The sequence below is a fragment of the Mastacembelus armatus genome, chromosome 10, assembly GCF_900324485.2.
Source record: "Mastacembelus armatus chromosome 10, fMasArm1.2, whole genome shotgun sequence".
Taxonomy (NCBI): Eukaryota; Metazoa; Chordata; class Actinopteri; order Synbranchiformes; family Mastacembelidae; genus Mastacembelus; species Mastacembelus armatus.
The window spans coordinates 26923933-26996021 of NC_046642.1; the positions used below are offsets into that span (position 1 = coordinate 26923933).

General features: G+C 40.1%; 1 protein-coding gene across 1 annotated transcript; it reads left to right on the plus strand.

Moving 5' to 3' along the window:
* Nucleotides 1–3151: 3151 nt before the first annotated feature.
* On the plus strand, nucleotides 3152–48528 carry enpp6 (ectonucleotide pyrophosphatase/phosphodiesterase 6). The gene is made up of 8 exons (XM_026331085.1): nucleotides 3152–3635; nucleotides 30816–30995; nucleotides 41907–42018; nucleotides 43701–43842; nucleotides 43926–44105; nucleotides 45595–45732; nucleotides 46329–46452; nucleotides 46723–48528. The coding sequence occupies exons 1-8, from the start codon at nucleotides 3383–3385 to the stop codon at nucleotides 46923–46925; spliced, it is 1332 nt and encodes a 443-aa protein (XP_026186870.1). The 5' UTR covers nucleotides 3152–3382; the 3' UTR covers nucleotides 46926–48528.
* The last annotated feature ends 23561 nt before the right edge of the window (nucleotides 48529–72089 follow it).

The following is a 72089-nucleotide window of genomic DNA, read 5'->3' on the forward strand; positions in this document are numbered from 1 at the left end:
ACAAATACCCACAATGCCTCCGACAAATACCAAGAAGCCTGTATAAATTATAATTACTTATTAGTATTTAGTTAGTTTTCTATCATATATTGTATGGCCTGTCTATAACCCTTAAGATTTTAACTTTACTATAACATTTGCTCCAATGCGGCCCCCCCATCATGAATAGTGAAACTTTCTTATCGTACTGCAGATGAGAGCAGATGAATTTGCAAGAGTGAGAATTTGCAAGCAGAAGGTGAGGTTTAGAAAATTAGACAAACAATGAAACGCGAAGCTGAAAAAAGAATTAAAAGAAATTATAAAAAAGAATGTGGCTAAACTCCCAAAAGTCACTTCTGTTTTCCCACAAACTCCCACAGTCAGAACTGCTCCCAACGAAAGCTGCAGCAGCCCCTCTCCCGCGTCCACCGGACACAGCGTTGGGTTTACTCACGGCTCGGGGAGATGATGACAATGTGCCGGTGAGTGTAGCCCTCGAACATGAACAGCACACAGACATGAATAGCACCCAGGGAGTTTAAATGAGTAACGATCCTGCTTTCTGGCTGAAACACCTGTCAGATAATGAGTGCTGTGAGCTTCTGAAGAGAGGGTCTGGTCAAATAAAAGAAAATTTCCCAGTGAAGAGTGATGGCCGACGATTCACAAGCAGCAATTACTTCATTAATATGAAAAATGGTGAAAAGCTTAGCCGATCGTGGCTAATCTAGAGTGTGAAAAATGGCTCTGTGCTCTGTGTTTTTGCTGCCGAATATTTGGTAACTGGTCCAATATGTTCAGTGGTGATGGATATAATAATTGGGTGGAATTTGTTTTCCCAGTTAAAAATACATGAAAGGTCTTCAGACCACAGGAAACACATGGAGAGTTGGCACAGTTTGTCAGAAAGGTTTAAAACCAATACTGCCATTGATCAGGTTAGTCAGGAGTTGCTGTCTCTGGAAGTAAAACACTCGAAGGAAGTCTTTAGAAATTTGATATATATGTATATATTGTTGGGGAAATAAATTTTACACATTTACTAACTTCATTTATAATTGTTTGGAAATAAAATCTTACTAATTTCACTTATACTTATTGGGAAATAAATTTACATATTTACTTCTTTCATTTATTATATCATTACTCTTATAAACGTTTATATATTGTTACAAAGAGTTGTAAGATCAAATTGTGAGGATCAAGAGTTACAAACTTTGCCCCACTGTGTGAAGAAGCAATCAGATGTGAAGGAGTCTAACACATACACTGACACATACACTTACGATCACACATATACCCACATGTGCACTACAACACACACACACACACACACACACACACAGGTGCTTATATATATATATATATATACTTACCCACATGAATAGTTTATGAGAATGACTAACTAAATACTATATTTACATGTGTGTTGTGCAATGCCATAGAATGCATGGAAATCAAATGTAAACAACTTGATGATGGGTTAGCCCTCTAACTTTGTAATCACTAACATATGTGTTGTGTCCAGGAAAAGATCACAGGGAAAGATAACAGGGAAGAAAGGTCACAGGGAGAGAAAGGACAAAGGGAAAGAAGGGACACAGGAATAGTTTCTGCAGAGTGTATGCATGATGCTACAGATAAGGCCGGCCTCCAGGAAGAGAGGCCTCTTATGATACATTGTTGCTGAAGGGAAGCGAAGTGAAGATGTCAGGCTGAGAGAGGCCCTGGATGATACACTGTCACAGAGGGAAAGGCAAGGTGTACTTAGGGATGAGAGAATCACAAACTTCAAGGATGAGTTACCATAAAAGGGGTCATGTAAAAGGGACTGTGTCACAAAATGTTTTGTAGGAATGTTTTGTAGGATGAGGAGCAGCCCTGGACAAGAAGATAAGAAGAGGAGCATGGCAAAGTGCTGAGGGGTTGGGACCAACCCAGGGCACCAACAAGGGAAGGTGAAAGTCTAAACCAAAGCCCTCCCCACCTGTAGTCAACCAATAAGATGTGATTTTTGGCAACCATATAATGTCATGTATGTCCTTTGTTCATCATCTTTCTTCCTGTGAAGTTGGTTACAGCAAACTGTGTACAGTTACAGCAGACTGTGATTTTCTGATCAGGAAGTGGGTCCTTGTACAAGCTTTGGAATTTCAATTAAATACTTTTGAGATCAATTAAACTCTCCTCCACTAATTCAGATAAACGAACACACTGACAATATAAAGAGAGTTTCGAGTTAAAAGTTTGAGTGTTGGGGCCCCGTACATGAAATCACTTAGGGCCCACAAATCACTAAGTCCACCCCTGGTAGTACATTTACTCAAAGTACAGTTTGAGGCTGGTTACTTCTATTTGAGTATTCGGGAATTTTCACCTGATGTTTCATTTCAGAAGAAAATACCGATTGTAGCCTATTTTTATGTACTATGTTAGTCTGCAGAGACTTGATATACAGTGGGTACAGAAAGTATTCAGACCCCTTTAAATTTTTCACTCTTTGTGTCATTGCAGCCATTTGCCAAAATCAAAAAAGTTCATTTTATTTCTCATTAATGTACACTCAGCACCCCATCTTGACAGAAAAAAACAGAAATGTAGAAATTTTTTCAAATTTATTAAAAAAGAAAAACTGAAATATCACATGGTCATAAGTATTCAGACCCTTTGCAGTGACACTCATATTTCAGCGGAGTGATTTGAAACACTGTCGGAGCTTGTATCTGAACACCAGTGTCACGTGACTAATCGCTGTTTCGCTTCGCGCTTCATTGCTCCAAAATGTTTCAAAGCTTTTCATTGGCTCATAGTCTTTCAGTGTGTGTCATTGGCTCATGGCGTTTCAATGCATTCTGAGCCAATGACAGCTTGACAAGTTTGACAGATTTGAGTGGTTTGGTGCCATACCAGCTATATAACACGCGTCATTCTGCTTCAGGATTTGGAGAGTGAGAGTGAGAGTATTTTGGCAAGTTTCACGGCGAGTCCCACCAATAAGCGGCGTTCTAAAGTTTGGGATCATTTTGATTTCAAGAGGTCTGAACTTTTATTGCTGTCATGGGATTCAAAGTGCCAGTGCTTCATTCGTGCTCTTTAGAGGTTGCTATGGCTTCAGTTGTCCACCAGATGTCACCGTCACTGAAGTCTCGAAGCTTTGAATCTTTTTCGGCACAATGGTCAGGAAAGCCTCAGTGCTTCATGAGGCTTCACTTGCCCATCACTAATGGTAACGCCTGTACTTAAGAATCTGCGTGTCTAGGAATGGGATGTGTGCGTGCCATCCAAGCTGTCACTGGCTGTGACCCCACCCACCGGAATCTGCTGGCCACAAAGCGCTGCCTGCGCATTTCAGTGCGAGCATAGCACAGCACAGCACGGCACGGCACGAGACGACACCATCATGTCCCCCAGACAAACATCCGCGTGCTCCATGTTTCTCTTCCCGCTCCTCCTGCTGTTCGGAGCGGGACTGCAGTGTCTCGCGGTCCGTCCGTTGCTCGTGTTCCTTATCGATGGCTTCCGTTATGACTATATGGATGACCTGCATGCGCTGCCCGGATTTCGCGAACTCGTGGGCAGTGGGGTGAAAGTGGAGTACATGACGCCAGACTTCCCGAGTTTATCATACCCGAATTATTACTCATTAATGACAGGTAATGCAACTCCAAAATACACTATCTGTCTGTCTGTGTGACTGTCTATTTGTCTATCTATATACACATTAAAGAACACGAGTCCACAAGCCCATCTGGTCACTAAATGGACTTTTATATAAACAACCTACACTTCATCAACTGATAAAACACTGTCTCAGACTAAAATAGGCAATGCATGTAAAAATTAAAGTTAATTAAAGTTAATCATATCAAAAGTTTGAATTCTTCTAAGAAGCTTCAATGCATTTATTCATCGAACACACCTTTTGGACTAAAAAAAACACTAAAAATTAGCATTTTTCAAACTGTAGTTTACAAGTTTCTTCTGTGGAGATGCCAGTAAATATGTGGGCTACACCTGCTATGTTACAACGTGGAATTGTGAGAAAGATAAAGGGACAATATGACACTTGTTTAGAGAATTAAAATAACATTTAACAGATAATATTACAAATGATAAGCATTGTGCCAGTATCATTAGACCAAATTAGGTGCTCAGGTGGTTGTTTTCTTTTCATTTCAAACTATGTGCAATATACATAGTTTGAAATGAAAAGGTGGCATGGACAAGAACAAAGTTAGTTACTGCTCCACGAGAAACTCAAGTACAGAACTTTGGGGAAGTTCCTCCCACTGCAGCACACGTCATGCATGCTAAGCCTTGTGGGAATCTGACAGAAACTACAATACAGTGGATAAGATATCAGATATCGCCATCTTTTACGATAGGCTCCTCCGTACACAGCATTCAGGCTACCTCTTTCCACGAATTATTAGCCATTTGTGTGTCTTCAAATGCCTTACAAGATGTGTTATAAAGATTTTCATACTTCCTCACTGTCTCTGCCAGCTGTTCCTCAAAACTATCCATTGCTATGACAACCACCATCGGCAAAAATGGGAATGACATTTCCACTTTCCGCATTAACCACACCCACTTAAAATTTCTGACCAATCACACAATAGCTGTTGGACACCACGCGAGAAAAAAAGTTATGCTCAGATGATGTGTCCAGGACAAGTTGTGAGAATTCCCAAACCTTGGCGAGAGAACAAATTTCTCTGTTCTCGCGGAGTAGATATAGGCCTAAATGTGATAACTGGTACAGTCAACATTAACACAAACTCCAAAAACAAACAGCATTTGTCATGAATGAAATGAATGAATGAATTTTAATAAAGATACAATATTATTTAAGGGGAACAGGTAAAGCATTGTGATAATGTCTGAATGCATAGAAGGCCTTGTTCTTCTCTCATATTAAAAGTTTGAGAGATGGTAGATTATTGAGGCCAATACTGATATTTGAGGAAAAACCTCTGGTGGTGCACAATTTCTGATATCTATTATGTAAATAGTTGTTGTTCTTAAAGAGTCTTGACCCTGATACAGAAACAGAGAGAGATACTGAGTTTGGTGTTAAAGGCTGACATACATGCCCACAGTGCAAAGCAGATATGTTTTTAATTAAAGTTCAGTTGGGCAGTTCAGCTAGTACAACACTTTATTTGTGATGTAAGTGTTGAAATATTATAAAAATTGACAAACTGTTAGTACAGTACAGTTAGGCAGTACTGTTAGTACAGTTAGGCAGTACAACAGCCCAGAAGGCGTACTCAAGCAGCATTAAAATAGATCCAGCAGCATTTTGGACTGAACTTAAAAGGCACTATGTTCCACCAGCAATATTATGCACAACAGCATTACACAGTCAACAGCAAAATGCATTTATTTATACTCATTTAATCTCTTTAACTTAAAGCCAAAAGAAAGAAGGAAGTTTTATGACATGCTCACCATAGATTCAATAGAATATTCAATACATGAATTCACTTCAATTCAATTTTATTTGGTTAATGCCAAATCACAATATAGTCATATCAAGGCACTTTACAAAAATCCAACAAACCTTATGATCAAGCACTTTTCTTCCTTTAATGGAAGAAAAAATCTCCAGCAGAACCGGGCTCAGTTTGGATGGCCACCTGCCTCGACCAGTTGGTGTGAGTGGATAGAGGAGAGAGAAAAGAACAGCAACAATGAACTGTGACTGCACATCAGCAATATGCACCAGGCACACCTGCACAGGGAACAGAGAGAGAGAGAGAGAGATGACCTAGAGAGAGCACACATTGCAAGAGGGAGATGGCACAAAGTTAGTGACATTCAATGGTGGCATATAAATGTGAGAGGAGTGGACATGAGCTTGGTGCATGATGGGAAGTCCTCAGGCAGTCTAAGTCTATAGTGGCATAAGTAAGTCTAGCCATAGAAGTACAGAGAGTGTCTGCCTCCTGAACCCAGACTGTGAGCTGGTTCCACTGGAAAGGAGCTTTTATAGCTAAAGGTTCTGCCTCCCATTCTACTTTTGGAGACTCTGGGAACCACAAGTGGACCTGTCTCGTTTCATGTTTTCAATGTAATTAGGTGCAACATCATTTTCAGTGAATAGAACAAAGAGGGCATACACTATGAGACACTGATGTACACTGACAGTTCTTGATTCGTTTCTGTTAGGTAAATTCTTTTAACAAATAGAGGACGAACTTCGGTAAGATTATATAGAAGTTTTACTTGCAAGGAGTAACAGTCACACAGCACCTTGGTACAGCATGAGGATCACTGGCTCTTAGCTGGGCAGCACATCATTTTAATACTATGATACAAACAGTCATGTGATAAAGGAAGAAAGAGGAGGCAGTTTCCCATGAAACTGAAAAACATCTGGGTTTCGATACTAAGTGTCTTATCAGAAAGTGAAGGTCAGAACAGACTGACCTTAGGAAGAGATGAGGTAACAGGCCCTACTCAACAGTGTTTTTGACTTACATTAAAGTAAAGTGGATTAACAAACCTGAGGGTAACATTTTAATTTCTCTAACAGTTTCAGCTTTGAAAAGCTTCTCTCCTACGATGCCACAGTCATCGGGGTAATCAGAGGAATCCTGAGGTGGGAAATGTTTTTCTAGTGCTATGAGAAGTAATGTCCTGATTAAATTTTGTTCTGTCCTGAGTATTTCCCAATAATAACTCCGGGCTAGAGCAAGGCAAGGCAAGCTTGGTACAAACAATTCACAATTCAGCACAATTCACAATAAAACTGAAACGCTGCTTCTCCCTGTTTAGTCCTGACTCTGGGCATGAAGAGAAGGCCTGTCCCTGATCATAGTCTGCGATGGTTTGTATGGCAGCAACATGTCAGGGATGTACTGTGGTGCTGAGCCATGAAGAGACTTATACACAAGCAGGGCTGTTTTAAAGTCTATTCTCTGAGTGACAGGAAGCCAGTGCAGAGATCTGAGAACAGGAGTAATGTGGTTGTACTTCCTGGTTCTAGTCAGGACCTGAACAGCAATATTCTGAATGTACTGCAGCTGCCTTACAGCTTGTTTTGGGAACATTGTGAGGAGGCCATTATAGTAATCTAACCTGCTGGAGATAAATGCATGGATGAGTCTCTCCAAATCTGGTTTAGACATGATCCCTTTGATTCTGGCAATGTTTTTGAGACGGTAAAATGCTGATGGTGTAATTGATTTAATGTGGCTGTTAAAATTCAAGTCTGAGTTCATGATTACCCGTAGATTTCTAACCTGATTTTTAGATTTTTAGAGACTCGAGGTGACTGCTGACACTTTCTCTTTGTTTCTGTGGCCCAACTATGTTTACTTCAGTCTTCTCTCTGTTTTTCTCTCTCGGTGTTCAGACGCATGTCATTTGTCACCTTGATGAGTGCAGTCTCAGTGCTGTGATGGGGCCTAAAACCTGACTGAAGATCATCAAAGTAGTTGTTTAGGAGGAAAAAGTTAGTAGGTTTTTGGTAAACAACTTTTTCAAGGACTTTACCTAAAAATGGTTTGATACAGGGCAGTAGTTGTTCAGTACTGTGGCATCAAGACTGCTCTTCTTTTTGTCACGACCTGGCTCAACAGTTGTGACAAAAGAATCAGTGAAACCAATATTCTCCCAAAAATTTAATGAAATATGTGTAAAGGTCATAAATAAGTACAAAGTCAATGTAGGCCCACACAGGTGTGTGTCAAAGTCAGCAATCAACAAAACAAAGTAACATTAGCTCGGCAATCTGCACACACTCTCCAATCCAAGCCCAAGACAAAAGCCAGCCGCCTCTCTCCCCCTCAGCTGTATCTCACTCTGACCCTCTCACATCCAAACTGGAAAACACAAAAACCAGTTCTACTTGTCATTGTGTACTGTCCACCTGTCCCTTACTCAGTTTTTAACTGAATTTCCAGACTTCCTGTCTGATTTAGTGCTTAGCTCTGATAAAGTCATTATAGTGGGAGATTTTAACATTCATGTAGATGTTCAAAATAATAGTCTCAGCACTGCATTTAATTCAATATTAGATTCAGTTGGTTTGGTTGGTTGGTTAGATTAGAGGAGGAGTTAGAGGAGTTTTATCTAGCCTGGAATATGTCTGTTAACATATAAAAAAGCTCTCCGTAAAGCCAGAACTGCATACTATTCATCACTAATAGAGGAAAATAAGAACAATCCCAGGTTTCTTTTCAGCACTGTAGCCAGGCTGACAAAAAGTCACAGCTCTGTTGAGCCCAGTGTTCCCTTAGCTCTCAGCAGTGATGACTTTATGAGTTTCTTTACAAATAAAATCACAACTATTAGAGAAATTCATCAGATGCTTCCTATACCTGTAATAAATGAATCTTCTACTACAGTAGGTCTTGAATCATCTGTAAGACCTCAGTTATATTTAGACTGCTTCTCTCCCATAGAGCTCTCTGAATTCACATCAGTAGTTGCTTCATCGAAATCATCAACGTGTCTCTTAGACCCCTTCCCAACTAGACTGCTTAAAGACACCCTGCCATTAATTAACTCATCTTTATTGGACTTAGTAAATTTATCGCTAGTATCAGGCTATGTACCACAAGCCTTTAAACTGCAGTAATCAAACCTTTACTCAAAAAGCCTAGTCTTGATCCAGGAGTCTAACTAAAAAATTAGTTATGGAGTTCCACAAGGCTCTGTGCTAGGACCGTTTCTGTTCACCTTGTACATGCTTACTTTAGGCAATGTTATTAGGAAGCACTCTATTAATTACCACTGCTATGCAGATGACCCTCAGCTGTATCTGTCTATGAAACCTGTTAACACAAACCAGTTAACCAGACTTCAAGCGTGTCTAACTGACATAAACGCCTGGATGACCAGTAACTTTCAACTTTTAAATTCAGTACTGAATGTAATGGAAAAGACATTTCTCTTTTTCTACGCAAAGCTTTGTTGAACACAATCAACATTTGCTTATATATGTCATAATGAACTTGGATCGCAGCCTTCCGGCACTCCCGTTTCTGTGCCCTCACCAAGTCATCATTAATCCATGGCACCCTTTGCCTCCAATCTGATATAAAAGTTTTTTTTAACTAGTATTGTCTAATATTTGTTGTTTGGATGTTTCTTTTGTGTCTTTTAAGCTGGTTGGTTTTAGCCTCAGATTCTACAACACTTCAAATAGTACATGACTGATAAGACTAATTATACACTAATTTTATAATTAATTATATTAACATCAAGGTACATCAAAGTAGTATTTGTTGGCACTTCAAAAATAACAATTCATTACAATTACAATAATGAAATAGAATCCAGTTCAAGGAATACCTGAATACTATCATAACGTAATAATTGGCATAATAATAATGAATGAAAACTGAATACCCCACTGAGGAATGACCCTAAAACTGAACTTCAGGGAATTTTCTTTCTGTTTGCATTCACACTGCCAGTAGGAACGTTGAAGTAACAGAAGCCATGTGGTGGCTGGTATAATGACATCGCTTCTGCATGACATTGAACAACAACGCTGATAATTTTCACCCTGCTTAATTAAAATCGCTCGGAATTTTTTCTGTCATGTAGGCTCAATTAAGCCCTGATTTCGGTGATGGTTCATTCGTTTGAGTGATTTTTTTCATGTTGAAAGATGTTGTTTACACTACAAAACTTAACTTTTAAAAATGGCAGTTTGAGGAATCAGCATAACCATACATCACTCATGGTTCCTATTATACTGAAAAGTACCTATTCTGGAGCAGGAACTGAAAAAGTCTCTTTAAACCATGTTCTTAGAACTACTGTAGTTCTCAGTTCCTGTAGTGCAGACCCACAAAAGAGGAACTTTCTTTAAAGGTTCTAAGAATTATGGAAAAGTTCCTCTAGTCTAAAAGCACCTTTAGTTTCTAAACACCAGGGCATGCATTAGATCAAGCTAAAAAAATAATTTTAAGAGTGTCTTCTGCTGGACCACAAGACAGACAACTTGATGTGTTTTGAGTTGAGTTCCAGCCTGTAAATCGCCAATTTGAACAGTAGGGATGTCTTGATCTGATCTCAAAGATCAATACTGGAGCTAATCAAAGCATTTTTTTTTTAATTCTTATCTGTATCAACTTTATTGAGCCGAACCAAAGTCCGATGTTTTTATTTACATCAGCTATCACACAGAAGGGAAGTACACTGAGCAGCATTTCACAGCAAAAACATCTGCAGAGCCAGTTGTAATGCCTGTAATGTGAGCATGTCATGAGGTGGTAGTAAGAGAGCTACAGTCAATACTACCAATTTGGTACAACATCTAAAAAAGAATACAGTTCAGTCAGTGCAGCACTAAGCAGAATTTGATTTGTAGTTGTTGCTATTGTGCAGTGTTAATTTTGACAGCAGATTTTAATTTAGTTTTAGTCATAGTCTTTTGACTAAAATGCAATTTTAGTCATCTGCTTTGTTTGTTTTAGTCGACTAAATAGCATAAGATTTTAGTCGACTAAATCTACTGTAGATTTAGTCGACTAAAATATATTGGGTTTAATTTAAGTGTAATTTAGTTAAACTATTGTAATATACAAAATATCCTAAATTAAAATTAAATGAAAAACAAGTTTCATTAAATATATATGGAATATGGCCTTTCCATAAAAGACCGAAAATTAGATATGCATTGTTTATAACCTGCATATGACATTCTTCATTCTTTAAAGCAAAAGAGCAACTCCAAAATATTTAAAAGAAACACTGTATTTAGCAGTAATGCCATTGCATCAAACGTGAAACTGACCCATATGTCTTCTCTTTGTTTTCTCCCAGGTGTTTCCATTTCATTATAGTTTAAGTCACAGAAACCCAATGTAGGCTCTGATGATGTGTATTCGCGCATCCCGCGTCACTAGGTGGATCAGTTACTTTTCAAATGTGCATGTGCGTCTAAGAAGATCGATTCTGATTGGATCTTTTCTAAAAACGTCCCTCACTGACATTTTCGTCTCATTTTTATTAGTCAACGAAAATGTGAGTATATTTTTATTTAGTTTTTATCGTCATCACTTAATTTTTATTTAGTTAACGTCTCGTTTTCATCAGTGAAAACTTGTCGTTGACGAAAATTATAACGAAAATACTTCGTCATGAAATTAACACTGCTATTGTGAATGTTACAGTTAAGCTATTACACCGCTCTAAGGTGGGACTGTGACTACATTACTCATTTTGAGTGTTCTGGTTTTACTATCACAATGCTGCACTAAGTGGAAGTAAGTTACACTGAGCAAAATTATAAATGCAACACTTGTTTTTGCCCCCATTTTTCATGAGCTGAATTCAAAGATCTAAGACTTTTTCTACATACACAAAAGGCCTATTTCTCTCAAGTATTGTTCACAAATCTTTATTGTGGCCAGCCTAAGACACATGTGAGCTATAGTCATGCTGTCTAATCAGCATCTTGATATGCCACACCTGTGAGGTGGATGGATTATCTTGGCAAAGGAAAAGTGCTCACTAACACAGATTTAGACAGATTTGTGAACAATATTTGCTTCAAATGGTGCACACAGTCTGTAATTTTGCCTTACTGAGGAGAGGCTGTGGACACCATAGAAACCCCAGTGCAGGTTATAATAAAAAGAAAATGTAACTACAGATTAGGTACTTTATTTAACAAGTTAATCGGTTGTTTCTATCCTTATTCTAAACTAAAAAATAAGAATGTTTAGAAAAAAATGTGGAAAATGGTCAAAATTGTAGCTAAAAAGGATCTAACATGCAGGGAATGGATGACCACTTGAGTCACAGCCTTTTTTGTTGGCTGAAAAATGCATACCCAAATTAAATTAGCTGTTGTCCTTACATTTTAAAGGTTATGTTGATGAGCTTGGTATCATTGGAAAGGAAACACTTTATAGTGTCATTTATCTGCAAGACTTTATCATGAAAAAGAGTATGACTAAGTCATACTGTACTAAATTTACACAAATTTGATAAAAATTATTGAATAATCCTTACCTAATTTTTTGTGTTTTTTAATAGAAAACTCTAAATGTAAGTTGTTCTGGTGAATCTAGTGACAAAATAGATTGAGTGTCACATTTGGGAACCAATAGAGTTCTAAGTTTAGTTTTAGCTAAAAGGGACTTTTCAGCATTGTTTTTTGTAAGACTATGCCCAGGCGGACTTCGTTGTGCCACTTGGACAGTCCAAAAATGGCACAATGTAAGCAAACTACTTTATGGATGTTTAGAACTGTAAATCACCATATTTTTTTAATACAAATCAACAAAACTAGGTAAACTACTCAACTACTTTTTTTATTCTAAAAATTAACACAAATAAAAAAACACCTAATACAGCTTTATTATAGCATATAGAAAATGTCTGTGAAGATTCTCAGTCGTCCAGGGGACGTTATCTAAAGGCTGAGTCATGCTACAGTATTAAAAAGAGATGTGTGCAATCTACAACGTCTTCAATCTACCAGGCTGCCCTTTCATCTGTTCCCAGCAAATTAAGGAACAAATCAAATGTTTCCCAGGGAGGACACACTCAGCCAGTTGGTGAATCACAGGGGTCACATAAGTCCACTATTAGATCCTAACGACCCTCACCTGAGCTCACTCCTTTTCTTCACCTAACAAGCCTATTCAGACCAGGGGTGGAGTGAAACCAACCTAGGAGATATATAGGCAGTTCCAGTCCATCTTTTTTCTTAGATTGACGAAGCCATCTGGATGGGTGATGAAATGTTTCGACTTAAAAACTGAAAACCCAGTTGCCATGACTCAACCTTTAGACATAAAAAATGCTTTCTGCACTCGAAACACAAATTAGAAACACAAAACTATTTGAAATTTCACACAAAAGCATTCTTTTTTTCTAAACAAAAAACTATTTACAATGTTACAGAAGTATTCGCAATTTTACAAAACTATTTACAGTGTTGCAAAACTATTTACAAGGTTACATGTGGGCCCTTTTCCCCTACTAGAAGCCTTTCTCACTGTGCCACTTGTTAAAACGGTCTCTCTTGGGCACAAAACAGAGAGCCACTTGACAGGAGGCACAAATCACAGGTGTCTTCTGGTAACACTGCCTGCACTTTCTCCTTCCCCCTTGATATATTCTGGTTTCTGTGTGGGAATGGGGGCTGATGTGGATGTTGTCCACTGGTTGCTGTTGTCCTTGACACATCTCTGTACTGTGTCCCACTCAAAAACTCTGTGCATTGGGGAGCAAATAATCATTTCACGTGTGTCCATCCATCGAACAAACAGCAAGTTGTTTTCACGGATCCACCATATTGTCCCCCTTGCAGCTTTTCTTGGCATTGTGTTCACCTGAGTTCTTGGAAAACCAATCCTGTTGGGACGAATGGTGCCACATGCCAAGGTTTTTCTTTGAAGAAGGTCCTTGAAGAGTGTGGGGCTGGTGTAAAAATTGTCCACAAACAGTTTGTAGCCAGTCCCCAACACCTTCAGCTCCAGCAGCTTCATTACTGACTCATAACTGAGCCTGTTGCCATGTTCCACCACGGCCTGCCCTTAGTAAACAAAGAAGTTTCAGGTGTAGCCACACGAAGAATCAGCTAAAACAAAAAGTTTATACCCCCATTTTGTTGGCTTAACCTTCATATATTTCTTCAATGAACTTCGGGCCTTTGATTTCACCATCTATGGCAATACTCTGAAATGGGTGGAAATTTGCTTTATGTGATTCCACCATCTGTTGATACAGTGGCTTGATTTTACAAAGAGGGTGATATGATGGTGTTCCTTTCTTTTTTTCATTGTCAGCATCTGGCTTGGGATTACTGAGATGCAGGTATCCCAAAATCCTCTGAAACTTCTTCCATAGTGGGAGGGAAAAGATTCTGGACCTGTTCCAATAGTCTGTCAAGCTCAGAACCCTGTAAATGACAAGTGCCAGAAAAGAGTACAGGTCATCCGTTGTGAAATCATGCCAAGGCTTCTGACGTTCCTGCTGCTTCATAGCACCATATGTATTAGTGTTTGCAAGAATGGTCTGCAGCACAGTTGTAAAAAATAAGTGAAACAGTTCCACTGGGTTGTAGATGGATGTTTGTATTAGCTGGGGACCTGGAATTCTTGCTGGTGTGAATGGGAACCTTGGTGGACCTGTATCAGCTTGACTTATATCATGCCATTCTACTTCAGGAGTTCTGGAAGTTGTTTTTTTGTGTTGAACTGTTGCCTTCCTGGCTGGAGCTTTTCCCTTCTCCCCTCGTCTTGCTGGTTGTCCTTTACCTACTCTAGGTGTGAAACCAGAATCTGTGGAGGTTGTTGACTGCCCTGTTGATTAGGTGGGGGGTGGGGGTGGAAGCCAATCTCTGCCTCGTTGTGCTGGTATTATCTGGTTCCCAGTCACTATCATCTGAGGTTTGAATACTGTAAAAAAGGAATCAAAACTACATATACAGTAAATACATGAGTAAACATATGTATTTGTATGTATCTATATATGTAATAGTCTCATAGGTCGATAGTATCAATGCATCAACAGCAGCTGAGAATCCTGGGCTTTACCATTTAGCTGTTTATCATAGATTAACATAAACAGCATAAAAATCTCACACACAACCCCTCTGACATAAATAAAAGCAAAGAGATTCAGAAACTTACCGGTCTAATGCTGGGTCTAACCCTTCTTCATAAAATTTCTTGTCTAAGGAATCTATGCTGTATTCACTTTCAGTGGAATCCTTACGCAGTGGAAGGTCTTCGTTGCTTGAGTGGCAGATCTCTGGCAAAATGTCCTCAACACGACTGAAATGCTTTCTTGGAGATGCCGTTTTCCAGTTGTAATTATAAAAGCACAGTTCTGCCTTTCCAAAACAATAGCTATTCCTGTGCGCTTGTCAGCTGGTGATGCGTCCTACTCGCTCCTGTGCGTAAAAGCGTGTCTCGGCCACTGTGCTTTGCCTTTTACGCAGAGCAATTTGCATAACTTCCCCCAACATTTCAGCATCATATTATACATCGTTCAAAATGGAATTTCATTTGCTACAATATGGGTCAATCATTACTGATAAGTAATGTGACTAGCAGCTTACAGCTACACGGGAAAACTTACATCCCTGCTATGAAGTTAGTATGAACGGTGGTGATTGGTTTGATTGATTGGTTTATTGGCTTGAAAAACAGGCGAACACTGGCTAAAACGCTTGTATGACATCTCGTTTTGTTCAGGACACTCTACTGAAATAAAACCTACCATTTGTTTCTTTGTTAGCGTTATGTAAACGGTAAAAACAAGCGTAGAAGTAACCAAAATAAAACTTGTTGCTGAAGACTCAAACATGTATAACGATGGTTATATCGCTTTTTCTCAAGAACAATACATCTTTTGGCCTAAAAACAGGCATTTCGTTCCCTGTATTCTTCGGAAAAAATTGATATGCAACACTTGCTGTTTCAATACATGTGTGGATCTGTACACATCAGCAAAGGTAAGATGTGACATTTTTCAGCGTAAACAAGGCAAGGCAAGTTTATTTATATAGCACAATTCATACACAGAGTAATTCAAAGTGCTTCACAGAAATAAAAGACAAGTTAAAAATACATAAGCAAGAAATAATAATAAAAAGTTAAAAATTAATATTAAAAGAAACTGAGTGCAGATAAATCACTTTGGATAAAACACTGTCAGTTGTCATATGTTATATGCCACACTAAAGAGAAAGGTTTTTAGCTTGGACTTAAACATTGCCAGAGATGAGGCTTGTCTAACATCATCAGGAAGACTATTCCAGGTTTTAGCTGCATAGAACTGAAACGCTGCTTCTCCCTGTTTAGTCTTGACTCTGGGCACGAGCAGAAGGCCTGTCCCTGATGTTCTCAGAGTTCGAGATGGTTCATATGGCATCAGCATGTCAGAGATGTAATGTGGTGCTGAGCCATGAAGAGACTTATACACAAGCAGTGCTGTTTTGAAATCTATTCTCTGAGAGACAGGAAGCCAATGCAGAGATCTGAGAACAGGAGTAATGTGATTGTACTTCCTGGTTCTAGTCAGGACCCGAGCAGCAGCGTTCTGAATGTACTGTAGCTGCCTTACAGCTCGTTTTGAGAGCCCCGTGAACAAGGTAATGCGATCCCGCCTTGTACTCTGTTCACATATAAATAATCTCAGGTGAACCAGGTAATTATGTACACGCCCCCGAGAAATGACATAAAACGTCAAACTTCATCATAGAATTTACTCACTTTTTTGCGCGTTTGGATGATGGCCCGTTACGCACGTGAAGAAGCGCTTCTTATATTCCACACAGAGACAAATAGTTTAGTTTGTCCTCAGAGTAAAAACAGATTTTAACTCAAATGACAAACGTTTGGCTCCTCATTGTATTGTATTGTGCTGCACTAATCCCCTCAGCCACATTGACTGAAAGGCTCATAATGCTTTCATGCTTTTTATTACGGGACGGTTCCCTTGTTCCAGTTTTGGCTAGGTGTTGCATGGCCTCCACCTCGGGGCGAACGGGGTCGAAGATCTTGGACAGTTCTTTCACCGAGTTCTTTAACACATCTGCAGAATTTGGCCTGTCTCATCCAGGCCGTAGTTCCCCAAGTGCCAGCTTTTCCCTCCAATAGGGGGAGAACATAAGCGACCTTAGCCTCCTTCGTGGGGAAACTGAATGGTTGTAAGGAAAAAATAAGGTCGCATTGTGTAAGAAAAGTTCGGCTGAGGCCTGGTTCGCTGTGATACCGGACTGGTGATAATAGCTTGGGCTCGGAGCCTTCCCGTCCGTCTAGGTGGTCGAGGGGAGACGGGAAGAGGAACAGTCGTGGAGTCTCTGAAAGACATAGTCTGGAGTAATTGGGTTAGTTGGACAGCCACCTTGTCAATGGATTGGGAAATCTTACTCAGTTTGTCCTCGTGGACCTGAATGACAGATTCAATACCTGAGCGCCAGGATGATGGAATAGGTGAGGCGTGGTCCATTTTCGTGCCAAGTTGTACTGTCGTGATTTTAGGGAATTGAGGACCAATAATTCGCCCACACCGGTAACTCAGGTATGAAAGTCTGATTTTATTTCTTTGAGAAAACAGGTTAACCCTCTGGGGTCTGAGGGGGTTTTTGGGGCCTGGACAAATTTTGACATGTCCTGACATTTGTGCTTTTTTCAGTGTTTTTTTAAACATATTAATGTCTAAAGTCTAATAACACTGTAATCAGCACAAAATTGGCTACAATAATATGTGAGCTTCAAGTTTATACATTATTGTGTTTTTGAGAAAAAAGTGTTTATGCATGGCTAGTGAAAAACTACAATTTTTTACTCACTGAAATAAGACCATAAAACACAAACAGAACATTGGTTCACAAGACTTTGGAGACCAGCATGTTTACTTCTAAAGGCTAAAGTGTTTACTTCAGAGTGCTGTGAATGTCATGTTGTTCACACATTCACAGTAAACAATACACTGATTTAAATTTTCTAAGACACTTTTTGTCCAGAAAGGCCATATGCAAGAGGGTGTGTCTGAGGATGAATAGTCATGTGATTTACCTGAGAACACAAAAGACGCACTGAACGTCCAGACAAAGGCGCGCATAATGAGCCTTTCAGTCAATGTAGATGGGACAGATTAGTGCTGTACAATACAACACAATGAGGAGCAAACGATCCTCATTTGAGTTAAAATCAGTGTTTTTACTCTGAGGACAAGCTAAACTATTTGTCTCTGTGTGGAATGTAAGGAGCGCCGCTTCACGTGCGTAACGGGCCATCATCCAAACGCGCCGAAAAAGTGAGTAAATTCTATGATGAAGTTTGATATTTTGTGTCATTTCTCGGGGGCGTGCACATATTTACCTGGTTCACCTGAGATTATTTACATGTGAACAGTGGACAGTGTACAAGGCGGGACCGCATTACCTGTAATGAGGTGAGACAGGAAAAAACGGACTTCTCCTTACGTTCATACGGATTAAATAAAAAGTGATGATTTGTTTTTGACTTGAATTGTTTCACTCAAAAGAAAACATTTCAAGCTTTCTAGCCATATAATTCTTATTTTTATGAGCCAAGTATTCGCTGACATTCTGGTTGTTTTATTTACGCGTCTGTGAAGAGAAATGGCAGAGACAGAAAAGTCCGAGAGCGCACCCTGTCGGCTTTCTTTATTTAAAAAAAGCACAACGTTTTGTTGTTATTATGATGGTATACCACTAAAACTAGACCCTTTACAGATTTGAATGATATGCTTCTTTTATCTGTACGATCAGAATTGACGGAGTAATTTAAGTTTGTTTCGGCCTTATCAGAAAAAGATGCGTCAAAACGCGCCGGCGCATGCGTCGACCCCAGAGGGTTAAGGGCAAGGAGGGGATGACCAGTCATTTGAAGGAAAACCAGGTAAAGTCTCTGGAGAAGGGGTTTGCTGTCAGACATGAGTGAACAAAAACTTAGCTCGAGTTAGCTCTTCTGGTTGTCGTGAACCTCAAGACAGCAAGCTCCTCTTGGGCAAAACATTCCTTTCAAGAACACAAGGGAAAAGCTACTTAGCTTAGTGTGGTGAAGCGGGCAGGTCCGTGATCACCAACCCTAGTAGTATTGTCCCGTAGCACAGAGTGGGTCGATGCAGGCAAAAACACTGGTGAATCATAGGCCAAAAACAGCGGAGGGATAACAGACAACTTGGCAGTTTGTCTGTGGTTGAGAGAGGGTATATATCTGTGAACTGAAGAGAGAACATAGGTGAAATCAATTATGCAATCAGTCAAGCGCAGATAGTGGTAAGAACCAGATCCCGTATGATCCTTCAGAGTAAAAGGGTCAAACGGGAAGTCAAGATGCTGATCACGACAGGAAAAGGACAATCTACAAACATGACTGACTTACAAACTAACAAAATTGAGATATAAACATTTATTGGTCATGTCATGAAAAAACAGAATGAAGTGCAAGCCCACATTTGCCCACAATTGCATAAGAACAATAGAAAAAACCTGGCCATAAAAGAAAAAAAAAAAAATCAGTAAAAGAAACAGTAAGGACTAGACATAAACAAACAGTTAGGGCTGCATGATATGGGAAAAGTATGTTTTGTTTTTTTTTTGTTGTTTTTGCAACAAAATCTTGATTTTCAGTAATTCTCCTGCTCCTCGGCTAGCAAGGGTGTTTTGGTTTGTTGTGTGCAGTGAAACTGGAAGTCACTCAATTCAATTCAATTCAATTCAATTTTATTTGTATAGCGCCAAATCACAATACAAATCATCTCAAGGCACTTTACAAAAACTAAAACTAAAAACCCAACAATTCCCTTATGAGCAAGCACTTGGCGACAGTGGAGAGGAAAAAACTCACTGTCAACTAACTCTGTGTATGCAAGAGACAGATTAAATTATATTACACCAAGCAGACTTGTGCTGTAGATTACTCAAGGAAAATAAGAACCATGTGACTTTTCCTTTTTATTAAGAAAATAAAAGATGCAGTATGGTGTGTTAGACCCCAAACATCTTTGACACCCGAAGGTCCCCAAATCTTGGGACTTTGTGGACCAATTAATAAACAGAACGTGAGACAGTACAGTAACACCGACAGAATATAGTGATGTTCCACATCAAATCAAACAGCAGAGCCTGGGCTACAAGACTATATAAACCTTCTTTACATGCTCCAAAAATGACAACTAAATGAATTATTAAATATTAAAGTCCATACAACACCACTGTGTCAACCCACTCACCACAATTCCGGGTCTACTGCTGCTGTACAGTATGCAGTATGCACAATATGACCCTCAAATGAAAGTGGAGACTCCACAGATTCTGAAGATGTGCGTAAAAAGACAGTATGGCAAAACATTCAAAAGATAGACGCCAAAACACAGCAACAGCCGAAATCTCTTTGCCACAAGTGGCAAAATCCCTTTGGTTGTTTAGCCATGAAAAACTGTATTTTACCGGTAAATCCATACTCCATTGTGTTAAGATGGATGCCTTTATTACATTGAAATCATTCGGGGCGTTTTGTGGAGTCTAGGACCCAAGAGAGAAATGTAACACCTCCCAATGCAGCAGCCTAGCCTCCATCCCTCACAGTGTTCGACAGATTCTGATTGCCTGACCATGCTGTCAATCTCATTTTGGTGACTATAGCGTCATTCTACTGGCTCTAACGATTCAAACGTGTCAATCAGCCAATCTGTTGCGGATATACAGCCCTGGGCAATGACATATGTGGAAGGAGTGATAAAAATGCATTGATGTTTAGGGAGGAAAAAAAGCTGAATTTTGGGCTGGCAGATTCAAAGCTTTCCACTTAATTATTGTATTGAATACCATTAGTGATATATAAATAAAATATATAAGTTTTACTGTATATGGATTTTACTGTACTAAAACCTGTTTTATTATGATTTCACAAAGGTTTAGGTTTGCTTTGCAGCATTATTCTAAAGAGATATTCATTATAAAACTGCTTTTAGGCAAGGCTGAATTTTTTTAATTTTTGCTGTGTGCCATCTTCATTTACTCACCAGTAACACTTATACAGATATTTACACACCTGAACAAATCTCACACGTTCTCCCTTAACCCTCTGGGGTCTGAGGGGGTTTTTGGGGCCTGGACAAATTTTGACATGTCCTGATATTTGTGCTTTTTTCAGTGTTTTTTAAACATATTAATGTCTAAAGTCTGATAACACTGTAATCAGCACAAAATTGGCTACAATAATATGTGAGCTTCAAGTTTATACATTATTGTGTTTTTGAGAAAAAAGTGTTTATGCATGGCTAGTGAAAAACTACAATTTTTTACTCACTGAAATAAGACCATAAAACACAAACAGAACATTGGTTCACAAGACTTTGGAGACCAGCATGTTGTAGGCTAAAGTGTTTACTTCAGAGTGCTGTGAATGTCATCTTGTTCACACATTCACAGTAAACAATACACTGATTTAAATTTTCTAAGACACTTTTTGTCCAGAAAGGCCATATGCAAGAGGGTGTGTCTGAGGATGAATAGTCATGTGATTTACCTGAGAACACAAAAGACGCACTGAACGTCCAGACAAAGCCGCGCATAATGAGCCTTTCAGTCAATGTAGATGGGACGGATTAGTGCAGCACAATACAACACAATGAGGAGCCAAACGATCCTCATTTGAGTTAAAATCAGTGTTTTTACTCTGAGGACAAGCTAAACTATTTGTCTCTGTGTGGAATGTAAGAAGCGCCGCTTCACGTGCGTAACGCGCCATCATCCAAACGCGCCGAAAAAGTGAGTAAATCCTATGATGAAGTTTGATATTTTGTGTCATTTCTCGGGGGCGTGCACATATTTACCTGGTTCACCTGAGATTATTTACATGTGAACAGTGGACAGTGTACAAGGCGGGACCGCATTACCTGTAATGAGGTGAGACAAGAAAAAACGGACTTCTCCTTACGTTCATACGGATTAAATAAAAAGTGATGATTTGTTTTTGACTTGAATTGTTTCACTCAAAAGAAAACATTTCAAGCTTTCTAGCCATATAATTCTTATTTTTGTGAGCCAAGTATTCGCTGAGATTCTGGTTGTTTTATTTACGCGTCTGTGAAGAGAAATGGCAGAGACAGAAAAGTCCGAGAGCGCACCCTGTCGGCTTTCTTTATTTAAAAAAAGCACAACGTTTTGTTGTTATTATGATGGTATACCACTAAAACTAGACCCTTTACAGATTTGAATGGTATACTTCTTTTATCTGTACGATCAGAATTGACGGAGTAATTTAAGTTTATTTCGGCCTTATCAGAAAAAGATGCGTCAAAACGCGCCGGCGTGTGCGTCGACCCCAGAGGGTTAAATATTACACCAAAAGTATTCAAATAGATGTTGCGGTTGCAGAGATACAGTATCTCACAGAAGTGAGTATACCCCTCACATTTTTGTAAATAGTTTATCATATCTTTTCATGTGACAACACTGAAGAAAGGACACTTTGCTACAATGTAAAGTAGTGAGTGTACAGCTTGTGTAACAGTATAAATTTGCTGTCCCCTCAAAATAACTCAACACACAGCCATTAATGTCTAAACCGCTGGCAACAAAAGTGAGTACACCCCTAAGTGAAAATGTCCAAATTGGGCCCAGTTAGCCATTTTCCCTCCCCGGTGTCATGTGACTCGTTAGTGTTACAAGGTCTCAGCTGTGAATGCGGAGTAGGTGTGTTAAATTTGGTGTTATTGCTCTCAGTCTCTCATACTGGTCACTGGAAGTTCAACATGGCACCTCATGGCAAAGAACTCTCAGAGGATCTGAAAAAAAGAATTGTTGTCTACGTAAAGATGGCCTAGGCTATAAGAAGATTGCCAAGACCCAGAAACTGAGCTGCAGCAGGGTGGCCAAGACCATACAGCGGTTTAACAGGACAGGTTCCACTCAGAACAGGTCTCGCCATGGTTGACCAAAGAAGTTGAGTGCACGTGCTCAGCGTCATATCCAGAGGTTGTCTTTGGGAAATAGGTTCTGTGCTAGGACCGATTCTGTTCACCCTGTACATGCTTCCTTTAGGATATATCATTAGGAAGCACTCTATTAATTACCACTGCTATGCAGATGACACTCAGTTATATCTATCTATTAAACCTGTTAACACAAACCAGTTAACCAGACTTCAAGCCTGTCTAACTGACATAAAGGCTTGGATGACCAGTAACTTTTTACTTTTAAACTCGGAGAAAACAGAAGTCATTATATTTGGGCCTAAAAATCTCAGAAATAACTTTTCTAAAATTATAGCTACTCTAGATGGCATAGCCCTGGCCTCCAGCACTACTGTAAAAAACCTTGGAGTTATTTTTGACCAGGACATGTCCTTTAACTCACACATAAAACAAATTTCTAGAACTGCATTCTTTCACCTGCGCAACATTTCCAAAATTAGGAACATCCTGTCTCAAAATGATGCAGAAAAACTAGTCCATGCGTTTGTTTCCTCAAGGCTAGATTACTGTAACTCATTACTATCTGGATGTCCTAATATCTTAATAAAAAGCCTCCAATTAATCCAGAATGCCGCAGCCAGAGTCCTGACAGGAACTAGCAAGAGAGATCATATTTCTCCTATATTGGCTTCTCTTCATTGGCTCCCTGTAAAATATAGAATAGAATTTAAAATCCTTCTTCTCACATACAAATCCCTTCATAATCAAGCTCCTTCATACCTTAAAGACCTCATAGTACCATATTATCCCAATAGACCACTTCGCTCTCAGAGTGCAGGCCTACTTGTGGTTCCTAGAGTTCTCAAAAGCAGAATGGGAGGCAGAGCCTTTAGCTATCAAGCTCCTCTCCTGTGGAACCAGCTCTCAGCCTGGGTTCAGGAGGCAGACACTCTCTGTACTTTTAAGGCTAGACTTAAAACCTTCCTCTTTGACAAAGCATATAGTTAGGGCTGGCTTCAGGCAACCCTGAACCATCCCTTAGTTAGTTATGCTGCTATAGGCCTAGACTGCCCGAGGACCATCGGTGCACTGAGCTCCCCTACCCTACCCCCCCCCCCCCCTTCTCTCCCACCTCATGTATATTCCACAATTGAATGTTACTAACCTTGTGCTCTCTCTCTCCTCTAGTTTGTGCTCTCTCCCTCCCTCTCTCTCTCTCTCTCTCTGTACCTTCTGCAGGTGTCCCTGGTCCTGGAGCTGTTTATCACTGATGTGCAGTTACTGGCCCCACCAACCTGCAGTGTCTATTTGTTGTTTATTGTTGCTGTTCTTTTCTCTCTGCTCTATCCACTCACCCCAACCGGTCGAGGCAGATGGCCGCCCAAACTGAGCCCGGTTCTGCTGGAGGTTTTTTTCTTCCGTTAAAGGGAGTTTTTTCCTCTCCACTGTCGCCAAGTGCTTGCTCATAAGGGAATTGTTGGGTTTTTAGTTTTAGTTTTTGTAAAGTGCCTTGAGATGATTTGTATTGTGATTTGGCGCTATACAAATAAAATTGAATTGAATTGAATTGAATTGAAATAGACGTATGAGTGCTGCCAGCATTGCTGCAGAGGTTCAAGAGGTGGGGGGTCAGCCTGTCAGAGCTCAGACCATACGCCGCACACTGCATCAAATTGGTCTGCATGGCTGTCGTCCCAGAAGGAAGCCTCTTCTAAAGATGATGCACAAGAAAGCCCACAAACAGTTTGCTGAAGACCAAGGACATGGATTACTGGAACCGTGTCCTGTGGTCTGATGAGACCAAGATAAACTTATTTGGTTCAGATGGTGTCAAGCGTGTCTGGCGGCAACCAGGTGAGGAGTACAAAGACAAGTGTGTCTTGCCTACAGTCAGGCATGGTGGTGGGAGTGTAGCAGTCCCTAACAAACATCCACCAACCCCAGTGGCAGTGGGCCTCGATTTAAAGGACAAAGGACACTTTGAAACAAGTACATATTTTGGACAGAGAAGATAAAAGGTTTGAGAGAGGGGTCTGAGAAGCAGTATTTATTATTAGGGCTGCAACAAACAACTATTTAATAGATTAATCAGTTAATTGTGTTTTCGCTTAATTTAATAATCGTATGTTTACAAAAGAATATAGAGAAATTTCTTATTGTGTAAAATATTAACCTTTAAACGAGTTTGCTACACATGTATTAAAAAATTAAAACTAACTCTTTTATGTGATGACAACTAAGGTGATCTAAAATTTTATTACATTAAAAAAGCACTTGTTTCCTAGAATTTCACAAATAAATCAAATGCGAGTGGCACATTAACCCTAATGAAGTGGCATGTACTTGAACTTTGCTAGACATTATCCAGTTGAGCTTTATGTAAAAACACAATTGTCAGAGGAATATGGACAGGACATTAGCCAGACTCTGCTCTTAAAAGCTCCCCTGTAAAAAGTCTATGGTGTGTTGTGGTCTGAGCCAGAGCAGGGTGCACAGGGACATTTCTCTGTGATCTGTGGGTGGTAGTCATTTGAGGACTGACAAAACACATTTTAATAGAAATTCAGCAGTTTCAAAACTAATTTGTGAATTCATTGTTTGTTTAAAACAATATTTTCAAATTAACTTTCTAATTGTATTATTTACTGTACTTAGGTTTTGTTAACTTGTATAGTATTAACTCACTTTTTTTTTGTTTTTTTTTTTTTGCTCTATCCCCTCTTAATTTGATAAATTGATTGAGAGATCAATGAATTGACAAATTCCTTACAATTTCTCTATACCCATTGAAATTTCAATGATTGTATGCCAAAGATTCTGAATCAAAATGCAAAACAAAGATGAAATGTGTTAATTAGAATTGAATTCTCAATTCTCCACCTTTTAATGAGCCTTTAGTAAAAAAACACAGAAAGAGGGAGGCACATAGAAGGAGCTGAGCAGAGTGAGAGAATACTGAAGCTGTTGGCTGACAAAAATGTAAAGGTGAAGGAAAAAGCAGCATGTTTTCAGTTAAACTGAAATGAGATTACACTGATTGTGTTGGACTGTTTTCCAGTCATGCAGAATGCTGACAAGGCATAATTACTATGGAACATGCCCTCAGTGGCTAGACTTAGACCAGCAGCAATTTACAATGCCTGTAATTGAGCAACAGCAGAAAAGAAATTTGCAGTGCATTTTCCACTAATTTGCAGGCTTCCTGTTTGCATATACATTTGTCTTCACTACAAACCACAGCAAAAGTGAAATCTCTACCCTACAACACATTAGGGGATTCTGTTCACTAAATCTGAATTCCGTATTAACTGTAGTCATCTAATCTCATTATTAACGAATCTGTTGTTCACAGCTACTTTATAGAGTGTGATAACCTCCAATTAAAACCATGCAGCTCTCTGAAGAGAACAGGACACATCTGTGAGCTAGATGTAGCCATTATAGATCAGCTGTGTCGGCCTATCCCAGCTCTTTCTTTTGGTTGGAAGGCACCCTGGACAGGTCACCAGTCCATCACAGGGCAACACAGAGACAAACACACTCACACTCACACCTATGGGCAATTTAGAGTCACCAATCAACCTGACATACATCTTTGTGGACTGTGGGAGGAAACCAGAGTACCTGGAGAAAACCCATGCAAGCACAGGGAGCACATGCAAACTCTACACAGAAAGGTCGGGTTGCGAACCCAGGACCTTCTTGCTGTGAGGCAATGTTGCTAACCACTCATCCACCATGCTGCCAGCTTCAACTCATTGTAAACTATATTGGGTGCAATATGTGGCCAGTTAATGATGATGAAACTCCATCTGTTGACTATCTGCTGTCTTTTGCTCATGTGGTCAATTTTTCTTCACACATCTGAATGCAGAATGTGACTGAATGCAGGATTCCTATTGCAACAACACATCATCAGCAGGGTAAAACTAACCTGTCTCACGACGGTCTAAACCCAGCTCACATTCCCTGTTAGTGGGTGAACACTCCAACGCTTGTTGAATTCTGCTTCACAATGATAGAATGTTTTTACTAAATATTTAGCTTGCTCTGATGTATTATTGTCAGTAACAAATTATTGTCACCTGGATGAATTAGATCCTCACATTATTGTTTTCCATCCAGTGTGGTTTCTGGATGAGAGAAAGGTTTCTGCATGAGAGAGTAAGTTGTGTTGTGTGTGTGAAAATTTCTAAACAATTATATATACATTTTAAAAATACCTCTTCCATAGCGGAGCCAGCAGCAATGTTGGGTAATTGGGTAATCTGGCCCTCGATGGATTCAGAAAATCCAAAATTATGTAAAATAATTCTCCTGATTTAAATAGGTTGGAAATATGCAGGTGGCCAGAAGCATGAGGATATTTTGTGCTATTGACATGCATATAATGGCAGAAATGTGATTGACCTACGTTTCAGATATAACTGGATGAAAAGGAAAACTGATGCATGACACACAAGTGAAGAGTCTCTGAGCAAATACAACTCCAACATCTTTAATACTTAGGATGATGATTAGGTGAGATGTATATTATTTGAGATATTCACTGTTTGGTGGCTTAGTGTCTGTCTGTGTGCGTGTTAAAGAGATGGATGCCTGTGTGTTGCAGTCTTCTAGCTTACTAAGCCCCCTAAAAACAACTGGGCCTCCTTGTCAATGGGTTGCCAGCTTTCAATCCTGCCTCCTGGTGATCTGCTGATGTGTATGTTTTGGTGGGGCACATTCTCCTTTTGAAAGAATCACTGGCTGGAGGCAAACACACATTTTTCTTTCTGTACTAGTGAGGACACTCACTGCCATAAAGCATTCCCTAGCCACTTACCCTAACCATCACAGCTACAGTAAATACTTAACCACCACCCTTTACCCTAAACCTAATACTAACCCTAACTCTAAAAACAAGTATTAACCCTGAAGTTCTGAGGAAAAAGTGATGGTGATTTAGAATGAAAATTTGTCCAGACAACATAGACGGCTCCCAGCTCACAGGATCCTACTGACAATATAAATCTTAAAAAATATATTGTTTCGTTTTCATTGCTGAATTTTACAGTGTGTGTGTTGATTGAAATGAAGGAACTTTGAAGCAACACTGTAGCTTGCAGCACGTACCCCAGTATGGAGATGAGTGCTGCGCTCAATTTGGGCAGAATAAAGAGTTTTCCCCAATGCCATATTGTCCTTTCATGTACAATAAAATACCATCACTAGCCAGGAATGCACAGAAGCACCTGTACTTCCTGGGAATACTCAGGAAGGTAAATAACAGTGCTTTAGTGGTTTCTTGGTTTAGCAGGATGGTATCACAAGTCCATACCACATTTTGCTGAATTAGCTGCACCTTTAAACAATTTAAGGAGGAAGGGAGTAGCGTGGAACTGGACAGTGGCGTCCCAAGTAAACATGGATGCCTTAAAGGAAGCACTGAGAAACTGTCCGGGGTTTAGCTGAAGTTAAAGCTGGGCCCATTTTTTCCCAGTTTTTCCCAAAGGGAGAATGTGTGATTGTCAGTGCCTCCCAAAGATTCTGTGGAGCTGAGAAGAATTATTCTGCTTCTGAAAAGGAGTGTCTGGCTGTGGTTTGGCCAGTGGAAAAATGGAGACATTTTCTGGAAGGAGTGGAATTCAATGTCTACATTGATCATGCTGCCTTATTCTGGGCTTTCAACTGTCTCAAAACCTCCTCACAACTGACAAGATTGAATGTGAACTGCTGCAGGCAAAGTATCTGAGTGAATTATCGGAAAGGCTGTCTCAATGCAACGCATTGTCGCGAGTCTATGAGCGGTTTACCATCCAGCTCCATCTCTTTCAGATGTTATCCTGACCTTCCCATCACGATGGACGAGATTGTCGTGGCACAAGAGAAAGATCAAAAAGTCTCTGAGCTTAGAAGGGAAAGCTTACAAGTCCCTTCAAAACAAAACTGTATCAGCTTCATTGACCTTCCAAGGCTTGCAAGCAGGCCCGGAGGCAGGGCTTGCTAAATCTGGTAGCCTGACAAGTTATATGATAGTCCGACGGGCAGGGTGGTGATACATCACAAAATCTGGTAGCCTGAATGGCTATCTGATCGTCCAACTGCCAGGGTGGAATTTTGGTAGCCCGACTGGTAGACATCGGCATAGTGGCAGTGATGTGATATTTCAGTTTTTCTTTTGTAATAAATTTGCAAAAATTTCTACATTTCTGTTTTTTTCTGTCAAGATGGGGTGCTGAGTGTACATTAATGAGAAATAAAATGAACTTTTTTGATTTTGGCAAATGGCTGCAATGACGCAAAGAGTGAAAAATTTAAAGGGGTCTGAATACTTTCCGTACCCACTGTATATATAGTACACTAGGCTTAGCTAGTTCTCTTTTCAGTTAGGGTGTTACATCCCTTTTTGTCTAGGGGATATTTTTAGGGAAGAACACAATGACCAGATGGTAAAAGGTCAGCCGATTTTTATTTACAAACCAAAGTAAGGCCAAAGGGCTTGAATACAACAACGAAAAAACAGATTCTGGTATGGGCACAGCCAGGTATTTAACAAAACCATTTAACAAAAACTCTCAGGCTCAAAGGCATTCTAAAATGAACTAATATTTCCAGATCTTTTTAACTATTTCAGAAAATCAACACAAATACTAATAACTAAGCGAATCTAGTTTTAACAAGAACTAAAGTAACTAACCCGACAAGCGGTATACAAAACACTATCTCGACAACTAGGGGTTTTGAGGCAAAAGTCACAACACCGAGGTGAACTGACCATGGGCAAGGCACAGCTCACCCCGAGTGACGGAAATCCTGGCCCTTAAATACATGGACGTTGAGGTGTAGTCAGCTGATTGGAGGGAGGCTGGTGAAGGGGAACCAATCAGGCGAGGAGGCGCGGTCCATGGAGACGTTCTGCAGCTGCTTTCCGGCATCCTCCTTTAATGTTGGTCACCCGTCCACAGCTCCACCCAGCGGACGGAGGTTGGGTCTCAGTCAAATATAATATCATAACAACACACACACGGGGGCGAAAACCCAAACGGCCCATGGCCGTCACATAGGGAAACGTCTAAATAACACTGTAAACAATTTTAGCTTATGTACAACAGAGTACTATTGCTAATTGGTCCCTATTGCTCAAATACAAATGACTGCTAATGCTATACTGTACTCTCAACTGGTTACATACAAATATACCATGACAGAATGAACATGATATTACAAAGTATGTTATGTTTACCTATTCAGCTTGTCATAAATAATTACAGTCTCACTTCTATAGTTCATTTTTTCATGCATTCGAGATGCATTTGCGTGAACTTTATGGGAACTGAGAAAGATAAGACAATTTAGACGGTAGGCCTGTCACCATATGTACGTTTGCTTGACGATATATTGCCCCAAAAACAATTGCGGCAGACAATATTATTCACATTTTAAGATCATTTTATGCCAATAATATAATGGTAATATAATAGCATAATAACACAAGTACACCTTTAAAACAACACTAAATGTTTAATTTTAAGAACAGTCAGATACTGGAATTTCATAAAATTAAATATCCTAAATTAAAACAAATACAGTAATATTACACAAAGGTTGCATCTCTTTGGTTATATAGTGAGGTATCTGTGACTGTGAGCCTTTCATGCTGTCATGTTTATATTTGCCCTGTGAGGCAAAGACACCCATAATAGCCAAGTGTTGGCAATGTCCATCCTTCTCCAGCTGAGGTTTTTGTTCCCAGCTCAATATTGGATGGTTACGTTATTAATTAACTTTTAGGTTAGTTATATTGCCACTTTTTGTTGCTTCCGTTTTTAAAAAAGTTGACTTACCAGCTTGTTCACGTCAATGGGCTCTCCTCTCTCATTAGGCTTAAACCCAAAATGTTCCCGCACCAGAGTGGTGAAATTTGACTTAGAAAGTCCATCTGTACGATTTGGCTGAGCTTTTGCAGTTGCTGTGAAAAAATGGCTTTTAAAACACATATTAGCTAACTATCAAAGTTTGTAAGTTGTAAGTTTGTAATAACATAGACTGCTAGCTTGCTAAGGTTTAATTTTCATTCATTCATTTTCACCCAGAAACTTCAGCCTTGCCACCGACACTGTGACAAGACAGAAGAACAAAAGCAGTGTGACTAATTGAAATGTTGATGATATTCATTCTGATGTAAACAAATATGTGAAAACACAGTGGACAATATTGAGGTCAGCAAAAACTATTGACATGTCCATATATCATACAATAACATAATTATTGACAGGCCTCAGTCATAGGCATTGTGGGTAGGTCAAACATTTGACTCTGCATACTACACAGGGTCATCGCCTTTGCTGGCTGTCTAACTGTTTTTTATTACCTTTGGCTAACATTGCAGCTCTGTGGCACAGAATAGGATATATCAGGCTTTAGGTATTCAGGCTATCCTTTCTTTTGTTATTTATGTTGACTTTTGTCAGGCCGTCACTGTGACATTCATCAGATGACTGGAAACTACATGTGGGATGAAGCCTCCAAGAAGGAGTTTCTAATTGGGACGAATCCTGAGAGCCGCTTGCCTCTGTGGTGGGATGGATCAGAGCCATTATGGGTCACTCTGCAGAAGCTTGGAAAGAAGGTTTTCATGTACTACTGGCCTGGTGAGCACACACTTTAACATGAACACGCAGCTGAAACTGTTTTCTCTTGTTTAATATGTAACGAGTGGTTTATGTATTGGGTCCTTAGTGTTGCCAAAAGGTGGTTGATCTCTGAATTCATCCTGTGTAGACAGAAAGATACCCAGAACTACCGCTGCTGCTCTTCCGCTATGCCTCCTGTTATCAATAATGTCTACACAGGACACATAACAAACATGTTTCTCTACTGATGAAGCCAAGAACCTTTTTAAGTTCTAACTACAGGTGGGGAAATCCACAGTGATTATGTATTCGCATCAGTTCTCCCATGTTAACTTGATGCTTGCTACAGCTTTCAACTTGTGTAAGTCTTTTTGATTGTTGTTAATCAAGTCAAAGACCAGACAAAAGAATGAATTGTTTAGCGTGCACGAAGGATGACTATTTTCAGAGAATAACAATAGTATGAAGATTTTTCTATTAAAATTTAAACTGAGTGCAGCCAAGGGTTCTGAATAACACCTATACTTCAAAGTTCTAAAATAATAACATGGAAACTCCAGAGTCTGAACTGAGATGGCATGTTTTATTCACTTATTCTTCCCATTTTTCACCACTTCTCTTCTTACCTTCTTTTACAATAAAAGCCTTGCACATATAATGAACTTACATTCACTGAGAGCATTTCCATCCATCCATCCATCCATCTTCTATACCCGCTTTTCCTGTTCAGGGTCACGGGGATCCGCTGGAGCCTATCCCAGCTCTCTCTCGGGTGGAAGGCAGGGGTACACCCTAGACAGGTCACCAGTCTGTCGCAGGGCCACATATAGACACACAAAGACAGACAACCTCACACACTCACACTCACTCCTACGGGCAATTTTAGAGTCACCAATCAACCTGACATGCATGTTTTTGGACTGTGGGAGGAAACCGGAGTACCCGGAGTAAACCCACGCAAGCACAGGGAGAACATGCAAACTCCACAAAGAAAGGCCGGGATGCGAACCCACGACCTTCTTGCTGTGAGGCAACAGTGCTGCCCCCTGAGAGCATTTCATTAGAGGCAACTCAAATATCCCGGTGCCACCAACAAATAAGACCTGAACATTCCAACTTTACCATGAAGACCTAGAAAGATGACAGATGTAGTGAATATAAATACATATATATAGTGGGTACAGAAAGTATTCAGACCCCTTTTAAATTTTTCACTCTTTGTGTCATTGCAGCCATTTGCCAAAATCATAAAAGTTCATTTTATTTCTCATTAATGTACACTCAGCACCCCATCTTGACAGAAAAAAACAGAAATGTAGAAATTTTTGCAAATTTCCTGGCCGTCCAGCCAAACTGAGCAATCGTGGGAGAAGAGCCTTGGTGAGAGAGGTAAAGAAGAACCCAAAGATCACTGTGGCTGAGCTCCAGAGATGCAGTAGGGAGATGGGAGAAAGTTCCACAAAGTCAACTATCACTGCAGCCCTCCACCAGTCGGGGCTTTATGGCAGAGTGGCCCGACGGAAGCCTCTCCTCAGTGCAAGACACATGAAAGCCCGCATAGAGTTTGCCAAAAAACACATGAAGGACTCCCAGACTATGAGAAATATGATTCTCTGGTCTGATGAGACCAAGATTGAACTTTTTGGCGTTAATTCTAAGCGGTATGTATGGAGAAAACCAGGCACTGCTCATCACCTGCCCAATACAATCCCTACAGTGAAACATGGTGGTGGGAGCATCATGTTGTGGGGTGTTTTTCAGCTGCAGGGACAGGACGACTGGTTGCAATTGAAGGAAAGATGAATGCGGCCAAGTACAGAGATATCCTGGTAGAAAACCTCTTCCAGAGTGCTCAGGACCTCAGACTGGGCCGAAGGTTCACCTTTCAACAGGACAATGACCCTAAGCACACAGCTAAAATAACAAAGGAGTGACTTCGGAACAACTCTGTGACCGTTCTTGACTGGCCCCGCCAGAGCCCTGACCTAAACCCAATTGAGCATCTCTGGAGAGACCTGAAAATGGCTGTCCGTCAACGTTCACCATCCAACCTGACAGAACTGGAGGGGATCTGCAAGGAAGAATGGCAGAGGACCCCCAAATCCAGGTATGAAAAACTTGTTGCATCATTCCCAAGAAGACTCATGGCTGTACTAGCTCAAAAGGGTGCTTCTACTCAATACTGAGCACAGGGTCTGAATACTTATGACCATGTGATATTTCAGTTTTTCTTTTTTAATAAATTTGCAAAAATTTCCACATTTCTGTTTTTTTCTGTCAAGATGGGGTGCTGAGTGTACATTAATGAGAAATAAAATGAACTTTTTTGATTTTGGCAAATGGCTGCAATGACACAAAGAGTGAAAAATTTAAAGGGGTCTGAATACTTTCCGTACCCACTGTATATGTATTGAACATGAATGTGTTTATTATCTCTGTGTTTATAAATTATGAATTTCATAAACTGTCTTCATAATTTTGGGGTACCAGATCCTTTGATAAACCAATCAATTAATGATTAATACAGGATATCAGTCTACAATCTGAGCGAGAGTTTTCCAATTCAGTGACGTATTTACTGTGTGAAATAAGATAAATGATGCTAGTCACAGAGGGGAAACGGAGGGAGAACTGGTCAGAGAAACTAGATGAATTAACAAATAAAACAATTCAATTTTATTTGGATAGTGCCAAATCACAATAGAATCATCTCAAGGCACTTTACAAAAAACAACCCCCCCCCAACAAATTCCTTATGAGCAGCACTTGGTGACAGTGAAGAAGAAAACTCCCTTTAACGGAAGAAAAAACCTCCAGCAGAACCAGGCTCAGTTTGGGCGGCCATCTGCCTTGACTGGTTGGTGTGAGTGGATAGAAGAGAGACCAAAGAACAGCAACAATAAACAACAAATGGACATTGCAGGTTGGTGGAGCCAGTAACTGCATATCAGCGATATACAGCTCCAGGACCAGGGACACCTGTACAAGATATACAGTGCATTCAAAAATTATTCAGACCCCCTTCACTTTTTTCAATTTTGTTATGCCTTATGCCTTATACTGAAATTGTATAAATTCATTTTTTTTCACTAATCTACACTCAGTACCACAGAATTACAAAGTGAAAAGAAAATTTTAGGAATGTTTGGAAATTTATTAATAAGAAAAATAGGAAATGTCACATTTACACAAGTACTCACACCCTTTACTCAGTACTTAGTTAAAGCATCTTTGGGAGCAATTACAGCCTTAAATCTGGGTATGATGCAACAAGCTTTGCACTCCTGTATTGCAGGATTTTCTGCCTTTCTTCTTTGCAAAGCCTCTCAAGCTCGGTCAGTTTGGATGGGTAGCATTGGTGGACAGTCATTCTCTGGTCTCTCCATCGACAGGGTTCAAGCCAGTGCTCTGGCTTTGTCACTCTTGGACATTCACAGAGTTGACCTTAAGCCACTCCTGTTCAATTCAATTCAATTCAATTTTATTTGTATAGTGCCAAATCACAATATAAATCATCTCAAGGCACTTTACAAAAACTAAAACTAAAAACCCAACAATTCCCTTATGAGCAAGCACTTGGCGACAGTGGAGAGGAAAAACTCCCTTTAACGGAAGAAAAAACCTCCAGCAGAACCGGGCTCAGTTTGGGCGGCCATCTGCCTCGACCGGTTGGGGTGAGTGGATAGAGCAGAGAGAAAAGAACAGCAACAATAAACAACAAATAGACACTGCAAGTTGGTGGGGCCAGTAACTGCACATCAGCGATATACAGCTCCAGGACCAGGGACACCTGCAGAAGGTACAGAGAGAACAGAGAGAGAGGGAGAGAGAGAGCACAAGGTTAGTAACATTCAATGGTGGAATATACATGAGGTGGGAGGAGAGAAGAGAGGGGAGGGGAAGGGAAAGGGGGGGGGAGCTCAGTGCATCGATGGTCCTCGGGCAGTCTAGGCCTATAGCAGCATAACTAAGGGATGGTTCAGGGTTGCCTGAAGCCAGCCCTAACTATATGCTTTGTCAAAGAGGAAGGTTTTAAGTCTAGCCTTAAAAGTATAGAGAGTGTCTGCCTCCTGAACCCAGGCTGTGAGCTGGTTCCATAGGAGAGGAGCTTGATAACTAAAGGCTCTGCCTCCCGTTCTGCTTTTGGAAACTCTGGGAACCACAAGTAGACCTGCACTCTGAGAGTGAAGTGGTCTATTGGGATAATATGGTACTATGAGGTCTTTAAGGTATGAAGGAGCTTGATTATGAAGGGATTTGTATGTAAGAAGAAGGATTTTAAATTCTATTCTATATTTTACAGGGAGCCAATGAAGAGAAGCCAATATAGGAGAAATATGATCTCTCCTGCTAGTTCCTGTCAGGACTCTGGCTGCGGCATTCTGGATTAATTGGAGGCTTTTTATGGAGATATTGGGACATCCAGATAGTAATGAGTTACAGTAATCTAGCCTTGAGGTAACAAATGCATGGACTAGTTTTTCTGCATCATTTTGAGACAGGATGTTCCTAATTTTGGAAATGTTGCGCAGGTGAAAGAATGCAGTTCTAGAGATTTGTTTTATGTGTGAGTTAAAGGACATGTCCTGGTCAAAAATAACTCCAAGGTTTTTTACAGTAGTGCTAGAAGCCAGGGTTATGCCATCTAGAGTAGCTATAATTTGAGAAAAGTTATTTCTGAGATTTTTTGGCCCAAATATAATGACTTCTGTTTTCTCCGAGTTTAAAAGTAAAAAGTTACTGGTCATCCAGGCCTTTATGTCAGTTAGACAGGCTTGAAGTCTGGTTAACTGGTTTGTGTTAACAGGTTTAATAGATCGATATAACTGAGTGTCATCTGCATAGCAGTGGTAATTAATAGAGTGCTTCCTAATGACATATCCTAAAGGAAGCATGTACAGGGTGAACAGAATCGGTCCTAGCACGGAGCCTTGTGGAACTCCATAACTAACTTTTGTTCGTGTGGAAGGTTCATCATGCACATGAACAAACTGGAATCTGTCCGATAAATAGGATTGGAACCACTTTAACGCTGTTCCTCTGATACCAATCACATGCTCCAGTCTCTGTAATAAGATGTTGTGGTCAATGGTGTCGAATGCTGCACTAAGGTCTAGGAGGACAAGTATAGAAACAAGTCCATTATCTGAGGCTAAGAGAAGATCGTTGGTAACTTTCAACAGTGCTGTTTCTGTACTATGATGTGCTCTAAATCCTGATTGAAAATCTTCAAATAGTTCATTCCTGTGTAAGTGGTCTGATAGCTGCTTAGCAACAGCTTTTTCTAGGATTTTAGAAATAAATGGCAGGTTGGATATTGGTCTGTAATTAGCCAAGACTCCTGGATCAAGACTAGGCTTTTTGAGTAAAGGTTTGATTACTGCAGTCTTAAAGGCCTGTGGTACGTAGCCTGATACTAGAGATAAATTTACCAAGTCCAATAAAGATGAGTTCATTAATGGCAGGGTGCCTTTAAGCAGTCTAGTCGGGATGGGGTCTAAGAGACACGTTGATGATTTCGATGAAGCAACTAACTGATGTAAATTCAGAGAGATCTATGGGAGAGAAGCAGTCTAAACATAACTGAGGTCCTACAGATGATTCAAGAGTTACTGTAGTAGAAGATTCATTTATTGCAGGTATAGGAAGCATCTGCTGAATTTTATCTCTAATAGTTGTGATTTTATTTGTAAAGAAACTCATAAATTCATCACTGCTGAGAGCTAAGGGAACACTGGGCTCAACAGAGCTGTGACTTTTTGTCAGCCTGGCTACAGTGCTGAAAAGAAACCTGGGATTGTTCTTATTTTCCTCTATTAGTGATGAATAGTATGCAGTTCTGGCTTTACGGAGAGCTTTTTTATATGTTAGTAGACTGTTTTTCCAGGCTAGAAAAATTTCCTCTAAGTTTGTGGAACGCTGTCCTCCACTATATTTATACTTGGCATAGACGTAAATAAAGATGGAATCATTTTCTTAAATTTATTAACAGTGTTGTCGGATAAACATCTGCTATAGTGGAATTTTATTCCAAACGCTGCATGATCCATCATTTTAAATTCAAAAGTTATTAAAGAATGATCTGACAAAACAGGATTTGGGGGAAAAACTATTAGATGTTCAATTTCGATGCCATAGGTCAGAACAAGATCAAGGGTGTGATTGAAACAGTGGGTGGGTTTATTAACATTTTGAATGAAACCAATTGAATCTAATATAGAATTAAATGCAATGCTGAGGCCGTTATTTTCAACATCTACATGAATGTTAAAATCTCCCACTATAATAACTTTATCTGATCTAAGCACTAGATCAGACAGGAAGTCAGGGAATTCAGTTTAAAACTCTGAGTAAGGGACAGGTGGACGGTACACAGTGACAAGTAGAACTGGTTTTTGTTTTTTCCAGTTTGGATGTGAGAGACTAAGAGTGAGGCTCTCAAATGAGTTAAAATTGTTCTGAGGATGAAAGTTTAATAATAAGTTTGAGTGGAAGATTGCAGCTACTCCTCCACCTCGACCTGTGCTTCGAGGAACATGATAATTTTTATGACTGAGTGTGGTTGATTCATTCAGACTGACACATTCATCCTACTGTAACCAGGTTTCAGTAAGATAAAGTAGGTCAATTTGGTGATCAGTTATCAAATCATTTACTAACAAAGATTTAGATGAAAGGGACCTAATATTTAATAGTCCACATTTGACAGTTCTGTTTTTCTGTTCAATAAGAGGAGTGGTCTTAATTTTTATTAAGTTTTTATGAATAACTCCTCTTCTGTTAACTTCTGATTTATTTGATTTATATGTTCGAGGGGCAGACACAGTCTCTATGTGGTTTGAGGGGGGCGGCGGCTCTAAGGAAACTGCAGAGAGGCGTTTTAGACTGAGTCTCTGCATCCCGGTCCCCACCCTGGATTGTCAGGCTTTAGGTCGGCTAATAAACTCGGCCAAATTTCTAGAGATGAGAGCTGCACCATTCGAACGACGGCATGCAGCTAAACATGTCATCGCTGGTCAGATTGGGGAGGGGTCCAGAGAAAACTACGGAGTCCGACATTAATTTAGCAAAGTTACACACCGACTCAACATTAATTTTAGTGACCTCCGATTGGCGTAATCGGGTGTCATTGCTGCCGACGTGAATAATAATTTTCCCATATTTACGATTAGCCTTAGCCAGCAGCTTCAGATTTGACTCGATGTCGCCCGCTCTGGCCCCAGGAATACATTTGACTATGGTCGCTGGTGTCTCTATTTTCACGTTCCTGACTATGGAATCGCCAATTATCAGAGTCGGTTTCTCAGCGAGTGTGTCGCTGAGCGGGAAAAATCTATTAGAAACGTAAACAGCCAGGTGATGAGCCGTGGGCTTCTGCTTAGGAGTACGTTTCCGTCGGACCGTCGCCCAGGCTAATTCTCTGGGCTGCTCCGGAGCTGCCCTTGGACCGCTAACAGACCCTGAGCTCGGTGGCTCCACACCATCTAACGGGGCTAGGCTAGCTGGCTTTTGTTCGAAGGTGCGGAGCCGTGCTTCCAAATCAGTGATCCTCGCCTACAAGGCTAACAGAACCTTACACTTATTACAGGTATCATTATCACTAAAGTAGGCAGAGGAATAACTAAACATGTGGCACACCGAGCAAGAAAGAGAGAGAGAGGGAGAGGCTGTAGACGAACTATACAACACACACAACACGATACGCTTGCAAGACAAAAGTGATTCGCTTACCCGGAGAGCAACACCAACAGGGGGCGATCCTGTGTTGTCTTTGCTGTGTGCTTAGGGTTGTTGTCATGTTGGAAGGTGAACCTTTGGACAAGTCGGAGGTCCTGAGTGCTGGGCAACAGATCTTCATTGAGGGTATCTCCGTACGTTCAGCTTTCCCACAACCCTGACCGGTCTCCCAGTCCCTGCTGCTGAAAAACACCCCCACATTATGATGCTGCCACCACCATGCTTCACTGTTGGGATGGTATTGGGCAGTTGATGAGAGTTGCCTGGTTTCCTCCAGACATGACATTTAGAATTGAGGCCAAACACTTTTTCACACAGGGCCATGTAGTTTTGGATTTTGTTTTCCCTTAATAATAAAAACCTTCTTTTAAAAACTGCATGATGTGTTTACTTGTTCTCTTTGACTAAGCTTTAAATTTGTTTAATGATCTGAAACAAAGTGTGACAAACATGCAAAAAAATAAGAAATCAGGAAGGGGGCCAACACTTTTTCACACCACCATAGGTATAAAAGCAGGGAGCTTGAGGAACATTGTCAGTCTACCCTAGGGTAACTCACCTTGTCTGTGCTGTGTTTTGTGAATAAACACCTGTGCACTTGGATTCAGTTGCCTCTCTCCTGTTTGTGATCCTATTGAAGAGGATTGCCATCTATACTTAGTGAGTTTGACACAGTTATAGTCTAGTCAGATTGGAATCTTCACAAAAGCATCAAGGTCGTCCAGACACAAGTAATATCAGAATAATTTTGAATGTGGCAAGATAGTGTGTACAGGAAAATAGCCAAAACCTGACAAACTGGCTTTTCTGTCAGGTAATTTGTGATCCAGGAAACAAAGGAGGGGCCCATCCACATCCCTTTGACCTTGTCTCTGAGGATGATTGGTTGGATGGTAGTAAATGCACTTGAAAAATCAAAGAACATAATCCTCACATAACTTCTCTGTTCTTCCAGAGGAGGAACATGGTGAAGCATGTAGAGGACAGCATCATCCCTGCCCACGTTTAGACTCTGGTTGACAATCATTGGTTCACACAGTTGGACATCACAGTCTTTAAGCAGCCTTAGACATACATTTGGGCCAGCTGCCGTCCCACGACACAGTCTTTGTAACTGCAACCTCACCCCTGTTACTATGACAGATGGTGGAGTATTCTCAGGAGAGGGAGAGGGTGTAGCTACAGTAGTGGAGATGCACAAAGGTCTAGGAGGAGGAGTCTGTGAAGTTAAGTCCCCTCCACACCTATCAGACATCTTTTTACTCGTTTTCTCTTATGAGATGCCTTGAGATGAGATGTTTTTGTAATCCTTCTTGAACTGACTCAATTTCCTCTTTAGCTCATGTTGCACATTCTTTGTCTCCAACTTTAAATGCCTCCTTTTTTCTGTATTGACTTGACGTCACTAATAATCTAGTGTGTTTGTTATTAGGGAAACAGCACAAAGACTTTGTAGGTATAACAAGGTCTGTTACGGTGAGGTGTGGGTGAACGATGAGGAGAGGACCCAAGTGCAGGATCACTTTTATTTTAGGGAAAGCAGGTACAGGCTCAGCTGAGAACCCTCTCAGCTGCAGGGCTCCACCACTCGGCGTCTAAACTAAACTAACGGGGTCTGCCATTCGGCATCAAACAAGGCTAACAGGTTCGCCACTCTGCGTCTAAAACAAAGCTAACAGCGTTAATCCACCAACAAAGCAAAAAGGAGAATTGGACATACAGATAATGAACATAAAGCCAATTATAACAACATAGGTCACAAACAGGAACTCAGGCACCAAAATAAGAGTCCAAACAGGAAACACAAAACCCACACCATAATAGGGTGTCTACAGGAGTTGATGTAATCTGTGAAACAGTCAACCTGTGTGTCAGTGTCCATGGTGTTGCCATCTGCTCCAGTCTGTCAGTCCATATCCTGACTGTGTACTGAAGCAACCTGCAACCCCCATTACAGAGTTTATAACAGGTCTGCAGTAAGACCAGGTTGTGGTCTGAAATGCTGAGTGGTGGTAAGGCAGTAGAGTTATAGGCCCTCTTGATGTTTGCAAACAGATCAAATGTTTTACCTTCTCTGGTACTTCACAAACTGGGAAAATCCAGTCAGGTGTGAGGTGAGAGTCACATTGTAAAATTCTCCTGATATTATAATGAGGGCCTCAGAATGTTGAGTTTGTATTGTGGCAACATACCCTTCCATTCACAGTAATATGACCAGGGTTACACCATGTCTTATTTACATATAAAACAAGTCCTCCACCTTTGTTTTGCCACTTCTCTCAGCAGCTCAGCATAATATGCTCTTTACCAGTGCATAATCCAGCTCATCACTTTTGTTCTGTACATTTGTCCTGACATTCCACATGATTATGGAAGGTAGAAAAGGCTTGTATCTCGATTTCCTAGCTTTTAGCTATGGAGAGACTTCTTCAGCTCACCTGGAATAGGGTCTTATAGTCTACTATTCAAACTTTTGGATGTTAATATATATACTATATAACTGATTAGAGAAGTGGAGAGGGATGTGGTGGGTGTGGGAATCGGCTTGGAAGATCCAGACACATCTGGAAAAAAAGTCTTTAAAATAACTGGGCCTAGATTGACATTGGGACAATTAAGTCAGAAAGAGAATTTCTTGGAAGGAAGCCCTGTAGTTTGTCATTAATAGTGCACAAACAAACTAACTTTATGTCTATATTGAAAGCAGCACTAAGCTCTGTACCATAAGCCGAGGGGTTCGCATAATTTTTACAGCTTACATTGTGAATGTTTGAATGATGTATTCAGTATCGACAATAGCAAAACAACTTTTTTATATTTTAAGGCACATTTATACATAAGTGCAGGTAGTTTCAAAGGGTTCACTGACGTTTTCTAGCCACTGTTCCTGTGTACAGTGAGATGAGGTGAGATGAGAAGAGAAATGAGATGAGATGAGATGAGATGAATTAAGATAACTTAAGATAAGATGAGATAAACTTTAGTCCCCGTAGGGAAATTCAGGTAGTCTTGCAGTGAAAAATGCTAAGTAGAAAGAGTAGTAAGCCAAAGTTCAGTTCAAGTTGGTTATTCATCTCCCATTGGCTAATGTGTTGTATAGCCTGATAGTTTGCAAAGTGTATGTGCAATATAAATTAATCTTATAGTATTGTGTAAATGATGCAACAATTTTATGTGTGCATGTGACTTCAGGCTGTGAGGTGGCGATTCTAGGTGTTCAACCTTCATTCTGTGAAGAATATGTCACCAACCCATCAGAGAAAAACCTCACAGACTCAATAGTGGATGCTCTCAACGTCCTGAGGTAACAACACAATGACCTGCTCCTGTCATGTGCCCTTTGTCCTTTGATGCAATGCTTTTACTTTTAACTATTACATGGAGAAGAGCTTTCAGGTGTCAAACATTTGGCTGCCATAATAGAAAAGAAAGATTAGAGATTGAAGCTCAGAAAGTCCCGAAGTGGTAAAAAGCTAGGCCTTTTATGATAATATATTTATTAAGGTATACACTGCTTAAGGAAAACATGATCTTCCTTATTCTGTTCCACAAATAATAAAGCCTAAATAATAAAAACATAGACATCTCTTAACAGTTCAACAGAAAAGGCAGGTCCATGTGTGAGCTGAGGGTTCTAACAGCAGGACAGTCAAGTGTTAGTAACGACAGCAGGGAAAGACACATTGGTGTTTTGGTTAGCACTGTTGCCTCACAGGGTTTGAGCCCACGGCCAACCATGGCTTATCTGTGTGGAGTATGCATGTTCTCCCCATGTCTGTTTGGGTTTTCTTCATATATTCCAGTTTGTCCCCACAAATACATGCAGGTGGCATGTATTTTTGGACTGTTAGTTGAGTTGGAGACTCCAAATTGCCTGTAGGTGTGAATGTTCTGTCTTTTATATGTTAGATCTGTGAGAGAGTGATGTTTTTTTTTGGTGTTGTAAACCAATTAACTGTCAGGCTCAGGTTGGGCTGTGCTGTAGGACCCACTCAACAAGGAAGTGTACACAGCATAGTGTAATTACAACAGATAAAGTAAATAACCATGTCCAATAACCATGTCCGTGGGTTATAAAGTCTGTAATCCACAAGGTAATTCCTTTGAACAAGCATGATCCAATAATTTACAAAACTGTCAGTAGTCCAACGGGGAAACTCGAAAATGGTAACTTAGTCCATGATCTAAAGCAGTCAGTCTGACAGAGTTTTCTGTCCCTAATCTGAAGGCAAGCAAGGTCTGTAACTCTAAAATCAGTCTGAAAACAAAAACACACGTAATTGAAAACCTGGGTATATTCCAGCACCCTTCGTAGGCCACCTAAAAGGCTAATGTGTGCTTCATGTTGGCCATGTGGGAATGATGGCATGGCTCATGGTGGGTTGCAGGTGCGCCCTTGCTGCTGTCTTGACATTAACTGCTTATACTGCTTATCCAGGAGAGGATAAGCAGTATAAGCAGTACTGCTATACTGCTTGTATACTGCTTGTATTGCAGTACTGCTTATACTTTCCAGGATAAACAGTATAGAGAATGGATGGATGAGTGAAAATAATAGGCTCGTGGTTGTTTGTATGTCTGTAATAAATGCAGGACATAGGGGACTGTAGATGTTTTTAGATAGCAGATATTACAACAAACATTTTGAAAAAAATACTTTGAAAGTGAGTTTACTGGATATGAACAACAACAGACTAAAGTAAAACTAATGGCATGTTTTGATGAATATTTTTAGCATTTAAAGTACTTATAACACCAAGAATTATGAGTAAGGGACCACAAAATGTGGAAATAGTTTTGATTAATTTTTATTCAGCAAATAAAAAAAGGACATAAGGTTTATTGAACTGCTAAACCATACAGCATACTAAGTCCAGCTCCCACATTTTATAGCTGTCATTTGAAAATCTGATTATACAATATGGAAACTATTTAGGAAAGGGGACATTGGTAGAACCAGATACCTAAAAGAGTCTGTGTGTGTAGGTCTGGTAGAGCGGACATGGCAGCTATATATTATGAGAACATAGATGTGGAGGGACATCACTTCGGTCCAGAATCTCATCAGGTCAGAGCAGCTGTGCGACAACTGGATCTTGCCATGCAGACACTGAACAACAAAATCAAAGTTAGTAATATTACTGTTATTACAATTACAGATATTGCTGCTGTACTTTTCCTGTCATGTAGCCTTTTTTTGTGTTATTGCAGGAAAACAACATGGAGAAACAGGTAAACATTGTGCTGTTTTCAGACCATGGTATGACCACAATCCAGTGGAAGGAGAAGGTTATAGAACTGGAAAAATATATCAATATGTCTGACATTGTCAAGATGATGGACAGAGGACCAGTGGTCAGTCTCTGGCCCCGTGAAAACAAATACGAAGAGGTGAGACCAAAATCTTTCTTTTCAGTTCTGCCATGATTCTCTTTCTGGCAACTGAATTTGAAGTGGTTGTTAACTTGAGAAAAAATTGTATTTTATTGTTACTCAAACCTTTAATGTCTAGATTTACTTTTAAAGTTTACTCTAGTTTTAGCAAAAATAAATTTGACATTTTAGTCGACTTTCCATCCGGAGATAATTTTTAATGTTTACCTTTTGAGGGTGTTGTGTACAGTTACCAAAATTACAACGTTTGTCTTTTCTATCAGAAGGTTACTGGAAAAGAGTATTTCTTTGTGAGTAAATCCACTTATGCATACTAGAGGGACACTGAACATTTACTTTCTGACTTCAATTTGAAAAAACCTGAGAGAGAACATTGATACATTATGTCTGTCTCACTTATTCCTTCAGTGAAATTAATTTTCATGTTACATCTGCATTAACAGTCAACAGTTTGGACACACATTCTTGCTCAGTATTATATTTTTATTGTTTTCAAAATAGTATATTATTACACTAGACATTGAAATTATGACAAAATAAATGTGGAATTATGTAGTCATCAAAACTGTGTTAAATAACCTAGAATATGTTTTATATTTTCAATTCCGCAAAGTAGCTTGCTTTTGCTTTGATTACAGTTTTGCACACTCTTGGCATTCTCTTAGTCTCAGCCAGCCTCATGTTCTTTCTTAGTTTGGATGTCATCAGTAGTAATGTACAAATGTTAAAAATAAAGAAGAACTACTGAAGGTAGATACGTGATACATGGACAGTCCAAAAGTCCCAAGATGGATTAGGCAAGAACAAGTATCAAAAACTAGTAGGGTCACACAAAAGAGATATCACTAATATGGGCATGGTATGCTCAACTACAAAGAGTACGACTGCAGACTGGCAAAAAGGTCTGCTAGGAGTATACACAGGTCAATATTAAACTAATGTGTTTCAGGTTCAAAAACACAGGTATTTTCTTCATTAAATAGGTACTTCAGATTCATATTGTTTTTCATTTTATTGTCGTTTGCATGCCCTTACATTAACAAAAAATGGCCTAGCTCCTCACCAACATCACATTGCTTCACAGGAAATTTCTACTTATAGGGAGGGCACTTCATAGTTTATGTATATTGACAAGAAGTCTATTTTTGATTGAAAGGGTACCCAATTTTCTACTTAAATAAATAAGGAAACTGTAATGTAATGATGTCACCAGGAAGAAGATGAAGATGAAGTATAAGCTGTTGAAAGGGGGGTCTCATTGTGTTCAAGTGATATTCAATGCTGTCCGACATGGGACCAATAAAACACTGACATTTTTGGAACTTCATGTATGTAATTAACCAGAGGAAGATTTTTTTGTTCGATTTCGTCAGGGTAGTTTCACTGAGAGGCGACATTTCTTTTGGTGAAAGGTGATTTATAGACAGTTTATTATTAAAGAGTTCATTTACACTGTTGGTATGTGTGTGTTTGTGTTTCATGCTAGGTGTATGCTACATTATCTGAAGTCCCTAACATGCGTGTCTATGCGAGACAGGAGATCCCTGAACGTTTTCATTACAAAGGAGGGAAGTTTGTTTCCCCACTGACACTGGTGGCTGAGCCAGGCTGGTTTATTACTCAGGTAACAAATATTTCACTTGTAGTACCACATTCACAAGGGCAGCCTGCTTATCCTCTCTTCTCTGCTCACTGACTTTTACTCAAAACAGCTGGATTTTTAGTGACTTGTGCTTACTGCATGGCTCTGTTACTGTTTATAAATACATTTCATTATTTGTTTCAGTTCCAAACTTATTTTAATTTCATTATTATTCACAATATGATATATACATATATACAATATTGTCCCTCATAGTAAATGTGAATGCACAAATGCTCAGTTTTAAATACTTGGAGGACTGGCTTTCAAATGAATTAAACACAATCTCGAAAGTCAGTGATATGCACTATTAATGTTGGTTAATCTGTAAACATATATTTGTTTAGAAAAATAATTCAACAAGTTACCTTAAAGGTTTTATGTGCTTTGAAAACTACCGTTGTCATACAATCTCACCTCAGGGTCTAAGAGTGTTCAAATGTATCATATGTGGACTGGCATTGTTGCAGTCATCACAAATCTATAAACTCAGATCTTTACTGCAGATCTCATAGTTAGTCTCCTATAAAATCTGTTTTGTGTGTGTGTGTGTGTGTGTGTGTGTGTTTTCACTCTAGAATAAGGCAAAACTCCCATACTGGAAAAATGACTCTGGAGAGCCCTTGGCTTGGCAGAATGGTTGGCATGGTTATGACAATGAATTCCTCGACATGAGAGGGTTTTTTTTGGCAAAAGGACCTGGTAATAAATAAATCTTATTTTAACAGCAATCTGGGTATTTGTACACCTGTGATCTCTCAAGCAAGCAAAGCCTTCCAACACTGTCATTGAACAACCATATTGTTCTCCTGCTAGTCACTATGTGTCTAAAGCAAACTATGCAGGAAAAATTACATCTATTACTGCTTTATCAGTATAGTCTTTACATTGGGGTGAAGTTAAATATTGTGCTTTGTAATAACATATTACTCTGAGATGTAGATCTAATTATGTTCCATTTTTTTCATCCAGACTTCAAGCACAATGTTCGGGCAGCTCCAATTCGATCGGTGGATGTCTATAACTTGATGTGCTGGACCTTGGGTGTGGAACCTTTACCCAATAATGGGTCCTGGACTCGGGTAGAGTACCTCCTGAATGGTTCTGCTGGTCCACCCACCCTGTGGACCTGCTGTATCGTTTTTATAGCAGTACTGCTGTCATTATGGGAGTAAAACAGTGCGGTGTTTATAGCATCTGTTAACTAGAATTAAGGAAGGAAGCATCAAATCATGGAGACATCAGTGCATCCGAATGGAAAATGAAAAATGAAACAGGCAAGATAGAGCCAGCATATAATGACTAAGGCAATAAGAACCAAGAACTTGAAGACTTAAGACACTTCAAGAGTTTGCCATGTATTATCAAAATGAGGTTAAATGCTACATTATCTAAATGTCTAACAAAAACTGCTGGACATTTGAAAGATTTATTCAGTGATAAAACATACTGTTAAATTTAAAAAATGCCTGAACATTTTTATAGTTTTTGGTTGATTGATTGGTTGATTTAGTTTGGTTGTTCATAATGTCACTTGTGTTTCTAAATGCCACACTTTCTAGACTATAAGTTACACCATAATATTAGTCGCTTTTAGCAAAAATAGTCTTGTTGAACAAAAAAATTAGTTATAAATCACAACAGTGTATAAGTTGAATTTGTAATTACACTAATTATAGTCTAAATTTGCTTATGTTGAACATGACTAAGCCTATCAACAAGCAGTGCATTCACATTACCGAATTCATTAAACTCTTTATCCTCCATGTCAAGTAAACAACTCCACCAACCTTAGGGAGAAGGTGAAGCGGGGTGTCCTCCTCCTCTCTCAGGTTCCCTCAATGTCAACACCAAACTTTTTCAGCTCCATACTTCATTACCTGCAGCTTGAACTCTGTAGTATAGCTCTTTTTTCTGGGCAGTATTTTCACTTGTGCTACACTACGAGTTGGAGTTTAGTGTGAACATAAGCTGTGCTAGTGACTATGCAAGAAATGACAGTAAATTAAAAAATATAAGTCACTTCACTATATAAATCACACATCAAGCCAGAGAACTAAAAAAAGTGCCCATGAGATAAACAATTTAAACTTACAGATACAACATGTTTGTAGAACTCTTACTGTCTCACCTCTTATTATTTTCTGTTTTACTGAGTTCTTTCAAGAACACCTTGTAGTAAATCATAGACAAAATTATACAGAAAATAAAGCATTACTGAATTCTGGGGATTTATAATCATGGCGCTATTGAATGTAAACATAAACTTTTCATGCCATCTATTTAATCTTTTCTACGAAAACAGTAATGATAGAAACAAACCTTTACATATCCAGATTTTTTTTTTAAATCAGAAGATCTGTTGATAGACTTCATACAGTAAAGGATACAGTCGTTATTTTGTCTTCTTTTCATACTGTTTGAGTAACAGCTACAATAGGAAGTAGGAAGAATGAACTAAGCTATACTTTTTTAAGTGGAAATATGCTATGAGATCCTAATCTTTGTTTCTATCTTTATTTCTTTTTTATGCTTGTGAATTCAGTCTTCATGAGGGATGATTTGCTTGTTTTCATCTGATTTTCAATTTTCAGTTCATCTGTTGGCTCTATTTATGTTGTATCTGTAAGGCCCTATATGACATATGTTATGAAAAGTGCTCTATGAATAAATTTGCCTTGAATGTGAAACTGGTAATTTTGGCAGCTGATTTTGATTTTGGTTTGATTGATGTTTGATTTGATTTGATTGATTAAATATTGTATTTATTTTGGTGCAGTTCTACAATATTAAGTGATTATTAGGGATGCAGGTTGATATGTTTGACTTTTTTATGATACTAATACAGTAACAGGCACATCACAGAAGATAGCGCTTCATTTTTTCTTCACATACATTTAGCACTGATTTAACCTTAAAACTTTGCTTGTTTCACTGAGATGACATTGTCTAATTAAACTGATAGAGTGCAATTAGCACATATGGTTTCTCTGTGACTTTACAGTAATTTGATTACAACTTGTGCAAATTGCAAAAAGATTCACTAGAACTAGAAAACCTTCCACAAAGAGTTTGGAATAATATAAGTGAAATTGTTATAGGTGCCTATTAAACTAAAGTCAGTACACATAATGTTCATTCACTTACAATAAAAATTTGGAATAATAAAATGAGTTAAAACCTAAAGAGACTATAATGCCATTACTCTCTGCAAACTTAACTACCTTAACTACCTAAAACACCTTAACTAAAACAGTGTAGTATTAATAATATTTGGGAGTATTAAAGGGACTTTATGGTCCTAGCCAATAGGACAATAGTGCTAGTCCGGCTTCTCCCCACCGTCCAAACACATGCAGGTTAGATTAATTGGTGACTAAATTGCCTTTAGGAGTGGATGTAAGTGTGAGTTGTCTGCCTTTATATATCAGTCCTGTGATAGATTGGCAATCTGTCTAGGGTGTACCCTACCTCTCACCTAATGTCAGCTGGGATTGGCTCCAACCACAACCCTCCACTGTGACCTTGATGTTCCAGGATGGGCATTACATAATAGACGGATGGACGGGAATGCAGAAGTACCTACATTCTTGAAAATGATTTAGCTTACTCCCCCAACCCTGACCTCTAAACACAAATAAGGAGTAATATATTTTTTGGAGGGGGGGGGGCAGCACGGTGGATGAGGGGTTAGCACTGTTGCCTCACAACAAGAAGGTCCTGGGTTTGCAGCCCGGCCTTTCTGTGTGGAGTTTGCATGTTCTTCCTGTGCTTGTGTGGGTTTTCTCCAGGTACTCTGGTTTCCTCCCACAGTCCAAAAACATGTGTGTCAGGTTGATTGGTGACTCTAAATTGCCCATAGGAGTGAGTGTGAGTGTGTGAGGTTGTTTGTCTCTATGTGGCCCTGTGATGGACTGGTGACCTGTCCAGGGTGTACCCCTGCCTTTCACCCAAAGAGAGCTGGGATAGGCTCCAGCACCCTGCATGAGCCTGGTTAAAGAATAAGCGGGTATAGATGATGGATGGATGGATATTTTTGGTTTGGTAAAGTAGTACATTACAGGTAGTTAATTGCATATTATTCACTCATTAATTTTCCAACTTTTAAAATATAAAAATATTGACATAATTGTGTGGTAATTTACTAACTAATATAATGAAATTAGAATCATTAAGCCTAAAAAATTATGAAATTTTAGTTTAATTAACTAGTTATCTGTACACTTTTCTAACTATATTTTGACTGTTTATGTCCCGTTCTATCCTCTTATCTTAATTGCAATACCTCTTCACAGCAAGATGGTGACAGTGTGTATGGGTGGCCGTCTCCCGCTTCTCTGTCTGTTGTGTTGCTATTTTTAGTGTATTACCCTTAATTGATCACCCTTAATTGATCACGTTGGTCCTGGTTTATGACTGTCAAACACTGCTAAATCTTCGATCGACTGCCCGTGAAGTGTTGTTGTCTGACCATTGTAGAGAAAACCCGCTGCCTCCGCTGTTTTCCGGACCGTCGTCCTGCCCGTGCCGTCGCATGCTTCTACCTAGACGGCGAAGACGGAGACGTGGATGTCGTGCGGGTTGGTTGGTGCGATGCCTCAACTGCCTCCGGTCCTAAATATGGACTTTCCCGGTTTTCGGTTTCATGGCGCTTCCTGGTACGGACCTAGGCAAGGCAAGGCAAGTTTATTTATATAGCACAATTCATACACAGAGTAATTCAAAGTGCTTTACAGAAATAAAAGACAGGTTAAAAATACATAAACAAGAAAAAAAAATAAAAAGGCATGCCACCACTTTGTTACCATATTTGCCCCTTGTGATATCGACTATCGGACCACGCTGACCCATATTTGTGGGTCCCCTACTTTCAGTTTGTCCCATCCCTGATGGACTAAAAGTACCTCAACACAGACTATCTGCGGAGACGATCCTGAGTCCCGGACTCTTACGTCTAGGATCGAGTAGACTACAGCTGGAGGTTCCAAACCCCTTATTTAAGTCTACAGCTGTTTAGACCCGTATTCTAAGGATAACACTAAAGCGCCAGGGTTCCTAACCCCTGAGTCCCTGACCCAATTGGCTTTAGATCGAAGGTTCCCAACCTAATCAACTTAGAGTACTGACCGTGAGTCCGATTGTGTCCCCCAACTGGACAAAAGTAGTGACAAGACAGTTTTAAAAAAGAAAAAATAAATAATAATAAAAAGTTAAAAATTAATATTAAAGGAAACTGAGTGCAGATAGATCGGTTTGGATAAAACACTGTCAGGGCTAGTCTGGTCATATGTGTTACGCCCCAGCCTAGGGGTTGCCGGAGCGTAACACGATTGTGGAGTTTTTCCTCCAAACCTCTTCCACTCTCAACAAACACGGAAAAATACTAATTATACTTAACGAAATATTTATTCTGTTAAAATACAGAATACAATACAGAATATTCAAAATAAACAAAACACTCCGTGAGCCCTAGGATGTTACACGAAGGATGAAAACAAACACAAACGCTAAAGATAGCCCTACTCAAAACAAAAACGCTAGATTTAGCCCTACGGTATCAAACAAGCGAAAATCAATAACAGAAACGCTATAATAGCCCTACGATATCTAATCTAAAGAAAACAACACAAAATCACAGGTCGTCAGCCTGGAAACTCCTAAAACAAACAGGAGAAAACAAAACACAAACGTAGCCTAAGAATCTAAATATTTCTAATCGAAAACAAAGAAAACTACTATTACCACTAAACCTACAAAACGAAACAAAACCTAATCTCTAACTAACTCACTCGAAATCGAGATCTTTAGCAAATAGCTGGGAATGGCAAAGGTGGGAGAATAGCTCTCCTGACAACAGTCCCTGGTCTTCTTATAGTCCTTCCGGGAAGTGTTGGGACCAATCCCGGAAGTCCAATCCACGGCTTCCTACGTCCACGCCCACTTCAGCATCCGTCACACACACACACGAGGAGGGGGAGGGCCAACAACACAACCATACACATAATGACCCCTAGGGTCATAACATATGTTATATGCCACACTAAAGAGAAAGGTTTTTAGCTTGGACTTAAACATTGCCAGAGATGAGGCTTGTCTAACATCATCAGGAAGACTATTCCAGGTTTTAGCTGCATATAACTGAAACGCTGCTTCTCCCTGTTTAGTCCTGACTCTGGGCACGAGCAGAAGGCCTGTCCCTGATGTTCTCAGAGTTCGAGATGGTTCATATGGCATCAGCATGTCAGAGATGTAACATGGTGCTGAGCCATGAAGAGACTTATACACAAGCAGTGCTGCTTTGAAGTCTATTCTCTGAGAGACAGGAAGCCAATGCAGAGATCTGAGAACAGGAGTAATGTGGTTGTACTTCCTGGTTCTAGTCAGGACCCGAGCAGCAGCGTTCTGAATGTACTGTAGCTGCCTTACAGCTTGTTTTGAGAGCCCCGTGAACAGGCCGTTACAGTAATCTAACCTGCTAGAGATAAAAGCATGGATGAGTCTTTCCAAGTCTGGTTTAGACATGATCCCTTTGATTCTGACAATGTTTTTGAGATGGTAAAATGCTGACGATGTTATCGATTTAATGTGGCTGTTAAAATTCAAGTCTGAGTCCATGATTACCCCTAGATTTCTAACTTGATTTTTAGATTTTAGACACAGAGACTCGAGGTGACTGCTGACACTTTCTCTTTGTTTCTGAGGCCCAAAGATGATTATTTCAGTCTTGCCACTGTTTATTTGGAGAGAGTTGTTTTGCATCCACAGAGTGATCTGTTCAATACAGCTGCACAGTGAGTCGACTGGTCCATATTTACCAGCTGTGAGTGAAATGTAAATCTGAGTGTCATCTGCATAGTTATGGTATGACACATTATTGCTGCGTATTAACTGGCCTAAAGGAAACATGTAAAGATTGAACAAAAGGGGTCCCAAGATGGACCCTTGGGGGACCCCACATGTCAACACCATTTGGTCTGAGACACAGTTACCAACTTCAATGAAATACTTCCTGTCTTCAAGATAGGACTTAAACCATTTAAGGCAGTACCAGAGATGCCTATCCAGTCCTCTAACCTTTGTAACAGGATCACATGGTCCACTGTGTCAAAAGCAGCACTTAGATCTAGCAGTACTAAGACAGAGACTCTGCCAGCGTCGGTGTTCAGACGAATGTCATTTGTCACCTTGATGAGGGCAGTTTTAGTGCTGTGATGGGGCCTAAATCCTGACTGAAAATCATCAAAGCAGTTGTTTAGCATGAGAAAGTCAGTAAGTTGTTGGTAAACAACTTTTTCAATGATTTTGCCTAAAAACGGCAGGTTTGATATGGGTCGGTAGTTGTTCAGTACCATGGCATCGAGACTGCTCTTCTTCAGGAGAGGCTTGATGACAGCAATTTTCAAAGCCCTTGGAAATGTTCCAGACTTTAATGAGTTATTAACTAATTGAGTGAGTTGTGGTAACAAACTGCTTAGTACTGATTTCAGAAACCTAGTGGGTAAAACATCAAGGCAACAGGTGGATGAGCTCAGACTTGAGATGGTCTCTTCAACTGTTATGTCATTTACTGGTGTAAAGTGTGTCAGTTCTACCAAGTGTTTCCTGGGTGGCTGCAGAGTTGGTATCTGCCTTGTGCAATTTATTGTTTGTTTAATACCCTGAAACTTGTCATTAAAAAATAATGCAAATTCATTACATTTAGATGTTGAAATTAGTTCCAATGGTAATGGAGATGGAGGGTTTGTCAACCTACTCACTGTAGCAAACAGGACATGTGAGTTGTTACTGCTGTTGTTGATGATTTCAGAAAAATACATTTCTTCTCCACGGTGTCTTTTGCCTGTTCCTGATTAATTTATCCTTAACAGCAGCAATCACATCTATGACATTTAGAACACTTGAAGTATATGAATTCAACAAATCTTCAACATGAGAGAAAGTGGTATTTTCAAACCTAATCATCTCCATAAACAGTTTCCTGGTGTTATCATTTATGTGTCTTTTCTGAACAAGTGTAGGTCTAGTTGCATCTTTGGGAATTATGGACAAATCAAAAGAGACACAAAAATGATCAGACAAAGCAACATCAATCACAGTGATATTAGAAGTGGTTAACACCCTTAGTAATGACAAGGTCCAGAGTGTGACCTCTGGTATGGGTTGGCTCCCTAACGTGCTGGCTAAGGCCATCCACAGTCAGATTGCTGATGGTGATGGTGTGGTTCCTCGGAGATCCTTTTCTCTGAACCGTTTTTAAGTATATCTTTCGTGGGGAAGTGTTTTCAGGTCCTGGACTGAAGTGATAGTAAAGCACCTCTTCCTGCTCCTTCAAAGTATGATACAGATACATGCCAATATAGTTGCTGCTGGACGATCCTGCGCAGGAACACTCCAAGGTGACATTTTCACCAGCCTCTCGGAGTATTGTAATGTGTTCTGCTGTAAAAGACACACACTGAGTGTTTGGACTGTCTAATTGTAACCAAAAAGAGACAATTCAAGATGGCGACCGACACAATCAGTGAGGCACCTACAACGCCATCAACACCAAGAACAACAACAACAACGCCAACACTACCTGACAATACCAACTCGGACAATGCCAATTTACTACTCGTCTAGCAAACAATGAAATCACCAAATTAAAGCAGGAAATACGCCGCCTCTCTCACGATCTCCAACAGAAAGACTCCATACTGACTAGCTTCAGGGACATTGCCCTCGAGCAGTCGAGGAAGATCTCCACACTTACCTTCACTCTCCAGGACACTGCCCCATGATTCTGGGTTCTGAGGGGGTTTTTGGGGCCTGGACAAATTTTGACATGCCCTGACATTTGTGCTTTTTTCAGTGTTTTTTTAGCATATTAATGTCTAAAGTCTAATAACACTGTAATCAGCACAAAATTGGCTACAATAATATGTGAGCTTCAAGTTTATACATTATTGTGTTTTTGAGAAAAAAGTGTTTATGCATGGCTAGTGAAAAACTACAATTTTTTACTCACTGAAATAAGACCATAAAACACAAACAGAACATTGGTTCACAAGACTTTGGAGACCAGCATGTTGTAGGCTAAAGTGTTTACTTCAGAGTGCTGTGAATGTCATCTTGTTCACACATTCACAGTAAACAATACACTGATTTAAATTTTCTAAGACACTTTTTGTCCAGAAAGGCCATATGCAAGAGGGTGTGTCTGAGGATGAATAGTCATGTGATTTACCTGAGAACACAAAAGACGCACTGAACGTCCAGACAAAGCCGCGCATAATGAGCCTTTCAGTCAATGTAGATGGGACGGATTAGTGCTGTACAATACAACACAATGAGGAGCCAAACGATCCTCATTTGAGTTAAAATCAGTGTTTTTACTCTGAGGACAAGCTAAACTATTTGTCTCTGTGTGGAATGTAAGGAGCGCCGCTTCACGTGCGTAACGCGCCATCATCCAAACGCGCAGATAAAGTGAGTAAATTCTATGATGAAGTTTGATATTTTGTGTCATTTCTCGGGGGCGTGCACATATTTACCTGGTTCACCTGAGATTATTTACATGTGAACAGTGGACAGTGTACAAGGCGGGACCGCATTACCTGTAATGAGGTGAGACAGGAAAAAACGGACTTCTCCTTACGTTCATACGGATTAAATCAAAAGTGATGATTTGTTTTTGACTTGAATTGTTTCACTCAAAAGAAAACATTTCAAGCTTTCTAGCCATATAATTCTTATTTTTATGAGCCAAGTATTCGCTGAGATTCGGGTTGTTTTATTTACGCGTCTGTGAAGAGAAATGGCAGAGACAGAAAAGTCCGAGAGCGCACCCTGTTGGCTTTCTTTATTTAAAAAAAGCACAACGTTTTGTTGTTATTATGATGGTATACCACTAAAAGTAGAGCCTTTACAGATTTGAATGATATACTTCTTTTATCTGTACGATCAGAATTGACGGAGTAATTTAAGTTTGTTTCGGCCTTATCAGAAAAAGATGCGTCAAAACGCGCCGGTGCGTGCGTCGACCCCAGAGGGTTAACTCCAAACTACCTATCTTCAAAACCCACCTCTCCCGCACCATCACCTTCCGTAACTTAAAGAACATCGACCTCCCCTCCTTCACTGCTGCTCTCAACAACCTTTCATGTACTAATTATACACCGTCCCTCTCCAACATGTTATCCAATTTCAACCGTGAGCTACGAAATCTACTCGACACCTTCGCCCCACTCAAAACTAGATCTGTATCCTTTACGCACTCTGCTCCATGGTACACCCCCAAACTCCGCCTCCTCAAAACCCAAGCCCGTCGCCTTGAACGTCTCTTCAAAAAAACCGGTTCATCCACCCACAAGGACTTATACCTAAACCACATACTGAAGTACAAGCAAACCATTACCCAAACAAAATCTGACTTCTATGCCTCTCTTATTGTATCCGCCTCTGGCTCCACGCGTTCCCTCTTCTCCACTGTCAAAAATTAATTGGGCCCTCCCAATACTCCTCTCTTCCCCTCACTCTCCACCACCTTGTGCAATAACTTCCTGGATTTTTTCTCATCAAAAATTGAAAATATACACTAGCAATTTCCCCCCATCTGTGACACTGCGAACTGCCTCCACTGTACCCTACCCTGTCTATCAGTATCCTCCCTGCTTTTGAGTTTTATCATTCCACCCACCACGGTTATCTCTTCCCTGATCCTCAAATCCAACCCCTCAACCTACAAACTTGACCCCCTACCAACCAACCTCGTCAAGCTCTGTCTCCCCTCTCTCCTTCCTCATCTTACCCACATTATTCACACTTCCCTCAGTTCTGGTATCGTACCCCCATCACTCAAGACAGCCATCATCACACCAATCCTAAAAAAACCTGTTCTCGATCCTGCAGACCTTAACAACTTCCGCCCTATCTCCAATCTCCCGTTCCTCTCTAAAATTCTTGAAAAAGTTGTCCACCACCAGGTCCATACCCACCTTGCCGCCAATAGCCTATACGAACACTTTCAATCTGGTTTCCGCCATCTTCACAGCACTGAAACTGCCCTGGTCAAAATCACCATTGGCCTCCTAGTAGCCGCAGACTCTGGCCTTGTCTCCGTCCTCATCCTCCTTGACCTAACTGCAGCTTTTGACACCATCTCGCACAATATTCTCCTCCATCGCCTTGCTTCCATTGGCATAGCCGGCTTGGTCCTCTCATGGTTCACCTCCTACCTCTCTGACCACACCCAGTCTGTCCATCTCCAGAACTTCCACTCCCAGCCCTCTACTGTCAGTTGTGGCGTGCCCCAGGGCTCTGTCCTGGGGCCCCTCCTCTTCATTATTTATCTCCTTCCTCTCGGACAAATCTTTAGGCAACATAACATCAATTTCCACTGTTATGCAGACGACACCCAGCTCTACCTCTCTGCTGCTCCATCTTCTACCCTCCCCCCTCCCTCCCTCCTTACCTGCTTACATAATATCAAATCCTGGTTCACCCATAACTTTTTGAAACTCAACCCCGACAAAACTGAAATTCTCCTCGTGGGCACCAAATCCACCCTTTCTAAAACCAGCACCTTCTCCATTCTAATTGACAACAATACTGTGCTCCCCTCCCCCCAAGTTAAAAGCCTTGGTGTCATCCTAGACGGTACTCTCTCCTTCACTCAGCATATCAATACCACTACCCCGTCGGCCTACTCCCATCTCCGTAACATAAACCGCATCTGTTCTTCACTCATCGATAGCACGGCCATACTCGTTAATGCCTTTGTCACCTCTCGTCTGGATTACTGTAACTCACTCCTCACTGGTCTACCTCTCAAATCACTTCATAAACTTCAACTTGTCCAGAACTCTGCTGCCCGAATCATCACCAGAACTCCATTCTCACATCATATTACCCCTGTCCTTAAACAACTTCACTGGCTCTCTGTGTCCTTCCATATAAACTATAAAATCCTCCTTCTCACCTACAAAGCCCTCCACTCTATTGCCCCACCATACATCACTGATCTACTTCATATCTATTCTCCGCCTCGTACTCTCCGCTCCTCCAGTTCCACTCTTCTCTGCACCCCTACAGTGCGCCTGGCCACCATGGGCGCTAGATCCTTCAGCCACACTGCGCCGCGCCTTTGGAACATTCTCCCTCATCGCATCCGGTCGTCTCCGGACTTATCAACTTTTAAGTCATCACTCAAAACGTATCTGTTCCGTGTAGTGTTTTCCACCTAACTCTCTTAATGCACTCTATGTATTTCATGCTGTATGCTTCCTTTTTCTCTCTGTAAGGTGACCTTGAGAGTTTGAAAGGCGCCATGAAATAAAATGTATTATTATTATTATCATTATCATACGTTTCAAGGACGGCAGAAAGTTCTTTAGCATATCTGTCACAGGCCTTATCCATGTGAACATTGAAATCACATGTAATAACCAAACAGTCAAACTGTGAAGACAACTGAAAGCATCTCAGTAAATTCATCAATAAAATTTTGAAAGCATTGGGGAGGTTTGTAGAGGATAATAAAAAGTATAGAGGGAGATAATTTTTGAGATAATTTTTTCAAATGATAAGAACTCCCCAAATGACAGCCTGTGGGTAACCATATTATCCCTAAAAAAGGCACAGACGCCACCACCCTTTTTGTTTTCTCGTGTTTCTGATAGAAATGTAAAATTAGGTGGGGTGGATTCAATAAGAACTGCATTTGCTGTCCTGCTATCTAACCATGTTTCTGTTAAAAACATAAAATCAAGATTATAAGAGGAGATAAAATTATTGATTAAAAATGATTTGTTACATAGAGATCTGACATTGAGCACTGCAACTTTCAAATTAGTTTGAGTAGGACCTGAGATTATCTGTCTGCAAGGGATTTGAATTAGATTTCTCTGATTGGACAGTCTAACTGTCACTCTTTTAGCCACTCTGTGTGTTTTGACTGGAGCTATAGCACTAGGGGAGAGTGTTCTCTCCCTGGGCCTCAGGTCGATAAGTGGTTTATTATGGCTATAAGTCCTAGAACAGCAGAGGCCCTGGGTGTCCTATTTACTGATAGCAGCATTGACTCTAGTCAGGATCTTTGGTCCGGGAGCAGGTGCGGGTGCTCTGAGGAAAGACAGGTGTTTGCTGGGGGGATAAGTTGACTGGCGTTGATGATAATACCCGTGATCTTGCCAGGTTAGGGGTCAGAGGCACCATTTTAATTCCTGATTTCACCAAGGTTTCCAAATGATTTGGAAATCCCATTGGTGAAGCCGGGGATGGGATGGTCAGTGATGAGTCTGCAGAGGATGCGGATGCAGCTGGGGGGGGCCCAGGGCAGTGGAGGGGGCACCATTGAAGGTGCTGTTGAGGGGGGATCAGAGAGTGGAGGAGGTTATCCGTTAACCATCTCACTCCACTCCTGCTCAAATACGGGCCCTTTCCCTTGAACAGGTCGTCGCGTTGCCAAAACAGGTTGAAGTTATCAATGAAGTGCACTCCTCTTATCTCACAGGCCTTGGACAGCCATATGTTCAATGCAAGCAGCCGGCTAAATTTATTAATCCTCCTGTCAATGTTTGGGAGAGGTCCGATGACAAATGACTGGATTTTCAGTTTGTCAAGTTTCTCTAATAATTTAGAGAAGTCCTGTTTTAAAACCTCTGATTCTCCCTTTCTGGTGTCCACTGCACCCACATGCAGGATCAGCTGTTTGACTCCATGGTGTTTTGAGATGACATGGGGGAGGAGAGCTGCTATATCAGTGACCATGGCACTTGGGTAGCTGCATGTAATAGTTCTGCTGTTGTTTATGTCACTGATAGCACCGTCTCCAAGCAGAAGGATATCTCTGTCCTTCACATTTGTCACAGATTCTTTGTCTCTGTTTCTCTGACTGGCTCCATGGCTCCTGTTTTTAAAGTTATTGCTTTTTTGGTTTTCAGGCACAGCAGACATTTCTTGCTCAATAAGATTTAGTTCAGACAGTGGTTGAAACCTGTTACTGAGCTGTATGTTTGTTGATGCTACATGTGGTCCTGGGGTGCCACCATTCTTCTTTCTAATTCTGTGACACTTTGGCTTGGCACCAAGTTTATGCCAGGTGGCTTCATTTTGATCAATTCCCACTCTTGAAAGTTTTGGGAAAGACACTGTATCGTCCAGGTTCAGAGTAGCGTTTTGGTCAACATAACACTTATTATTGATATTAGGTTTTGGCTTCTTACCACTGGGTCTGAACAGAAGCGTGTCGTGAAGTCCTCTTTCAGATTCCAGAGCAAGAATCTTCATTTGTAACACATTGATTTTCTGAAGATATATCCGGCAGTTTTGGCACAATGTGTTTTCTTTTCCAGACGTGTTGAAATATTCATGTTGAAAACAATCCATGGCTGTAGTCCCTCAATAGGTCAGATTAAGTGTTAAAAAGAAAAATAAAATCCTCCCTAAAATTCCAGATGCAGGTTAAAAAGTGTATCATAAAATCATTAGGTAAAAATAAATGAAATAAAAAGGAATAAAAGCAAAGTAAAGCTGGCAGAAGCAGGAGCAAGCAGAAAAGCGTCTGCACTCTTCAGAAGCAGGAAGCAGGAACGGCTGCCTGGTTCCAGTTGCGCGATTTTTGGACAACGAGGCACCTCGGTTTCGGCACCCCCACTCCGGCTTCGTGGAATAAATCTTAAACACCTGAAGCTACTGCCCCGTGTCTCACCAGCTGCTGGATCTCAGGCCCAGAATCTAGGTTAGCCACGGTCTACCAAGCCAAACCCACCAGGTTTGGCTTGCTAAATGTCAGATCACTGACTAATAAATCTTTCATACTCAGACACTTTGTCACTTCTCATAACATGGATTTCTTCTGCATGACTTAAACATGACTTACAGTGGAAGACTCTAGCGCTCTTTTTGAGTTTTTGCCACGTGGCTGTGGTTATTTTAATTTTCCAAGGAAGTATGTTGATTGTTTTTAAGGAGGATTTTAAATGCAAGCAGCCTTCCTTTTTATCTATATTTTACAGTTTTGAACTGAATCCTGTTTTGTGCTGTCATCCTGGCCTCCTAGATATAATATTTTTCATTTGGCCAGCCTGTGCCCAACTTGGAGATTGGTGACCCAGTATTTTACGACCATATGCTGGTTTTGTTTGAGGTGGGGTTTTCCAGCTCCACCATCAAGATCCCTGCTCCTGCTCGACACTGCCGGGCATTAGACTCCTCTTCTGCTGGTTGGTTTTCTACTGCTTTCAAGTGCCCTGGTCCCCCACCTGCCTCCATCTCCGCTCGCTCTGACGACTTAACTACCTGGTTTTATTCCTCCTGCCTGTCTGTCCTGGATTCTGTGGCCCCATATATGACCAAGCGAACTAAAGTCTGACCCCTGGTTCAACGATGGAACCCAGGCTCCCAGGCGGGAGGGTCGCAAAACTGAATGTACCTGGCCATAGACAGTTTGTGAGACGACCCTCAAACTCTGAATTCAAGCCACAGTACACAGTGAAGACAGTGAAGCATGGTGGTGCAAGCATCATGATATGGGCATGTTTCTCCTACTATGGCCTATTTATCACATACCAGGGATCATGGATCAGTTTGCATATGTCAAAATACTTGAAGAGGTCATGTTGCCTTATGCTGAAGAGGACATGCCCTTGAAATGGTTGTTTCAGCAAGACAATGACCCCAAACACACTAGTAAACAAGCAAAGTCTTGTTTCCAAACCAACAAAATTAATGTTATGGAGTGGCCAGCCCAATCCCCGGACCTTAATCCAATCGAGAACTTGTGGGGTGATATCAAAAATGCTGTTTCTGAAGCAAAACCATGAAATGTAAATGAATTGTGGAATGTTGTTAAAGAATCATGGAGTGGAATAACAGCTGAAAGGTGCCACAAGTTGGTTGACTCCATGCCACACAGATGTGAAGGAGTTATAAAAAACTGTGGTCATACAACTAAATATTAGTTTAGTGATTCACAGGATTGCTAAATCCTAGAAACAAAAACATTTGTACAAAATAGTTTCGAGTTTGTACAGTCAACGGCAGACACTGCTATTTTTTTGAACACAGCCCTTTCAACTAATTGCCCAATTGCACAGCCTTAAGAGCATGCATATCATGAATGCTGGGTCTTGTTTGTTTTCTGAGAATCTACTGCACCTACTGGTAACTTGTTTGCCATGTAGCAATAAAAAATGTACTAAAAACCTGGATTATTCTGGTTAGTCACATTGTACTGCTATTATTTTGAACAATACTGTATTGACCCCTTGATGACCCCTTCTTCCTTCATGCATTCTTCATCTTACTCTCTGGTCACTCTGACACAACACTTAAAATAGGAGGTGACTTCAACATGGTATATGACCCACAGGTTAACAGGCTCACAACAGCAGGAAATCACTGTATCTGGGAGTCTGTAGACATTCAAAAACCATACATGAGTGATTTTGGTCTCTGTGATGCTTGGTGTTCTCGTCACCTTTTGTTCATAGCATCCCTCAGTTCAGGGTCTCCCTAGAGGCTTGGCGCACTTCCGTTGCAGTGTTTCTCTCTTGTGTGTGCTTTGGCAGTTGTGGCGCGTTTGCCTTTGTCGGCCACCATACCTCAGACATGAATTCAGTAAACATTATCCTGCTTCTTAAACCAGGTAAGACCCTGTACTTTCATCCCATATCACTTGTTAATGTAGATCTCAAAATCATTTGCAAATCCTTAGCCATGAGGCTAGAAAAATTACTCCTCACACAAAAAACCCTGACCAAACACGATTTATTAGGGGAAGACAGGCAGCTAACAATACATGAAGACTAATCAATATTATAGACTACCATTAATAAATCAGAGACTACTATTATCTCTTCAAATGTGGAGAAAACATTTTACAGGGTTAATTGGAAATTCCTTATTGCCACATTATGAAGGTTTTTTTGGAATCAAAATTTTTGTAGTTTGGATCAAAGCATTATATAGTTTTCTGAGAGCATCTGTCAGGACAAATGATCAAACTTCCCCAAGGTTCAGTCTTCAAAGGGGCACCAGGCCCATTTTTATTGAGCCTCTAACTGCTTCTATTCCAACAAAATAAAAATATTGTTGGAGTTCAAACAGAACATGTAGATCATAAAATAAGCCTTCACGCTGATGATGCACTGGACTAAATCCACAATATTACCTCTAACTGCTATTTCTAATCTTCATCTACATTTCCTCTTCTGTCAGGCAACATTAGATATCTGGGTGTCAATATCTCCACAAGGTTGTCAGACATGATATAGCTAAATTACACACCTGTGTTCAAATCATTCCACATCGAGAGGAACCAGCTGAGGTGGTTAGGGCATCTGTTCCGGAAGACCCAGGACACGCTGAGGAACTACGTCTTTCAGCGTTTCCTAGGAACACCTCAGTATCCCCACCGGAAGAGCTGTTTATCAGTCAGTTTAAATCAGTTTAAAAACCTAACCTAAACCTAAAAAAAACCTAGGAAGGCAAAGGATTGTGGTGGTCTAGAAATACCAAATTTTTATCATTATTTCCTTGCAAATAGATTACAATATATTTCTAAGTGCAACCACTTATCAAAAAACCTGGGCTACATCCATATTTTCTTGCCAACTTCAGGCCAATGTCCAGATTACCCTTTTTATCAAAGATTTAGGGGACATAAAGCACCAGAATATGTTCACATTCCTGATTGAGGCAGGAGGGATATCCTTTATACAATTTATGGCTCTAAAGCTCTTAGCGACCTGAGATTCCGTTCCTGCTTCCTGACCCTCAGTGTGACGACAACCGCATCCCAGCTGAGGCTCCGCCCCTGCTTCCTGACCCTTAGTGTGATGCCTGCCGCATCCCAGCTGAGGCTTGTCACCTGGATTCCAGACCTCAATGTGCCGGTGGTTGAGATTGTTCCATGGTTCCCTGGACTCCAGTCGACTGATGACAGCATCCCCCGCTGACGTCCATTCTCCTGACCTAGTCATGGGTTCTCAAACAATAGCCATTGACGCCACCGCCCCAGTTTCTGATCTCCACAGGGGGTTGAGGATTGGAGACACCATTCCTGTCCTGGGTTTTCCCAGTGGATCGGCTGGCAATGCTGATGCCACCGTATGTCCAGTTCTTGGATTCCCCAGTGGGTTGAGTCCATCCATATATTGAATGATGTTGAATATGTTACATTATAGTTTTCAGTGTATGTCAGTATGTTAGCATGATTGTCATTGTTAAATTGTTTTGCATTAAAACCATAGAATGTATATGTTTGAAACGTGCTGCACAGTGGACTTAAGCAGAAGTAAAGACCTAAATATCACACACACACATACAAAATAATATTGGCTGAGTGCAGCTTATTCTTTTCCAAATAGCCATGCTCAGTCGTTCTATTGATGAAGCATGATTCACTGAGATGTCATCAGTCTCACCTTAGCTTCAGGTGGACATAAAATCACAGGAAACCAATTAGTTTCAAGTCAAATGACTTCATCTATCTTCATTAGTCACGTGAGTGGTATTAGTATCTGTCTTGGTTGAACATAAATCTATCTATATAGTCTAAATAGCTCTTTCCACCATGCATAATTTTTAGATGATTAACATGATAATACAGTAAATAAGGTCATTATTTACAGAAAAAAACTTTTGTTATATTTATTATTCTATTAGATAGTGTGGTGTATGTTGTGCATTCAATTTGTATGATTTATAGCAGCATACCAAATGTATTGTGATAGCTGGGATATTAGGACATTGCAGTAACTGTAGTTACAGACTACAAAATGCTAGCACATGTTAAAAATGTAACATGTCAGTTGATCTCAACAAGGCACAAAATTGAGCTCCTCTCTTCAACAGCTTTACTGTCTACCACATCAATAAAAGCCTTAGTTCCCCTCTGCCACATCGTCAGTTTGCCCGTTGATCCACTCGGTAGTGGTGGCTCATCCGTGTTTCTTCTTGATCTTGAAGGATTATACTATTCAGGTGCTTTGTCTCATCTCCTCAGGTTGTCCGGTCTGGTGGTCACCTGCTATCTGCCTCGCTGGCTGGTGTCCCTGAATCTTGTGCCAAGTCAAGTCTTCGGTTCTTCCGTCGTGTCCTGGAGTTCTCTGTTTTCCCTTGGTTCTCTTCCAGTGATTTTGAGTTTATTAATGAACTGTTGTAGAATCAGTGAATCTACACTTGAAACAAATTTACACTCATCTAAGTCTGTAGTAGCACTTTCAATGTAATGTTTAAAAGTTTAAGCAGCCCAGCAAGCATGACATGTCACATGTCATAGAATAAAAAAAAAAAAAACATACACACAAATGTTCCAGCTGGTGTAGGTTAATACCAACCTGCAGTGTCTATTTGTTGTTGCTATTCTTTTCTCTCTCCTCTATCCACCACCATTTAACTAAAATATTACTTGCACCACTGTTATCTACTTAGATACTCTCATCCAGACTGAAAGGGCTCTGCCAATGACCTGGTCCTGTCAGGTCCAGGGGACGGGAGATTTCTCTCCTCCGCTCTGCATTCCTGTAACTCACTGTTTTCTTTGGCATAATTTTTCATGAGCTTCTATTGTCATGTGTCGGGGTTATAATTAGCTAAATTCAGACCAATGATTGCGCCCACTCTGGTACTCAGGTGAAAACATGGACTTTATTAGAACACAAAAGCAGAAAACAGTAACACAGGAAACTGGGGAACACCAGGACGCGGGAATCTTAAAGCACATGAACTACGGGGACAGGACATAAACATGAACGCAGGGGAGACATGACATGAACTCAGGGGACAAGGCAGGAAGGTCTGGGTCACACACACTCAGGGAGACGCACCAGACTCACAGGGAAGCATGAACAAGGAAATACAGGGTTAACAGGGCATGACGGTCTGGGTCACACACACTAGGGACTCACCAGACCACACAGGGAACATGAGGAAAGCAGGGCTACAGGAGACATAGACAGAACAGGAACAAAGCAGGATTACTTAACTTAAAACAAGGTATCCATGAACATAAATCCAAAAGGGAAAAAGCAAGGTAGGCGCGGGAAACAAAAAACTCTCTAGTCAGGCTTTGGCAGTTCAGAGCAGTTGTGGGCAGACAACCCGGCAAAGACTGTGGCTAAGCAGGGAGTGCATAAACCAAAGGAACAAAACAAGACATAGGTGAAAGCAATACAATAATCAGGTCAAAATAAAGTGAAACAGAGCAAAACAAAAACCAGTTCTTGTCATTATCCTTCAAAATAAAAGAAACAGGAAGTCACAGAAATGCAGATCATGACATGTATAGGTTTGTCATATTACGACTGTGTCTTAGAGCCTTCTTACAAATTGTACAGCCTGCTGTTGCTTCATTATCTGCCATAAAATATAGCCACATATAGCGTTTCTTCATCTTATCCATTTTTCTGCTCTGTCTCTGTCTCAGCATTTCACTTATACTATATGATGGCAGTGACAATCTAAAACTACATCAAATATTGACAATTTTATCTAAGCATCTCTTCAACAACACCTTTTTGCTGTATGTGGTCCTTAAAAAAGAAACAGGTGACAAAAAAGAAAATGAGCATTTTAATGTTAGTAACAATTGCATTTTATCATTGCTCCTAAATAATAAGCATTTTTACATCATAAAGCATGGATTTCAAGCTCAGCTTGAATAGCCTCTGTAATAAGCTGGTCATCATTGCTGCTTTAGTTTAACATTTTAACACACTGCCTGGGGCTTTTCTTTAAAGTTCTCCTTTCACCAGAAATTAATATACAAATTGAGATAAACTCCTCCATCTAGTGTGTGAAAACAATCCAGATGTACAAAATCCAGCATAACTGAACTCTGCTGTTGCAAACACACTTAAACTACATTTGAGACACAATTGCAGGGCAGCTGTGGCTCAGGAGGTTGAGTGAGTTGGCCAAGTTCGATATGTTCGACAAGTCAAAGTGTCCTTAGCCAAGACACTAAACCCCAAGTTGCTCCCAGTGACTGTTCCATCGGTGTGTGAGTGTGTGGGTGGGCAAAAATAGTATAAAAGTGCTTTGATGCACTGGAGTGTAGAAAAACACTATATAAGTACAGGTCCATTTGACCATATAGTAGCAGCAAGCTTTAACATCTGCACCTTTTAAAGTGATGATCAAAACAAATATGTCAGTAACTGCAGTCTAATTTGATAATATAATGATTCTGAAACGCGCCATTCAGCAAAATAAGTGAAGTTACCACCGACACTCAGTATATTTTCATGTTCATACTTGAACTTTATTTATATATTTCTTTTATGTTTTGGATTTAGGATGTAAATTATTTCTAGACAGACCATCGCCTCAAATACAATAAAATATTGTATTTATTTGAAAGTCTATTTGAATTGTTATGTTACGTATTATTCCTTCTGCTTAGGCTTAGAATAATAAATACCAGGAAAGGTGTTAAGCCATATCTGGTCCTAAGAGGACATCTACTGGTAAAATAAAGATATCAGAGAATGCAATAATGCAATTAGTTGAATTAGGTGTAGAAACACACACATTCAATGTAAAACAATACAACAAAAAATATGTAAGCAGAAAGTGCATGCATCAAAGCAAAATGTCATACATCCTATACATCATCTGTGGATGTTACTGTGGGACTCACATCTGCAGGTAGAAGAAACAGGCTAATTTGTGTCACACAGAGCAATGCTGGGGCAGTCCATAGGAGGGAGCCAGAGTTTCTTTAAAGTTAGGAGGAGGAATGGTCTTTGGTCTGATTTTTAATTGACAATACCTTTAAGCAAAATACAGTATAGATTTCTGGACCCCTCCCCAGTGTGACCAGTGATCAGTGACCAGTGATCCGCATTTCAAAGGTATTTTTATCATCCACATAGTGATAGAAAATATGAGAGAAAATAATTTATAAATTTCATGGCCACACATGCTATGTGTATGCTTATGTATGTATGCTGGAATATAAATGCACACTAAAAAATTTGGAGGAAACATGGATCAGTTTGCACTTGAGTCGTAACCCTAGCCACAGTTACAGCTCAACCAGCCACAATCAGAAAGACCTTTAGTCAACAAATAAAAAATATAGTATAATATACTATACTAATATAATATAATAATATCAGATACATTAATCAATGGAGGAATACTCACAGCAGTTGCTTTGAACTAAATACGCAAGCCCTGTGTGGGTGTGAGTGCAGGCAAATCTACAGGGTCATCAATATGGAGTTTTGCAGAAGAAAAAGAAAAGCTAGCAGAAGAAAGCTAGTAGGACTACACTGCAAAAAAGGAATTTCAAGTAGGTAAAAAAGCCTACTTGAATTTCTGGTATTATTTTTTCTGGACTTATTTTTTTCTGAGCTTGCACAATAAAGAAATTCATCTAATGCCTAAAAGCCTTCCTGTCTAATTAATTTCATTTTTAAAACCAGTCACTATGGCTATTGCATTAACATTAGATATGCATTAGCTAATTAATAATACCTTATATTAAAATGTTACTTATTTAGAATAGCAGCATTCACAATATTTTGACTTCACTTTTGTAGAGTAAAAATTCTTGAGATGAGTTGCCCATCTTTATAGAAAGTCAATGATTGTTGTGAATTGTTAAGTGGTGTAGTCCAGGGTTAAAACTATAAGCATTTTTAAGAGAAGTATTGGGTTTGATATTTGGATTCTTTACAGTAAATGTGTGAGAAACATGCAAATGGTAATAATATAATGTTAGTGTATAGCATTGGCAGGAGGTGCTTTACTTTGAAAGAGATAAAAAAGGAAGTAACCTTGTACACTGTTTTTCTTTTCTTCTCTTTTTCCCTGGTCTCTCTATCTCTGTTAAGAGTGGTAAGAATCTCTGTGTGGTGTTCGCTTCTGTAACCATAACTCAAGATGGCAGTAAAGAGGTTCTGTTCAAGAAAGAGCCATAATCTGAAGCTTCCAATATGCAACAATGATCTAATTTCAGTAACTGAAGCTCTGTTTTATACATTCTCCAGTCCAGACATAGCAAAAAAAAAAAACTGTAGAGAAACATTAGAGAGATTAGTAAAATGCGCAGACATGCTGATGACAACAAACAGATGGAGGAGGTGAAGTAGTGACAGGAAGGAACACATAGACTGATGGCTGAATATGTGGACAGATAGATGCTTCATTGAATCTCAGTCTGTCTTCCTAGTTGAATTGTTAACCTCTCTGCTCCAGTGCCTATATGGCCAAAAGCTAGTGTGCACACAAAGTGCAAAGATGCTAATAATCCAGTTTCATGCTTGATAATCTCAGGCAGTCCAGACATAGCATGCTCCAGTAGCTTTGGAAGGCATGCTCACATGAGAGATGGCTCCTGAGCTGTGGAAGATAGAGATAATATTTGATTTCAATCCTGTTCAAGTGAACCGGTTGTCTGAAACCTGACCTATGCCCTTGTTTGTAGCCCTGATAGAGGTCTAAAGAAAAGCCTACATGGCCATATGTAGGAGGACAGTGTCAGTGTCAGCTCATATCGAACTAAACAACTTATAACTAAAATACTTCCTGGAGCAAAGAAAATATTTGTGTCACTCCCTGGTCATTCTATTTGAAGGTATGAGTATAAAGCAGCTTTTTGAAGCAGCTTCCCATGACAACTATTTATTTATTTATTTTTTTTACAATTTTGTTACACTACTGTGGTTGACTAGTTTTAGAAAACACAAGGACAATGACACTTTCACTTTCTTTCAGTACCTCAGAAAAATAACAGCTCATGTTACGCCCCAGCCTAGGGGTTGCCGGAGCGTAACACGATTGTGGAGTTTTTCTCCAAACCTCTTCCACTCTCAACAAACGCGGAAAAATACGAAGTACAATTAACAAGAAATTTTATTCTGTTGAAACACAGAATACGATACAGAATGGTCAAAACAAACACAAACGCTAAATATAGCCCTATGATCTCAAACAAACAAAAGATCAGATAACAAAAACGCTAAACAGCCCTATAATAGCTAATCCAAAGAAACAACACAAAATCACAGGTCGTCAGCCTGGAAACTCCTAAAACAAACAGGAGAAAACAAAACACAAAACGTAGCCTAAATGTCTAAATTCTTAATCGAAAACAACGAAAATATTATCAACACAAAATCTTCAAAACGAAACAACTCTAATCTCTAACTAACTCGAAATCGAAATCTTTATCAAAATAGCTGGGAATGGCAAAGGTGGGAGAATAGCTCTCCTGAGCAGCAGTCTGTAGGCTTCTTATCGTTCTTCCGGGAAGTGTTGGGCCAATCCCGGAAGTCCAATCCACGGCTTCCTACGTCCACGCCCACTTCCGCATCCGTCACACACACACACACACACACACACACACACACACACACGAAATGGGGAGGGGAGAGCCAACAACACACCAACACACATAATGACCCCTAGGGTCATAACACTCAGCAGCTGCTGAATATTATAACCAGAATTCCAAAAAAGTTCAATTCAATTCAATTCAATTCAATTTTATTTGTATAGCGCCAAATCACAATACAAATCATCTCAAGGCACTTTACAAAAACTAAAACTAAAAACCCAACAATTCCCTTATGAGCAAGCACTTGGCGACAGTGGAGAGGAAAAAACTATCTTTAACGGAAGAAAAAAACCTCCAGCAGAACCGGGCTCAGTTTGGGCGGCCATCTGCCTCGACCGGTTGGGGTGAGTGGATAGAGCAGAGAGAAAAGAACAGCAACAATAAACAACAAATAGACACTGCAGGTTGGTGGGGCCAGTAACTGCACATCAGTGATAAACAGCTCCAGGACCAGGGACACCTGCAGAAGGTACAGAGAGAGAGAGAGAGAGAGAGAGGGAGGGAGAGAGCACAAACTAGGGGAGAGAGAGAGCACAAAGTTGGGATGTTGTGTAAAATCGATAAATAAAACATAAACATAAACACACCTTGCAACAATTTAAACCCATATTTTATTCACAATAGAACATAGAAAACATATCGACTATTTAAACTGAAAAACTGTAATATTTTAAGAAAAAATGGAGGTAACTGCTGAGTACCTGGATCAGGTGTGTTCAGTCAACCAGAAGTGGGAAGGGCAGAGATAACTGGAAAGCAAGCAGGGCAGTGTTCCGTGAGTACCAGGGTTTGGAACCACTGATCTAGCATATACTAGACCTCCTTGCCTAACTGTTCATGTTTTTCAGGGGTAACATGGTAAAAGATGTAATCTGCCTCACCATCAATATTATATAAAGTACAAGATTAACCAAAAACCCAGGAAAGCTGTTACCTCGTACCTCGCTGTTACCTAACTAATTCTGTTTGTTAAAACTCATCCAAATGTGCCAAAACTAAAGGTAAGACTTTCAATGCCTCAGAAATTTTAAGATGACACTGAAGAATACTATCAATATGGGGTACCAGCATGCATGATAGGGCTTTAAAACTTCAATTTTAGTCTTTGACAAAGAGATCATGTAATCTCTATCAGAAATCTGATGCCCCACTGTATATGGACCAGCAAACCATGCTTCAAAGGATTGACCTGGCAACTGACAGTAATAAAACCAGAACCTGATCACCTGGATTTACATGGCGCTGCTCAGCCCATCCATAAAACAACCTCTTCATTTTGTAGTAAGCCATTTTACAGGCTTAATAAACTCTGTGTCTAAAACCATTGACATAGTCTAGTAAATTGTGTAGTGGTTCAAATGACTGACACTTCCCAGTGATCACTGCCCTCTCACAGTGTGGCCCAAAACCAAATCATTAGGATTTCCTGGCAGCAAGCAACAGCCATGGTGACCCATCTCCCAATCATGGCCCAAGTCAGTGCAAAAGGAACACAGAAGCGACTTTAACATCTGTCAGATCTGAGTAGCTTGATCACTGCACAGACTCTCAGTCTGGGTTGAGGAGGCAGAATGATTTTAAGATCAGGCTTAAAACTTTCCTTTTTGACAAAGCTTGTAGTTAGGGCTGGCTTGGGTCTATCAGTTGATCAGTAATTTATAAGTAGTTAAGTACTTGGTACTATTTAATATTTTTCAAGAGTGTCTGTGTGTAACTGAGCTACTACGACCAAGGAATTTCCCTTGTGGATCAATAAAGTTTATCTAATCTGATCTTATATCAATCCTTTTAAAATTTGGCTGGTCCACCATACACCATAAGTTGTGCTCATGAGGTAATTATTCTGTTATCAACTAAATTCTGAGATCAAAATTGCTATAAGGCTATCGGTGAACTCCTGGACAGTCTGTGGCTGTACTTGATGGCATTGGATGCACTGAGAAATAATGTCCCATAGGTGCTTAATTGGGAATCTGAGGGCCAGCGGTGAACCAGCTTAAAGTGCCGT

Excerpts from the sequence above, each read along its gene's own strand:
- enpp6 (XM_026331085.1), top strand. The coding sequence starts at position 3,383 with ATGTCCCCCAGACAAACATCCGCGTGCTCCATGTTTCTCTTCCCGCTC. Across the intron at positions 30,996-41,906 it reads TTTCATGTACTACTGGCCTG|GCTGTGAGGTGGCGATTCTA; the intron begins GTGAGCACACAC and ends ATGTGACTTCAG. Across the intron at positions 42,019-43,700 it reads GATGCTCTCAACGTCCTGAG|GTCTGGTAGAGCGGACATGG; the intron begins GTAACAACACAA and ends CTGTGTGTGTAG.